Below are 72089 nucleotides of genomic sequence, written 5' to 3'. Positions count from 1 at the left end.
GCTGGAGAATAAGAGTACAGAAGGGATGGACTAATTGCAGTCACGGAGTGACCCAGACTCAGATTATGTTCATTCTGCCACAGCCCTTAATTGTTTAATTTAACTAATTATTCTGACAGTTAACTCTAATGGAAAGATAACTGTAGAACCAATAATGCTGTGAACTGCTTTTTCCTTCTCTGAAACTGACACAGAGTTGATCAGGGTAGCCATGGAGTAGATACTAATGAGTGAGTATGCACAAAATTCTCTCAAGCTGTAGAGGTTGGTGAGATGAAAATTGCCGAGGTGGAAAACTTTGATTATTGGTCTCCACCTGTATTCAGCCATTTTCCTTGATTTTCAATACAGCGATTCATTTTAAAAAAGTAATATCAGATATAGTTAGAAAATATAATTTTCTATCCAACCAATTTTCAGCTCTCCAACCACCACTGCTCTCAAGATAGATAAATACAAAAAAAATGTACAGAAATGTATGTGATATCTGTACTGGGTACAAATCAATGCAGGATAATGACATGAAACTGAATTCCAAATTTAAACAGATTTGTTCTGCATGCTTGCATACTTTCAGTTGATTAAAATGCAGTATCACTGTGATTGATGTCAGTTATATATTGTCTTCGGAATGTAAACTGGCACAAAATATTGTTACTAAATTATGATTATGATTCATTAAATTGTTTATTGATATGCTCCAATTTGTTAATTGAGGAGTTTTACATACATGTGTGGTAAATCTGTGAATTAAGAAGTTTGGATTGCATGCACTACAGTCTTAGCATGTGATCAGTTTTCCAGGTGAATGCATTTTTGGTTTTAAGGGCTGCAGTTCGCTTAAATCTATTTTTTGTGATGTTTGTTATTTTTGTGCAGCTGCTACTGCATGTTAAAACTGTAAAACCAGCATACTGTACAGCCTTGAACTGATGAAATAACGCATTTCCTGCAAGTTTGTCCTGATTTTCATGCATGCATTATTTATGGACACCCTTGAGGAACATTAGATTTTCCAACTTGCCTACAAATGCAAACATTCTAAGAGAACATGCCTGGAATCATTCAGTTTCCATTGTGCCTCTGCACACACCTAAGAGAAGGAGCTGAATAACTCCAGGTATTCATGAAAGAACATCTGTGAGGTGTATCATATGAGGTACAGACGTGGAAGAAAATATCTGTGCTTATATTCCCTCAGGCAAAGTTTTGTAAGTACAGAACACTGGTAGTGTGCATAGGATGATTCTTATGTGATTTCTTATTAATCATAGGGCATTGCACTGGTGATTGATTTGTTATGCTGCATCAGGGTGGGATGCCTGTACAGTACATTTATCTTCTCTAGAGTACAAACTGATGCAGACGGCCACTGTACTGTGCTATCTAGAGGGGTTACAGAAGGCCTTTCAAGGGAAGACTCTGTTGCACTCTACATAACTTAATTTAAATAACACATTTGTGTTCTTGTTCTTCAGAGCATTCATTTACTGTAATATTCATTATATCATTTGTGGAATGCACTTCACTTCTGAATTATAGCTGAATGTAGATACTAAAACAGGTAAACCCCACTTAGAAGTTGGTACAGATACAGCATTGTTGGTGTGTTTACTGACCAAACTAGTCCCGGTTCTTATGACTGAAAGATACTTGTCAAATTGTTGACACCCCCCTGTACATATCAGGGTGGACTTGCTTTTTCCTGTCCAACAGTGCTGGACAGGAAACCCTAACTGAAAAAAAAAGAAACCAGGGAAACTTATGAAAACAGTGATCTGGAAGAGAAATAGTGATGGATAAAATAAATTTAATATTTTTATAATTTGTATCATAACTTGTCTTCATCTGTCAGATAAATATGAAACTATATTATTAAATTAACTAATGTATGTTCTATCAAGTTGGCTTAAAATACTTTTTGATTTGTTTGTTTGTTTTAATGTTTAAAAATGTATTTTTATCTTTCCTCAATTTCCCTTTGAAATGCTTAACTACGTTTCCTATGTACCAATGAATTAATATCAAGACGATCTAATTCACAAGGTGTTTCCTTTTGGATATTGTATTTACTGTCAGTTAATTTATGGTATTTGTGCATATATATTGTTTTCAGTTGAGTTCATTTCCGATTCAGACTGCAGATTGTAAAAGGCTTGGTTTGCAATCTATAAAAATGCATTTCTCTCCTTAGCAGTTTTGGTGTTTATGTATTGCTCATGAATTTTTGTTTGTACACCCCACATGCAGTTGTGTCATTTGAGGGGTGAAAAAGCTTGATCAGTTTTATCTGGGCTCAGTTGATGCTATTAGAAACTGGCCAGTCTCTTTGTTTTTGCCCAGTTGTGTCCTCTAAGCTTCAGAGGACCCTCTTGATTAACTACTGCTTTAGATCTGTAGTACCAAGATATTGGATTACAGGACGTAAATCATTTATGCCGAGTCAGGTGATAGCCTGACATCCCTGTGGACATGTTTTTAGAAGATTGTGACATTAGATTTTTATGTTTTAGTTACAAACTGAATAAATGCAATTAATTCCATTCGGGAAATAATGAACTACACAAGATGGATAGACTGGGAAATCTGAGAATAGTTTACAAATCATCAAAGGCTGCAATTCACTGATGCTAAATGTGCAGTTTTGGTGCGTCGGAGAGGACTGAGGTGTAAATGAGACTGATATCAGTCAATCTCTAAGTAGACTTCTGACATGATCAGGCCATATCAGGCCACTGGCATTGACAGTTATCCAGCACTGTGCCCAACATACCTTTATCTTACCTAAGCTTGCTGTACTCTGCAGAACCACTCCCATTTCTGCTATCTCTATTTTGCAGTGTATTGTTGTTGGGCTATACAGTCAGCGTCCTTCCACAGATGTTTGATTATAGAGACGTGCAACTGACTAGCACACCAGGTAGTTTACCATAATACCTGAGTACTCTGATATTTAACAGGAAAAAGGTTTTTGGTGTACAACATGTACAGTATAGCCCTTTCTCTAAAAATAACTTTGAAACAAGCAGTGGATTTTATTACCACATTATAATTGCTAGTGTCATCAAACTGAATTATTGAACTGGCATAGCTATCACCATAGACTTAACCATTTCAGGGAATACTATGCTTATCTCAGAGCCCAAGATATTCTGTATGAGAAATAAACCATATAAAAAATACATGCATAGATACTTCTCTCCTTCTCTTCTTTATCCCATAGCCAGGCTCTGTAATAAGTGTCTGATGTGGATTTTAATGAGGTTCTGAGGTGAACCAGCAGCCTGTATCTTTGTGCTGGTCTGACATAGAACCAGCATCGTTGCTCCAGTGAGCATGAGTCTTTCATCTATAATTCAGGGATGACTAGGCCTCTGGGTCTGGTCTCCCTTAGGGTTCGACATAAAGGAGAGGAGGGCAGAGTAAAGTATATTCTCTCTCTTTCTCTGTCTCTTTCTCTCTCTCACACACACACACACACATACACAAATATAACATGCTGAAGTATCAAACAGCAGTGGTATAGCATAATGATTGATGATTATAAAATAAATGATGACTGATATAATAATTTAAATATTACATACTCCCACTGATGCCCTTGCCCTGAGAGGGTGAGCTTCAGTTTGCAGGTTAATCTCCTCCTCATCATACACTAATTCTTGTCATAACTGGTATCCATGCTTGTGGATTAGAGGGGTGTAAAGTGGCTGAAGCTGAGGCCTGTGACAAGTGTGCACCCCTTCTAAATTAAAGGACAATGTTGCAGTGATGGAATTGGCTTGACCCAAATTACTCAGGCAGTTGTAACAAAACATTCATTTGTAAGCAGATTTTCACAGTGAGACTAAATACAAAGCTAAGCAAAAAAAATAAAATAAAAAGACTTAATTCATGTTATTTTTAGTGTTCCTCCGGGACTGTGTAGTTTGTAATGAAGTCTATTTGTATGGAAATGAGTACCTGTAGACTATTAGTTATTGAGTAAATCATACCATATAGGAATTTAAAAATGTTTAACAATCACAGTTCATTTTTTATTAATAGTGCAGTCAACATGAGGAAATATGGTTACAAGATAAGTAGGCTGTTTATATACACATTCTCACTAATAATAAATAAACAACCAGGCTTAGTCATATTCAGTTTCATTTTCAAAATAGTACTTTGTGTTGTCTGGAAACAGAAGGCTTATAACCACCATTACAAAAACAATACACAAAATTAAAGACAGATCAGCTTGTTTGCATTCTTCCTCATATAGTCCAACTTGGTATTGAAACCGCCTTTGTGAAAACATGTTTTGTTACTTTCACTACAAATAATTATCAACAATAACAATATGCAGTTTAGTTCAGTATCAACACACAGTAGGCAATCACACAGAAAGTGTCTATAAGAAATGCACTGAACCAAACTGAAAGATAAAACAAGCACTTGAACAGAACAACTTTGAAGAAAAACATGCGGATTGGTAACATATCCTTCATGAAATATTACATGTCATGACCATGGCAGCGCAACACGTTAAATCTGCTCATAGTGAATAAGTGAAAATAGTGAACCAATAAAGCACCATCAGGCTGTACTGCTCGGTTTTTGCAAAGGAAAGGGGGGAAGGGTCATCCTCTTTAACTGAGGGCAGGGTTGGGGGATGGAGACCCTGACCGCTGTTGTAATGAGACCTCTGTGCTGTTATTACAATGCAGAAATGCTCTCTCTAATATGCACAGGACAGGTTCCCTGGCCAGACCTCTGTAATTCTAGAGGACATCTAAAGAAGTGAGGAGAGTAATATTACATGGAAGTATCCAGTGTTCAAATCAATTGAAATCAGCTGTGCAGTTTCTGAGTAATACCTATATGTTTACAATGACCTGCCTGAGCGATGAACTGCAGAAGTGAATCCCTATCCATTCACCATAATCAGGATGTTGTAAATTTCCACATAATATGTATGCAAAATATTCTTGTCATATTCTGATTTTAATATATTACACATAAAAAAATAATTAGTATATTTCACAAATTATAGCTACTTGTTTTATATAGAGCTCCTGTATTGTGCTTCTACTGTAAGAGATAATGTACAGAGATCTTGTCTGCCACTAAACCTTTTAGCGTTTGCTCACATGGCATCCTACAGAGCAGTCAATGTCCAGGTCCACTAACATTTATATGATGGATGCTTTTTTCTAATCTGCTGTGGACAATCAGCCAAAGCAGATTGCTTAAATATCAGTGGATCACAGCGGCATCTACTCTCAAATGATACTTCAGACGAGCAGAGAGAATATACTACCCTATGCTCCATCTGGACTCGCCAGTCTTGCTCCATGAAATGGGAATGTAGTCAGAATCAGTTATTTCATCAGAAAACAACCCAAGGGAGCGGAGCAGCACTGACAGTTGCCTCATCCACAGCTGCGTATGACCTCACTGCACTGAGCACACACCATTTGATCTCACACACTGCGAGTATCGAAACTGAGACTTTGTTCAGATCCCTCGACTCAAATCCCAGTCCAAGGACTTATAAATTCCCTCTGTGTTGGGTTCTTTCATTTCGTTCTCTGATGAAGGCTGTTAAACCCTATCTCTTTTTGCTGTCTTTCACATCCACTCTCTGGCCGGGTCCACTCACGAGGCTTTTGTTTGGACAACAAAGACCAAGGCATGTTTGATGATGTTCCAGTCAAGTGATCAAATAGATGTGGAACATAGGGACTAAGGATGCATTCCCTCTAAAGAATTTCTCTGATGGATTTTGTTTCACTGCTGATTTAAAAGGTATTGCTTCAAATAACCTTAATCATTAAATATACGTTTGCTGTTGTTGGCTTTTTTTTTTTTTCTTCATCTGACCTTTTTCCATATCTGCCCTGTAAAAATGTAAGGCGCCTTCAACAACAAACTAATTTGGCTCAGCTTAGGTTTATTGGATTACAAATTCTATACTGTGGTGACAAGCCTTTCATGTTGCCACAGCAACCATAAATAAGTTAATTACTGTTACTTAGTTAGTATAAATTAGTATAAATATTATGCTGTTCAGTCAACAAGACCAATAGGTTCAGTAAAATATTTGTAGTTTTGTGAACTACATTTTATTACTCCATTCAAATAGCACTGCAGTGAATAACACTGTCACCTCATGGCAATGGCCCCAATTAATGAACACTATGATAGGCTCCAGACCCCCCATTTTTGCTGGGCCATTTTTGTTGACAAAGAAGCTATTGCAGTTGCATGTAGACACCAATCTGTAGCTCTTCCCATTTTCAGATAACAGCCTGTTATTTCTCTCCAAGCCTTAATGATTGTGAACATTTAAAAGTACTTAAGAAAACAGGAATACCTTTCCTAAGGTATAACCTTTAGTGTTATATGAAAATGACAGCAGCCTTTATTGGCAAATCTTCATGTGTCAGCGACTACTGTACATCCATTCCATCATGACATAAAGGGAAATATTATGTTCCTGCCACATGTTGTAAAGAAAACAAGGAAAACATGTCAGAGTTGTAATAAATTAATTCGACCTTCCCCCCAAGGTCACTGGCAATATATCCATCAGCTGAGAAGTGTGATGCATGGTACACCATAGAGGTGTGCAGCATAACTGATAACACCAGGCTTAAACATGTGAATGACATCACCATTGCCCTATACATGTCCAGCCCCAGGGATTCAGCCATCGAAACTTCTCCTTTCCCAATATGTGACCTGTAATGTGATGTAAAGGATAGGGACCAAACCTTGCAATCCAGTATGTTGCTGGTCTCATTTCTACGTGGAGGGACAGTGCCATGAAAAGGTATTTCCCCCTTCCTGATTTCCCCTATTATTGCATATTTGTCACACAATGGTTTCAGATATTTAGACATAATATAATATTAGACAAAGGAAACCTAAGTAAACACAAGCACATTTTTTAAAATTATAATTTCATTTATTTCATGAAAAAGGTACCAAACACCCATATCACCCATGTGAAAAATTATTTCCCCTTTAAACTTAATAACTTGTTGTACCACCATGAGCTGCAATAACTATAACCAAGCACTTCCTATAATTTGATATTAGTCTTTCACGTCATTTTGGAGGGATTTTACACCATTCTTCTTTGCAGAACTGCTTTAATTCAGACAAATTGGTAGGTTTTTGAGCATGAACTACTCATTTCAGGTCCTGCCACAGCATCCCTATTGGAAGTCAAAGTAAAGATGTTATTTTTCAGGATGAATTATATTCACTTTTCATGTTTTGCTAAGCTCAAGGAAAATTGACATTACCTTTCTGATTTGAATGAAAGAGTTTTGACCTGTTTTGGAACAGGTTTTAACTTCAAATCCTTAGCGTTATCTCTCTGTTGTCATCCTTCTCTCATGAAGAACACAACTTCACAGTTAGATGCACTCAGAATATAAATGAACCAAGCAATGGCAACACAGATTATATCTCATTCATCAGGTGATCCAGTCGCTTCAGACATCTTTCTCTGAAGTAAAAAAATAACTTTGCATTCTGTCAACATTTCACATACTGTAGATATAAAAAATTAACACATCAGCACTGGATAAAAGCACTGGACGGTATGTACTGTTTGACAGAAAATCCAATTAGGAAACTCTGTTTCTCTTTAAATATTACTGCCCTTAAAAGGGGGGCGGGTCATGTCTGAAAAAATTAATCCACCTACCTCTTGCTTTAAAATGAAAGGTTTTTTTATTTTATTTTTTTAGACATCTTGAATATTATTCGCACAAGTCTGGGAATTGTTTTTCTTTCAGACTGCGAGGCTTACAGTGGGTCTAATTGTGTTTCAGGTTTGGATTCTGGCTCTCTCCATCTTGGAGCTCAGTGTTGTTTCTGGAAGCTCTGTGGAAACTGAAGCCCTGGCTCATGTATGCCTCCTGGACTAAGCCACCACAGTCAAATGCTGCTTTGATGCTACCTCTCCTTCTTTGCTTCTCCCTGTTTGAAAACATGATGAAGTTATGTTGTATAAAATAATGCAAATCCAACTTTTCTCCATGTGTCGTGCAGTAAATAAACCACATTTGGCAGCACAGAATTGTATGTAGGGTATGTTTCTCTTTCAATCAATTCAATTTAGCACATAATTTGGCGTATTTGATTTACCACAACATTCCTTTCCTGTGTCAAAGCATTACGTACCAATCCTAAGGCTGAACGTGGTATGACTCATAATTCCATCATAAGGAAATTGTGAAATGCATGCGAGTCTTAATGGATTAACACTCACATCCTATTCATCAACATGCTGAATTCCAAGAGAGGAGAGCACCTAAAGAGAACAAACAAAGAACAAAGAAATAATGCCAGTCCTAGCACTCCCTCCACAAATGGAATAATTGCACCACAGAAATAAGAAAGAGGCTATCCACCAACATATGTTTATGTGTGTTACAGGCAATATATGCCTGCATGTTACAAAGCATATTTACTGTGACACGATTATCAGGGTTTAACAAGAATGTGAGGTGACAAGAAGACAGCAGTGTTTTCCCTATCCGGTAAGGCCTCTCAGTGTTTTTTAGTGAAAAAAGGAAAATATTATTGTGCAGATAGATACTTCTGACATATGTGTCCCAGCTGTGTTTCATAAAGAGAATCTGAACAGACAGAAGGACGGCAGTAAAGACAGGTTTCTGGAATTTTTTTTTTTTTTCATGGAAAACATCCCTGAAATTCCTTAGAACTAGAGATCCTTTTGCTTTTTTCTTCCTATTCCTTTCCAACTTTCCACTTTCACTTCAGATTCAGTATCTAATTTTTTCTTCTTTTTTGTTACTGTGGGGAACAGTATGTTTTCAGGAAAATTCAAGTTTTGCCAACATCCTGACTGCTTTCATAAGATTAATTTTCAAGAAACTGACACCTCTAATACATTCATAAAACATCATTTATATTTATTCATATATCATATTGTCATCTCCAATCTAAATATTTATCTTAAAATAGCATCCAGTTCAAGCAATACGAGTGAATATTAGCTAACCTCAGCTTGAGGAGCTGTCCTGAAAGTGAAATGTCCTGGTAGCAGCCTGGCAAATTCCCATCTATAGCAGAATAAATATAGTAATTATAATATTATAAAAATAAAAACTCATCCAAATTCCATGACAAATGATGTGCATTGGGAAGTCATTAAAAACATAAATGGGGAGTAGATGTACGATCTGGACAAAAATATACTGTAGTTTCTCCTTTCTGAGCAGGAGATGGGAAATGAGTGCTCAAATCTATTATTCATATCACCTGGTCAATAAAAAATGTGCTAGAAGCCGTGAGCCGGGTGGCACAAGCAAAACTAATGGGAGAGCAGTATACTCTCCAGTACATCCGAGAAATACAAAACCAAACATTCAAGCTTTTTTTACAGGTATAAGACAGAGGTATTTAAAACAGCTGTGTACTCCATGTTCTAACTTATCAAATATTTGTGTGAGGTTTCCACTTTGCCATTGTTAATTGCACTGCCAAAAAGCCAATTTTTGCCTGTGTGAACACAGTCATTACATTACATTACATTACAGGCATTTGGCAGACGCTCTTATCCAGAGCGACGTACAACAAAGTGTATAACCATAACCAGGAACAAGTATGACGAAAACCCTAGAGAGAAGTACCGGTCCAAGTGCAGGGAACAACCGCATAGTTCAACTTGGACCCTGAGGGTTAAACTGATTAACACTAACACAACGAGAACGGCAACAACGCAGTCTATGGAAAAAATACAAGCAGTAGTTAAGACAGTTAATGCACCTAAGTAACCTACGAAACAGCTGCCTAGTTACACCCCTAAGCTTACAGTCATTTACAGGGGGGTAGGGAGGGATGGGGAGAGGTGCAGCCTGAAGAAGTGAGTCTTCAGTCGTCGTTTGAAATGGGTCAGTGTCTCAGCTGTTCTGACCTCCACGGGGAGGTCATTCCACCATCGTGGGGCCAGAACAGACAGGAGACGTGTTCTGGAAGTGCAGGTGCGAAGAGGGGGAGAAGGGGAGGAGTCAATGTCCATGACTTCACCAAAAGTGCAGTGTATGCCAATATGTTTTAAAGAAAGGGAGGGCTTCATTTCCTTTCAGTTACTGTAGCATTTGCAGGAGGATACTGTATTATAGCATAAAGCTCAAATGGCAAAACTGCCTAATGTAATGACAGGTAACAAATACTGCTGAAAACTCAACAGATAACGCTTGCTTTGCTTTTTGGAATGGTGGGGCATGGTTGTATTTCAAAAAGCCACTATTTAACTGTAGAAGTTTCACCTGGACTTGAAAGAAGACACAGGACATTCAAGTGAAGTGATGCATCTTCAGACCACAGCAGAGTTGATAAAGAAATTGCCAATAATTAAGCACAGAAGGATATTAGCCACTTCATGGTGCCACAGGAGTGCCAATAGGGACCCCTGGAGGATAACTATTGAAATACATGCTTAAATCACTGTAGGTCACATGGTGGAGACAAACTGGTGGTATTATATTATTCCATAACCCTAACCCTAACTACATACATGCAAGTATATGTCTCTGGTTCTCTGCTCTCAACGTGTAGATACTGGAATTACCCTTCTGTTTCACTAACAAAAATATTTTTTATTGATTTATTATTAGACATCTGCACACTGGGAAATCACCCTTGGTTAAGAAACCTCTTCAAGCCACACTTTGTGAGATGATTACTGTTAATAACATTACTCAATTCACACAATGTCTTCACTGAAAATTAAACATCTTCTGGTGTTGACAAGTTTCTGAAAGCTGTGAAATTGTGCAAACAAATTCCTTTTAGGCGTTTCCTGGCTTTTTCCAGCTTTTTGACTTGTGTTTGCATAAAACATGCAGATCTTCATCAGTAGGTGTTGAAATTGTAAGGTCAGCTGAAAAAAAAAGAGCAATGATTAAAGCGCTGTTGCTCCAGCAGAGGTGGGGCTATGTAAAGAACAAAGGCTAATCAGTGAGTACAGAGGAGATTCCAGCAGTGACAGACTTCTGACAGGAATAGCTTCCCAGTGATAAACACAAACAACAAAATCTTTTGTCAGGCTATCACCGTAAAGGTCCCTGCTTCAGCAGATCTCTCTGACTACACCTGACTACACATTGTTGGAATGGATTTAAAACCACGTTTACTTCTAAGATGTTATTTAAAACAAACAATGTGACGTCTAAAGTTGTATTTGTGGGGAAATGTCTCAAATGTTACCCTTTATTATGGTAATGTAAACAATACGTTGAAAAGACAGAGCTCCAAATTATGTACATCATTTTTCTAAAAAAAAAAATAAAAACCCATACACTTTTTATTTAATAGTTACACTTAATTAATTATTGCAAAGAAAACATATTAATTAAATCTATGTTCTTTGGCTGACCGTATTGCACTCCCTCACAGCACAAGTGTAGTCACTGTAGTGGTTCTGCTCAATGTATTTGTGTAGACAGCGCCCTCTGGTGTAGATTACAAGCCACAGTCTGAGCTAAAAAAGCCATAGATAGAACTTGCAGATATTACTATCACTATCTGTACAATCCTGCCTCTTGCCCAATGCAAATTGTGATAAGCTCCAGCACACCCCGCGACCCTGACCAGGAATAAACGGGTAGCATAGGTTAATGGATGGAAGGATGTTCAACCCATCTGTTCAAAATCTTGCTGAATACTAAAAAAAGTAAGATCCATTAATTTTAACTACGAATTGTAAACAGCGTTAGTTAGTGAATGCTATATAATTTTACTGGTTCGACTGAACTGTACAATCAAACCATTCATATCTTATTTAATCCCTGTATTATAACACTTTCAGTAGTATAGGTTACCCTTTAAACGAAGACATTACTGCTGCAAATTTTCTAAGAAAACGACGAATCTATGTACGTTCGATTGATGCAATCATGTGTTGTAATATTTATTTGATCTTTAAAAGATTAGGCTAGAACCGTTTCGGCTGTCCCCTGAAAAACAACATTTTTAAAGGCTTAGGCCTAAGTTAATTATAAGATTGAATCGTGTGCGACGCGTTTTATACCTTTATAAAACACACATTGAAACGGTCAGTCAGCATGTTTTGATAAGTGCGGTTTGCACAGTGTGAATGTTCTGCGAGTGGAAACTTGTTTCACTGTATGTAAGGATAAAAACTTGAGAGTTAAACGTGTGGGTGCCGTCGGAATAAAATCTTGGTATTCTCATTAAACCTGGGACGTGCAAGGGCACGAGCATCTCGCACAAACGAAAACAACGTTTCAGTCCCGATGAGAAACAGCGCCGCGGGGCGGAGAGGGTCGCCCTATGACTGACAGTCGGGAACGCCCCTGCGTGATGGCAGGCCGAACCTTGGATTCCTTCGGTGAAAAGCCTTTGATTGTTTGTCGGATTTCTTCTGGTTTTGAAGAATGGTTGTCAGGCTTGTCACTACGATGGACGGGGCGAGTATTTCACCCTTGATAATTACAAGCCCCCTCGAGCGAGGCACCGGTTCTGCGAGACCAAGACCCCTGCCATTCAAACTGTAACACAGTTCACTCAGCTTCACTGAAATAAGACAACAACATAGTTTTAATCGGATTCATTCATTGGTTGTTATTAATATTGCTTTAAACGCACCACACAAGTCTCTTTCTTTTTGGTGTTTCAGCCAGTCTGAATTGTGAATACAAACTAGCCTATATAAACTAATAACCTAAAGTCTATTCATTTTGGGAAGACGTATATTGTTTATATATGTTATTGTATATTGTGTAGAATTTCGTTAAATGTTTATGGCTCCTAATTTGCATCTTGCGGGAGATTTAATGCACATGTCACGGAATTTACAGCATGTCATGACGTACAGCAGGCGGTGGGCGAGTGGCTAAAGTGTTTGTTCGTGGTAACGACCGATTGTGTGAAAACGCGCTGAGGGCAGGTAGAGTTTCCTCAGTGGGGGAGAGTGTCACGGGGACATGTACTATTTGCTGCACCGTGACCCCGTCGAATGTTTTGCTTGACATTCAGCCAAAATCTACATCTTTATCGTAATGTATTAGGTTACATCTACGCTTTGTTCATTTTGGCTTTGGAGCAGAAGCACATATAATTTACTACATGCATGCTTTCAAACTTTTACTTAAAAAGATGAGTTAGAATGCAGCAACTTATTGGGGTAAGAAAATGGTTTTTTTTTTAAATTCTTTGATGATTAGTTGCATCTTGTCATCATTGCGAATGTGCCATGGTGCAGCTTGACAACTGCGTTTTTATTTCTAAGCATATTTTACAGAAATTATTAAGGAGAAAAAACTTTCGAAGGCAGACTATTATTTAGCAGATTATGATTGCATTTTAGTACACATCTCTATGAAGAACAACCATTTTGATTTTATTTGTTCAGATATATATATATATATATATACATATAAAAGAAATTCAGGTTATGTGCTTTGTTCAAGATTTCATCAGTGATAGCCCATTTGGGTCTGGGAACTGCACCACTTCCTTTAACATTCTACCACTCTGCACTGTCAACTCAGATGAGATAATCTGTATGAGAGATCTTGATGTGAACATGTATGCAGTTCCCACTACAATGGCATGCATTTTTGTAGTGGTATTGCCAGGTGAAGCTAATACGGCTCCAGTGTGGGAGATGAGCATGAAAGAACCCTCCCTTTCCTCCCACTGCAAATTTTGAACAGTTTCAACTGACCAAAGGCACTGATCTCTGGTTCAGAGCCGGGAATTTAAAGCTGATGTATGGCTCATCGCACCCCTCTCCCCCTCCCTGGCCGTGCAGCAGGCTATGCACAGTCGTTTTACACCATCTGCCATGAGAAGCACTCTTCCCAGAATGCACTGCGGTACGTTCAAAGAGGTGCAGAGCTGCCACTCACAGTGGCACATCCTCACTGGTTGGCTACCCTGATGCCCTCTCTCCTCTGCCTGTTTACCATCTTTGACTCCTGAAAATACTCTTGGGATAGCTGAGGAGGTTCTGGTTGAATGAGTGGGAGGTTGCATGGCACAGTGGTTAAGGAATTGGACTTTTAAGCAGAATATGACCGTTTTAAATGCTAAGCTGTATACCAGTGCAAAGAAATTCAGCTGAATTTGCTTTGTGTAATTCTGCGGTTAAAATGGATTTTTGCTTGTTCAAGATATGCAGAAAGACAGGTCCCCTTTAAGGTGAGGTTTATTGTAACTAGTCCAATGTCTCAGATGGGGATTCCTGTCTGTTTGTCATTGGGTTTGACATAGGGGCAGACATACAGTATGTAGGTTTGTCTGATTATTTTGTTCATATCACTCTGGGCTTATTCTCACTCTATAGGAATGACATCAGGACTTGGGATACTCATCAAACAAGAAGTAAATGGAGATACTATCATCTTCCCTGTCAGATCTCAGATCTCTGCTACTCACCGCTACCCAATGTCTGGGGTTAGATAGACTGTGTGTGCCAGACAGATGTTTCTTTGAGCTTCACTATACAACAAACACAGCCACCAATCACTGCCCAGTCCAGCCCTGCTAGTCCACATGTTCTACATCTGTGCAGACATCTAGCGCCAAGCTGAGGTGAGCCAAGCCATTTGAGCCAAGATAAGCTAAGCCAAGGAGAGGTGCTTACCCATTCCAAGCTGAACCGAACGTGAGCCCAGATATTTCAACTTATGCGGAACACCTCAATCTGCATTTAAGTTTAAAATAAACACAGAAAAAACACAATTTTAACAATGATACATTTGTGCTTAATAAAAATAGTTGGTGGAATTTATAGGGTAGTGAGGTGTACTTAAACACACAGAAGCTACAGCTAGGTAGTACATCATGATTTAATTTTGCATTTCTGTTTCTGATATCGTGCCAACTGCCTTGACAGGTCTTTGTTGACAGGTGAAAGTGTCAAAGCTGTTGAAAACCTCTTCACAATGTCACATCTTGACAGAAACTGCAGAAGTCAGATATACAAACCACAGCACAGTGAGAGAGGATTCCTCCTGTCTGAATTCACAGTCTGCCTGTTATGATTTCATAAAAGGTCTCTGACATAATACATCATTACCCAGTGCCTTAATGTTTTCATAACCCCTACCAACAACAGACTTTGTGATTAGAAGAAATACTGTTACTTTAACACATCAGACTGCAACTTTTCAGGTATTTGGGCTAGAGTGCAATATGTCGTGCTTGAAAAAGATGATCTGTTCTGCCTCAGTAAGATTATTTCTTGGGTCAGTGGCATATGTATTTAGAATTGGCCTAGTACCTTGGCCTCGTTCTCAATTTAAAATCAGCTTAATTATTATACTAAAAGAAGGAGAAAAACAGAGCGATGTAACATTGAGATTCAAAAAGGGTTCCAGTTGACATGGCATTTCTTTTAAGAGTATATTTACAGTGGGAGAGAGGTATCTTTTTACAGTGTTTAAATATTTTGTGGTTGGGTACAGTTTCTACAACAGTTAATAATCGTGCAAAAAGGCTTCTATTGACATTGTTACTTGTACTATTGTTGGTCCATGAAAATTTTAAATGAGTTCACAGAAATCTTCCATGAGAAATCAATATCTAGCTGGAAATATGAACACCCACATCATGATCTGACCACCTGGGGGGGTTGAGAAACTTAGATTAAAGAGTGCTAGGACCTTCTGGGCCCCGAAGCGTGCAGACAGCGCGACGGCAGGGCTGGACAGTAATGGACCGGGCTTCTGCAATGGGAGGAGTATCACTTACAAACCGTGTTAAATATTTAACAAGGTCAAAGAAAACTACCACACCTTGCAAAGACATCTCTGACAGTTCATTGTTACCTGGCTGTGAGGCCGGTTACAATGTCCTGCATATCTTAAACAACACCAGAACACAAGGTTAAAGTCCTTATTTTTAAAAAAGAGCAGGGTTGACAATGTACAAAAACAATATCGGTTGGAGAGACTCTCCCAAAGAAAGGCGTATTTCTGATTTTTCTTACATAACACGCATGGCAGTTACATGTGACTAACTTCTGAGGTTGTTGTATATGTGGAGTAAAAGTGCTTAATGCTTACACCTTTAACGTTTTTAATCTGTTGTAAATTTATTGATTTGTAGGATGCACGACCCAAATTCCTGATCCTTCGAAGTGCTAAGTTTCAACTTGTGATAATGACATATTTACTGAAAATCTGCCCATTATGACAAATTGGATTTGATCAGAATTTGCCAGCAGTATAACTGTAAAACCAAGCATACTGTAACTCTATGGAGCATTATAAAATTTATATAATGTAGTGCTATTGATCAATGCCAGGCACCATGTCTATGTGAGGTAAGTGCAATTCAGTGTTACAGTTTCTCTTCTGTTGTTTGTTTGGTTGTGACATGTGCTCTTGGTGTTCAACTTTCATATATATATATAAAGAGATGATAGTAATATTAATAGTTATATCCCCATAGAGGCCCCTAGGAGTCCACCAAAATCTGAAGTTTCCTGCAGACACAACGCTGCAGAAATCATTACCAGCCTCTTGTCACAGACATGTGCACTACCACTCATCCTCAAGCTGTAGTTAATAAAGACAGTGAAGTCATAAACATGGTCAATTTCAGACAGTTAAAGCAACAGCCAGTACATCGGTACAACATGGGTTCCTCACTAACTTCAGCACTGCCCTTATAATTTCTGCACTCTGAGAGTTTAGGCTTGGCTCATCCGATTTAGTGACAACTCCCTGTTGAAACCTCTCTCCCGTTTTTTTTCTTTTGGAGAGTAGATCATTTTAGCTGTGCATGCAGGACCCAGAGTCGTGTTAATGTCATTAAGAATGGGTGGGAGTCAGATCCTCTGGTTCTGCTGAATTGCAGGTCCATGTGGCTCCAGAGCTCTGGCCTTGGTGCCCAGCTCCATGTTTTTCTGGGAATGGAGTCAGTGCTGACCTCAGTGGGATTCCGGAACTCCTGCTGATCCTCCGTCCGGAGCCCGCTGCTCGGCCCATCTGGCCGTCTCTGGCACACTGGGCCAAGTCCAGGCTTACGCAGTAAAGCACAGTCCTGCTGGATAGATGTAGAGCACTCCTATGGTTCTCATAGGCCAGTGCATTCATTGGGACCCTTCATTTGGATTATATATTGGATTTTAATGATAGATCAGCTAAAACCATTAGCTTTTGTCCTAAGTTCTGGAATCGTATCAGTGTATGAACAGGCTTTTTCAGCTCATAACAGTGGAGCAAGAGTACAGCCAACACCTTGAACTTTTCAAAAACAGTTAAATACTGTAGCATAATGTAATATAGTGAGCTGTTTACTTTCATGAGCATCTGAGCCAGTACTGTTTCATGTAGTAGGAAATTTACTGTTTGAAGTCAGATTTACAGTTCAGTGGCATTGCTGCTAATTCCACATAATTTAATGTTTCAGACCCTGGGCCATATTTCCCCAAATAAATTCTCCTTTCTTTCAGATAGTTATACATCACCCAGCTACACTGCTACTGTTAAAACCTCATGTTTCCACAAGATTCATGCCTAAATGATGATATAAAAGCCTTACAAAAAGCTCATTGGTAAAAATGAGAGGTGAATATTGTGCTTTTAATGGCTTTAATTGTTTAATATATAATTATTTTATGATAGGTAAAAATATGTTCCATCCCTGATAATATGTGTCCTGGTTTCATGACAGTTTGCAGCATTTAAATGCTTTAAACAAACAATTTAAAAAATGAATTTTCTTTCCCACATATTCAGAGTATACAGTATTTGTGAACCTTTTGCACTGATACAATTGCTCTTGCTGCTCTATCAGTGTAGAAGCCCATTTACCAGTATAGAAACCTGGTCATTCCCTGAAAAATCTAATTCATTCGACAGTATAAATGGTGGAATTAAAAATGAATAACAGTGCACTGGCCTTAATATCCACGTAGTTTGGAATATTGAAATGTCTGATTTTGCACCATCAGATACTGGTCATGTAGGTTGCTGAAACATTCCTGCCTGAGTCCATATATAGGGAAACTGGGTTCAATGAATGCTATCAGAGTGGCTTACTTCATGAGTTGAATCACGGGGGCTGTTGCAGGGTAGCACTGCGGGGCACCCTAGCCTTATTCACACAGAAAGCCCTCTTTATGGCTGCCTCAAGACCAGTGTGAAACCAGCGCCTGCAATGTGGGAGCCGTCTGAAGGTGGTTTGACTTCCATAAAAAGAACCATACAGCAAGCTTTATTTCGGCTTTCCCTCCCCCACTGTGCCCCATGCAGGTGTGTGTAACTTTAACTGTTGTTATCGGAGAGCTGATCTCTGTCTCAAATCCACGGAATGTTCTGGAATGGGTCATGTTTGCTTCCTGCCCCAGGGACAGACAGCTAGCGTGAAAATGCTTGGCAGAGTCATGTCCAGGTCCAGTGTGCAAAGCAATAATACACATTGTATATTTCAGCTTTGTTTGCAAAGGCTGGTTTGAGTGACATATCCACTTACGTAGCCACATTCAAACAGAAGCCATTCATATGAACTGTCTTGTTTAAGCATTTCTTTCATAGGTATGGTGTATTGTTGTATTTTCTTTTATCACTGAGGGTAAACATGTTTTGTCATTTAATGTCCATGGGATGAGCTATGATTTATCACTTATTGTGCATGGCTGATTATGTGTGCTGTCTACAAGCTCCATCTTTAAAATCATGAGAAATGTAGCAGATTTATATTTTTCATTGGGCTACTTTCCGGGTAATTTTTTTTTTACGACCACTGAGACAAAGAAACACTGTCTGTGGTTTTGGCACGCATTTGCTGAACCAATCAGCATTGCTGAATGATTTAATCTTCCGGTTTGTTATTACATACATTACATGCGAGCCAAACCCTGCACAGTCGGTACACTGCAAATCAGGACCTCCCTGCAGATGGAGCTTTGATCAGATCCCTGGTCTGCCTGTGCGTGCGCTGTGTCTGGTTTTCTCCCTGCTCTCGCAGCTGGAGTGCCGTTGTCATCCAGTTGAATTTGGACCCCGTGGAGGGCCCCTCTCTGACGGTAATCAGAGTCAGCCTTTTAGGTCCCTGTGGCCTCGTTAGAACACTCACATGTGCTGCTAATTGGCTGTTTGTTTCATGGCCTTGACATTTCAGAGAGTGGAAGTCGCTTTGTTTCACACTGAGCAGTCAAAAACTTCATTTAAGCATTGGAAAAAAGCATTGATGTGAACATTGTGGCAACAGTTTTCAGCTGCAAAACATAATTTATAAATCCTGCATTCGAAAAGCTGTACCAGCGCAAGCTGTACTGCTTCTCCTACAGAATTAAAGCTGCTCCAAAAGCCATGTGCAGAATGTCAATAACAGGATGTAACCATGGGAATCCAAGGGTCACTGCTGACTCCTGTAGGTAGCACCCCTCATAAAGGCACTGACTTCGCTCCAGTTATTTTGCCACCATCTTTTTTCTGTAGGGATGGGACTATATTGGTAGACAGTCAGAGAGTTTGGATGTCATTCTTTTACATGCTGTGGAATAATCTTCAGCGGACTATATGAGTTGCCAGATGAGATTATTCCTCCTCCCCACCATTCTACCTAATGAGAAAAAATACTCCTCAAAACAGCAGACACTCTTTGTGGTTTGGACAACAGTTTATTTCCTGATGTCTGCAGCACAAACGATCAAAGCATATAGTCATGTTTAGTACAGTACTTTGTTGTATATCCTTTGCATACTATGACTAGTTGTGCAGTCTGTGACCCATAGACATCACCAGTTGCTGAGTGTCCTCTCTGGTAATGCTCTGCCAGGTCTGTACCTCAGCCATCTATAGTTCCTGCTTGTTTTGGAGGCTAGTTGCTTTAAGTTTTCTCTCCAGCAAATGAAAAACAATTCTCCAGTTCTTGGCTTTGAAAATTGTACTTCTTAGCAAACTACAATCTGGCTATCCTGTATTTGCAGCTAACTAGTGGTTTGCAGTGAGCTGTGTAGCCTCTGTAGTTCTGTTTGTGAAGTCTTTTGCAGGCTGACACATCCATGCCTGCCTCCTCAAGAGGTTTCTGATCTATTGGACAGGGTTTTTCTTCATTATTGTGAGATTCCTTTGGTCATCAACTGTAGAGGTCTTCTTTGGCCTACCAGACCCTTTGCGATTAATGAAATCACTTATGCTCTCTTTCTTCTTAATGATGTTCCAAACAGTTGATTTTGATACACCTAAATTTTGGCCTGTTTTATTTCTTAGTACTTATAATGGCTTCCTTGACTTTCATTGGCAGAATTCTGAACCTCATGTTGACAAATGCCAATAACAGACTCCAGAGGCATTCAAAAGCCTAGAATCAAGATTAGATACTAAAAGCTGTCTTATACATGCACAAAGGAAGCAATTGAACACACCTGACTAAACAGAAACACCATTTGTGAAGTATTTGTCCCAAACATTATGGTGCTCTGAAATGGGGAGCTATATATAAAAAGTGCTGCAATTTCTACATGGTGAAACCAAAATGTTTAAAAATACTCTTTAAAAAAGCTTTCTCACAACAGTCTACAGTCTCTGTCTGCCTGCGTTATGTCTTCTTGTTTTTGCCATTTCTTTCCTCTCCATCTGCCTCTGGTTAAAAGATTTTCCAAACAGCAGGGCAGAGGCGGAGGATGATTCAGGAGAGCTGGAGGAGATGCACGGAGGACAGCTCCAGAGATAAATCCCTGCATTCCTCACATAACAGAGCCATCATGTGCTTTTATCCAGGCAGCCTCAAACATAAATGCTCTGCCTCCCGAAGAGACCGCTTCCTGACGAAGGAGAATGATGACTTGCTTCTCCTGCCCGCGTTGGACACGATTCAGGTCTCCACAGGAGAAATATGGAAGATGGCTTAACCTCATCGGAACAAAATTGAAAACAACCATTACAAATGACATTCTTTCATCACCACTGATGGAAAGACTGAAATGCGATCAGTCACGGCAATTTGAGAATGGCTGTATATAAATTTTATCTCCTGAACGCTCTCCGAGTGATTGATGGTGCTCACTTTTTCATTGAAATGAGCCAACGTTGATGCTTATGTTTCCAACAGGCACATGGACTGCTCTGAAAAAAATGAAAAAGGAAAAAACTTGTCCAAAGGGCCCAGACCACCTTCGGCTCCTGCCCACCATGAGTGTAATCACAGCTAGCACAGCAGAGGAACAAACTCTGAGAAACACAGGACCCCTCTGCAGAGTGGCAATCAACCTTCACGGCCACTTAACCATATTTAGAAGTTTTGCAGCCTTGTTTAACACCAGGAAAATCTGGACAAAAGCAGGAGTCGTGAAGTCTCCACTTTAACAAGGACCAGCTGGAGGCTGAGAGGGAACACAAACCAGCCTGTGTCTGCCAGCTCATTTCCTGGCCTATGAGAGCCTGTTTCCTCTGCGTCAGCTCAAACATGGCAGAACACACCGGGGGAATTCTGAACAGAATCAATTGCACTTGTTACTTCTCGAGTTCCCCCTTCCATTTTTTGGGTTACCAAGGGCTGGAATCTCAGCTGCGAGTAATTACTGTGAGGACTTACTGAGTAATGGTTTCCAGATTGCTCCTTGATAGGCCCCAAATTGAAAGAGACAATTTTGAGTTTGGACAATGTAAATCCATTTCTGATTCTGTCAGGTCCAGGCAGGTTTTTCTGAAGGGGCACATAGCGGCAGCGGTTTTCTCCATTCATGGCCAATGAAAGCTTAATTTGTGAACAAATTCTCACGCCAAGCACCCATCATGAGATTGATACTGTTCTTAATAATAACAATCAAGTATTTAATGGAATAGACGTAGAAGTTTGGGACAAAATATGATTTTACAGAGGGAAGGCACTCTTTGATCATTCAACATGCTGACTCAGGTAGAAGATCAATTTTACTTACAATCACAGGTTGCAGGACTGCAGAATCTTGGTGTCGTTTACAAGAATGGTTTTGTCTTGTTTGAATTAAGGTCATAGAGGCTGAATAGTGGCTTTAAAACAACAATTCTGAACCTTTTCATTTTGAATTCCATAGTTTTTTTAAATAGAAAATACTAAAGAAAGTCTGCATGGTCAATCTAATTAGAACTTTTTTTTACCAGATGTACAAACTACATAGTTCCCATAAACTTAAGAGGGGAAACACTGCTCAAAACTATTTAGCCATTTTTTGGGGGGTAAAAGAGGGTCGTCTTGTTTTCTACAACAACCACAAACACATGGATTGACTGGAGAGTACATAATTTGTGGAAGAATCTCGTACCCCTCTCCCCATCACAGATAATTTGTGCCTCGGGCAATATGGAAGGTTTGAGTGTCTAGTGTCTCTTGGCAGTTCTGTTTCTCAGAGAGTTGAGAGGGCGTGGGGCCCACAGTTTTCCTGTCAGACCTCAAGCCCAGTGACAGGTCCCTGTTAGCCCTGAGCCCTCCCCTGCCCCTCCCCCACATATTCTTCCAATTACTTAAACCCCTGCCACACACACACACACACACACACACACAAAGCCACATCAAAAATGTCTCCCTTTGAAATTGTCGGTTCAATGGCACCTGAACATAAGAGAAAAAAAGGTGAAGATCTAGTGAAAGGCACTGGTAGAGATAGTTTTAACAAAAAATATCTAATAGATATGTGAATCTAAATTCACCATGTTAGAAGAAGCTTTATTTTTTGGTGTAATCTCATTAAAAACATATAAAACTTTTTAAGTTTGTTTAGTACAAATATTGTTTTGAAAATATTTTTAGGCACAAGGAAGTTTTGTTTCAAACTTAATTCAAAACAGTTTTAATATTGACCTACTTACAGTCAGACTCACCAGAAGTTAAAAATCAGTTTTATGAGTTTGTGAGTTGTGAAGTTCGTTTTGCCAAAAGTGAATTTTAAATGAGTGATACCCAGCATCAAAAATTGCATAATTAAGCAATCCATGAGGATTTTAGATGTTCTGGAAGCTTCAGCCCCTGAGGTTCCAGGAAAACTGAAATAAAAGAGAAAGATGTGGAATCGTGCTGTGGTAACATTGAATGGCAACCTTGAAACGATCATGGGAGCACAAACGTTCCGTGCTCAGAAAGGTCAGCAACTGAGGCCTGTCTCTGCAAATTAAACATTCATCACTTAGGGGGGCGTTGTCCTTTGTTTTAGACTCCAGCTGCAGGTTGTTACTGCAAATTCTACCCAGGGAGCCTAATACCAGATGCTTGACAGACATGGCAGCCTGAAACATGTGTGGGGAACCAACCGCTGTCAGCACTAAGTGGGACTGGGTCATAGGAACCTGGCACGTAAAGAGCTAATGTCCAGGTATTTCCACAGTTGGACTGGCACTGAGACTTGATACAGAAAAAGAATTAACCCACAAGCAGATCCCTGCTAATCATTCTGACTCCAGTCTTTCCAAGGCCTTGGGCACTCTGTCTAACCTAGAGAGATTAAAAAACAGCATGCAACACTGGAAACCAAATCAAGTTGAATAAAATGATGTTGGGGAATGGATTATCAAATCAATTCTTGAAATGCATACAATTGTGAATGTATTTTTGCGAAGTGAAAAGTGGAATACTCCCAAGCAATAATAGAGTTCTCATAACATTGTAGGGCGTTGGGGTGCATTCCAATTCCTATCCCAGTGCGGATGCATTTTAATCACTACAGACTGTAGACTGTAGTGTAAAAGCCCTGGAATACTGAGAACCTTAATATACTTTCCAGATGGGGAGGTGATCAATGCACCAAAATTTGCCTTTATCTGAGAGACTGGTGATTTTTGGATCAGGCTGGTTTGTTCTGACTTTCTTGTGAATGTCTGGCACTTCCATAGACCAGCCGGGCAATCCTACTGGTATAGAGCCCTGACCCACCCAGGAGCAGCTGCCAGTCTCCAAAGGAGAAGGGCTGGACTGGGGACTGAGATGGGTCCAGATTGGCTGTCATGGAGATTGACCTCCTCCTAAAAGTTCATAGTGGACAGCTGAGAGAGGGAGGCCGAGAAGTGTCCTGGTGAAGGGTGAACAGACAGCCTACGGGAGATTATGACAGCTCCTGGGAAGAGCGGAGACAGGCAACAGCTGCAGGATGATGAAAGGTCCCCCCTCCCACAGCACATAGACACACACACACACATGCACACACACACACACACACTACATATACACACACAGACACACACACATGCACACGCACACACACACACACACACACACATACAAACTGCGCAGAGCAGCTCATTCATAGAAGTTTGATTGTGATTAAAAGAGCAATGATTCCACCCATAATAATAACATCAGTACTTTCACAATAAGTGCCATGTGAACACGCAATAGTGAAATTAGCGTATGAGCCTCTCCATTGTCAGGTTATGGGCCAGAATTTCTAATCCCTGAAGGCGTTACCAGATCTGGTCTCTTACCAGCTTGAGACTGAATAAAAATGTCCACCACAAATACATACTGTTGGTTTTGGGACTTACAAAAAGCCAAGTCAACCTAATTTAAAATAATTTATTTTACTGGAACTCTTGGCAATATTCCCTTCCCAGGCTTTGATGGGAACCCAAAACAAAGAGTCATACAGAGTCTCACCCATCAGTTAAATTTCCCAACAGGCATTCTGGAGACAATCAAATCAAACTTCCTTTCAAAACCATTTAGTACAAAATGAAGACTGTATTATTGTTCTTTTTACTTAATGAGAGCATTGTTTGATCGTTTCAAGCCTTTGAAAGTGTCCAGGAATGTCATGATGAAGACATTTTGGAAAGTACTACTGTATACTGTGTGTTTCTTCTTAAGAGAAAGTGGCTGAAAACTTGTTGTGGAAACACCGCAGTCACAACAGCTACCCAGTTTCCCCTTCATGAATAACAGTTCATGACTAGTTTGATGCTAATTTGTTAAGACCCAACATATGGTATGAAATGGTTGGAAAGTTCATGAATCATAAAAAGAACAACAGCGCTTTGGATTTTCTGTTTTATGTAGCTCCTGTAAAAGCCACATCTCAGTTCAGGCTGACAATACTACGGTAAAGAAAACAGGCCCGGCTTGACTGACATTAAAAGTGACAGGGTCCACAAGCTGGGCTCATGTGATCTCGGGGACTTCCGCAGTGATGCGTGTAACTGTGGGAAACGTGTGTTCTCTCAGTGATGTCAGCTCTGGCGTCTCCCGCGGCTGCGCGCATCGCCAGTGGCCTCACGCAATCGGTCTGACCCCAGGCCTCCCGTACCGTCCTGCCTGGCCGTGATCAGGCCTCATTAGGGGAGGCGGGCATCAGCTCTCGGCTCTGCAACCAGATCTAAAGCTTGCCAAGCAGCTTGGGAAAGCCGATGCGGTGAAAACAAATTCTCTCTGAGTTCTGAGGCAGAGCAGGGTAATGCTCCTCAGGGTTGTTGACAGTGAACAGAGAGTCTGAGAAGCGGGGGGAAAAAGCGCTGCTTCAGGGAGCTCCGTCTCCCTGGGCGAGCGGAACTGGAGCCGGGACAGAAACTTGGCTGCGGTGCCCAGGGCTGAGTTCTGGACAGGGTCGCTGGAGGCCCACGGTCCTGCCAGTCAGGCCCAGATTGGGCCTGGTGACGCAACACCAATGGGGGGCTCGGGAGAGGCGTGGTTGACGCGTATGTCGCGTGTTGACAGGAGAAACAGCATTAGCACATCCAGGCCAAGAGACGTGTCACTAAAACTGTCACTGCACAGCCAGCTGATACATGTCTTTCAGGTGTCTGCTCTAAGAAAGGGGTTTGATGACCATATCTGATGGCTCATTATATTGTGTGTGCGTGTGTGTGTGTGCGTGTGCGTGTGTGTTAGTGTGTGTGCTGTGTGTGTGTGTGTGTCTGTGTGGTGTCCTATCCTTTTTTATATGCACTTCATATTTAGAATTACAGGCAAGTTTTTACAACAGAGCTGAATTGCGATGTCCATCCAGACATTGCCAGCAAAGGTGTTTCCCTTCAAAGTTGAAATTTATTACCTTGTAATTTTTTTTTCTGTGATTCAGATCCTAATCTATGTAATTAGTTGACTGTAACAAAATAAATCACCACTAATTATATTTATTTTTTATTCCTATGCCACATTTTTTGTTGCATCCCCTTGTTAAAAGTATTCAAATAAAGATACGCAGTATCGTTCATGGAGAATTATGCCTCTAACCTGCCCATGCTCCTGCTGGGGAGTCAGGCAAAACTGACAGAAGGATTTCCCAGGATGCTTCTGGCACTTTATCCACCTGCCAGCTGTCCCCTCCCACTGTCCTCTCGTGTAGCTCTGCCCTCTCCCAGACTAGCCCTGGCTCATCTGCTCCCATGTCTGAGTACTCCTACCAGGCTGATACGAATCTCCAAGAACTATCCCAAACAAGAGATTGCTTTTACAGCAATATTTTGCCATCTATAATTCATCAGATTAATTAATTCTATCCAGAATGACCTGTTAATTATTTCTATCCATGGGTCCTTCAATGAAAATGACAGTCACATACATATATATGCTTTTGGGGAAGTATGGAATGTATTTATCCAGATGTGATGCCAAGTGCTACATGAGTTTTTGACTACACTGTCTTGTTGGTTCCTTTACAACAACAAAAAAACTCTCCAATTGTGCTTTAAAACAATATTTAATATTGTTCCCAAAGACTGCTCCTTTCAGCATTCTGTTCACTTGCCAGCAACAAACTTGAAAATCAGGTTTGAAGAACAATAAATGAATGTAATGGCTCAACAAGAGAATGAAAGAAAGAAGAAGAAGAAGAAGAAGAATAAGAAGAAGCATTAACAAATAGATAGAAACTGATCTTGGAGCCAGTTCCTCAGTCTGACAGATGAAGGGAATAATCAAGGGAGCGGATCAGACCGCTAGTGTGACCCAGGCTCTGTAACACTCCCAGGGTTTGTTATTATGGGTAATCACTCCCATGTGTGCGCAGAGCTCTCCACTCTTCATCTCTTACACAAATACATTCCAGTCATCCATTCAAATTAAAACACCAGAAACGGTTTCCTTCTCTTCTACCATGATATAATATACATCATGACTTCTGGATAACTTCAAGCAATACGGCGACTATTGCATGATGTGAGCAAACCTTTCAAAGTATTGTATATATTGTTCATATAGTGTTCTCTTTTTAAGGCTGTGTAAAAAATTTTGAGCAGCGACTGTTCCATTCCTCTGGATCTGCGATGTATCAATGTGAAGTAGAAACAGGCTCTCTGACCTGATTTAGAGAGCTATAAAAACACATTATATAAAAGTAATAATAGCCATCCATCCATTACACTGATATTCTGCATGGATACAATGGCCAGAGGAAAGCTGGTGATATTCCGCGACAGCTGTACTCTCAAAAAAAATGTGTTCCTACTGGATCCACTCATACCTTTAAACCAACTTGACCTGGTGTTTAAGATTAGTTAAACCAGCTTACCTTGTTAAATTACCAGAAGAGAAAGGGAGAACGATGAAGAGGTTGGGAAACAAACAAACAGTGACTCTGAACTTTCCTCTCAAGTCTGCTCGGGCCTTTCAGCGCAGTGGAGGTCTGCTAAAGCAGGAGGAACTCTGGGATTGTACAGGGAGGGGTCGAAGGTCAGGCCCCCTGACCAGAGTGCACCGAGCCTTTCTAAGACCTGCGTGAGAGGGGTCAGCCCAAGCCCTCACTTTAGACTTCACTCAGAATACTTCCAAATACCAGCAGCAGAAACTGTTACACACAACACCAATGAATGCTGCACAAAAAAAAGAGATTACAACTGTTCAGCTATACAAGCTGAAAAGGGAAGCACAGGAAATAAAAACTGGCTTAAATTTTACATGACAGCACAGAATTGTTCCAAATATAGACCATCAAATATACTGATTACAGTTATGGGTGAAAACTGTTTCTTCTCTCGTTTTTGTTAAGCTTCATTTAAACATCGCATTTGTGTTTGTGTGGGACCATGTGTTGCCATTCAGTGAAATAACTGTAATTCATCACATTTCAAAAATCACTGACAAGACAGCAATGTGCTAATGGCACTGCACTGGTACAGCGGACCTGTCCGTCAAATGTTGCCGTGGTGTCCCTGTCAATCAGAACACAGCCTTTTCTGAACATACAGAGAGGACCTACAAGCCTCCAAAGCAATCAAGACTGATCATTTCTTATCTGAGTCTACTGTATGACAAAGCTATGAAACCATTCTACAGTTCCAGGCATGTAATCATTATTCAAAAATGTAGTTACCTATTTGTGGACTACTGCATATTAACATTCAGATGAATTCCCTGTGGCAAGTGTTTATGTTTTTATTTTTTACATGTCCCTCTTGGTCTAGTGAACTTTATAAAACACCACAGTGTAAAACTGTGTCCACAATGAAAAGACACATTTGGCAAAATGTAGGCTAATCTAGATTTAACCCTTCTGTGTGTAAACAATGCCTTTCCAAAACCTCTGAAACATTAAACATTAGCGTGAGGTCTTTCCTTTTTTAAATCAAGGTGCTAGTGAAATGTAAATAACCAAAAACCTATGAACTGCCCTTATTATATATATATACTTTACCACAATTCCTAATATAAGCCTGGATTTTTCCATCTATCTCTCCACAGCATAGCAGCAAACATAGCAGTAATATAAGAGTATTCATGCACTGTTCTCTTGACAGAATTTATAATTGAATCTCCTTTTTTGAAAAAAAGTGAGTGGTTGTCAGGATTTAAGTGAGTGGTTGTCAGGATTTAGGAAACATATTTTCCCTTCTCACTGCTCCATGATCTTACAGCATATACAGTGCACACAATTTTAAATGCAAGAGAGAGAGAATGCCAGCTTACAACTCTCAAACCTATGGCATGTGTCTATCTTAGTGTTTATATAAAGGGAATGTCTCAAAGGAAGCCCTGGCATAAACAAACTGATTAACAAAATCATAAAGTCCACAGTTCCTGATTGCTTCAGTTTTGATGGGCTTGGGTTGGGTTTATTTGTGTATGTCTTGGTGATAAACATCTACAGCCATTTGCAGAAGCCAGATTAATCCACCGGGGAGTTGCTGCTTCTACTCCAGGCTTCAGGGCCCCCAAGTACCTCCCCCCACATTTCTCTTTCTCTCTCCCCTTTTTCTCTCTTTTGCTTTCTTTATTTCTCCCCCTGTCCATCAAATAGGAGTGCCCAGGTCACAGGCACCCTTATTTTCATGGCAGCACACTGATTGGCAGCTGTGAAAGGGAGCACTTGATGCTGAGAGAGGCCAGGGTGGAGAGTGAGCTGGTACAAAAGCAAGCCCACCACAACATAAACAATAGCAGAGAAGAATGGAGTAGATCTGGAGTCTATGAAGGGCTCTGGGAAACAGCGTGGGGGTGGAGAGATGGAACTGAGAAAGGAGGGAGGGAGGGAGAGAGTGAGGGAAGGAGAGAGCGAGAGAGAGTGAGAGACCAAGTATGTACTGAGCCTTAGTTTTTGAGGTACAAAGCAAGAAACAACCTTACACTTCTTGACACCTACGTTCTTACACAGTGCATTTAAAAAGCAGGAGGGAAACCTAAACTGAGGGTGCCTGCCTCTTTCTCAGCAGAGGAATAGGGGTACAAAGTGAAATTCAGATCTTCCATTGCCCACCTGTGGTGCCACACCGGACTGCAAAGGACCTGAACCAAGTCATTGAGATGGACCTGCAACACAGTTATACTCCATATGATATTTTTAAAGAATATTCATTGCTACAATGCATTGAAAAGGGCCTGGAGTGTTGAACTTCAGAGAAATGGGTCCATACATCTATACCTCATTTTAAAGGGCCTATAGTACACAGTATTGCAGAGAAGAGCCTGTTGTGGCATATCTCAATGAGAAATACCTTCAGTGCTTCTTAAACCTTGAAGATGACCTGTAGTGCATTATAACTCAAAGAGGCCTTTACTGCTAGACCTCCTGTAGGCAGACCTGCAGTGCTACACCTCACATATAGGGGCCTGTAGTGTAAAGTTCATGGAGCTATGGCTCTCGCGGTGCAGTTATACTTCATACAGGAGGGCAGATCTGCATTTGATTTAAACCACTGTCAGTCGTACTGAGCTTCCAACATGGTCCACACAGTGACCCATGGTGTCCTGCTCATGACCCCATATCTCCAGAGTGATGGTTACGGGTTATGGACTCCCCCCCACCCCCCCCTACCCCCCAACTTGCCTTTCCCTGCCTCCCCCCAGTCAGCCCCCTCTGACAGCTCCAAACACAACAGGGCTTGTGAACTGACTGACACATTCCTCCCCCTGCCCCTGAAAGGACTCCATTTAGCACGCCTCCCGTTCCGCTCTGACTGACGCCACGGAGCAGGGGAAAAGTCAACCGGCTCCATCAGGTCCAATAACATCGGAGAACAAAACACCACGAGAGAAAGAGAAAGAAAGCGCGAGAAAAAGGCCTGGAAAGTGAGAGATATGGGCACAGTGAGGAGAGCTAGAGAGAGGGGGGAAAAGAAAGATTCCTTTCAGGTTCAAAGACACTTTTTCCTCGCTTTCTGTCCATCAATTAGGACTGCAGTGGCCAAGGGAGAGAGGGTCCGTTCTCATTGGTGTCATTCATCCGTCAATAAGCCTGACATCAGCACCAAAGGGCCTCATGTTGCGCTGCGGAAACTGTCTATCAGCCAGGCAGCAGCTGCCATCAAATCACCACCTGTTTGTGCTGGGAACACAGCCGCCAAGCCCTGAAGAACCAGCCCACAAAGCTCTCTCCTCAGCCACCATCAGTCCTCACACTCCTCACCTCTGCCTTCAATCCTGCCCCCTCTCCCATACTCACAAGCTTTTTGAGTTCTCCATATACACAAAATCACTGAAACATAATAAAAATATACAAAATCATTTTCACTCCATGCAGATCAGTGAGTAGTTTCTGTTAGTGAAAAACAATAATAATGTTTGCACCAAATATGCACACAAACATACCATCTTGGAAACAAAAGAAAAATCACGAGATTCTATCAATTAAAACAAACAGTGACAAATAACGAGTAACTTATAACGGCTCTCTATGTCTCTCACTCTTAGGTCTAAGCTGTTTGTGCAGGCACTCTGGGACTAGCCGGTTGGGCCTCTGCTGGCTGGGTCTGATCCAGTTTCACTGTGAGAAGCCTGAGCCTGACCCAGTCTTGGCTGAATTCTGTCGCTCTCACACGGCAGCACCTATCATCAGGTCTGCAGGTCCGAGGAGTATTCTGAGTACTGGCTGGTGAAAACAGCTGTCTCACTGTCCACTGATTTCACTGCCGTGCAAACCACGCACACGTGCACACACACAAACTGACACATTTGCATTAATGCATGCGCACAAACATCTGTGAGCCTGCGCACAAATACACATGCTCAAACACAGGCCCAAAACCGCACAGGCGCATGTGTTAGCGGGTACTCATGTACACAAGCACGCATGCACACACACTCAGGCAGTCATTAACCCATACTTACACATCCTGTCTCATCAATTTCCTCAATCAGCGTAACACACAGTTACACTTTTTCTGATCAAGGTCTCCTGCATAAGTTGTCTTACATGAATGGCTGCTTGTAGAAAAGCAGCGCACAGGCGAGTGTTGTGTCTTCATCGTTTAAAAACACATGAATGTCTGTATTAATACCAGAGACCACTTCCTTTCAGAATAATACAGCATTTCAGTAGAAGCTGGATGTTTTCTTTCTCTTGTGTACTCAGTGGGTAGTGGGTCAAGGGTACCCCTAAGTCGGTCTCAATTAGTGTTGGAGACACAGAGCGAAGGTTGTACGTGATCCAGAGCAGTGGCCCCTGGGCCGCCCGGTAATCTGATCCCCTCGGCCCTGTCAAAGAGCGGGCGGCTGGCTTGCCTCACAGCAACCCCTCCTCTCCCTTGTCTGCGCTTAATTCAAAGTGAATGGTTCATTTTGGCATGATTGTGAGTCCGTACTGATCAAATTTTCACCATCTCCTTCCTCTCACCCTCCGCACAGATACCTTTTCATATTCTTCCTACAGAACTCCCTTTCAGCCACCTCCTCTTAACTCTCCACTTCCTCTGCCTCTTCACATGCCACACCACCTCCAGCTCCTGACATACCTCCAATAACACCTGACCTCTGACCTTTTTCTCCATTGTTAAAATCTAGCAGTGCACCAAGCTGTCTCGTGGAAATGTAATGAATTTCCTTTCAATCAGGGAGACTTATCAAGTATTTTTTTGGAATTATAAATAATTACATGCTTCATGGATGTGGAATATATGCCAATACTGTATATTATGTTCATGTAAATATAATTCACAGCAAATCAATGACTGCCCAACTTGGAGTCACTGGATTGGGGTTCCACCCGTCTAATTATGCACCTGAGCTGATCTGCTGTGGGATTCTTCCATGCTGTGCTTTGTGTGTACTTCTTTCCTAGTACATGCCAAAGAACCATTAAGCCAGGGACCTTATTTGGCAGGTAAAAAAAGATTTATTTATTAAATTTTACACTTTTTGTAATTACTGAATTATTTTGACAAGAAGCAGCATATAGACATTGTCCTGATGCTCTTGGAAATAGCATATAGTGCAATATAAATAAATATATTTACATTACATTACATTACATTTATTTGGCAGACGCTTTTATCCAAAGCGACCTAAAAAAGTTATTTAATAAAAAATAGTGATAAATGTATTTCAAAGCAAAGTATTTTTAAATATATTGCAATATCTGAAAGTGAAAATTATTTGTCGAATATATATAATTATATACAAATTATTTCCACTTTCAGAGATTGCAATATATTTTAAAATACTTTGCTTTGAAATATAAACAATACTACTTCGTATCTTGAATATTTGTGTAATTTCAACATATTAGCAGTATAACCCATTTCTGTATGGTTGAAAAGAAAATAGTTTCTGTACAGTTTTTCATGCATTTTAACATTCCAGGCTTTGGTTGATAATAGTAGCTAGATTGATAGAAATACTGTAAATGATGTGTGAAACACAATGCATAGATAGATCATGAGAGCTGGTGCTGTTTAAATATATTAAAGCATTTATATTCTCGGCAGAAACCCATTTCTAGAGGGACACACATTCCTTAAATTTCACACATTATTCACAGTATGCAGTATAACAGCATAGAGGAGTAACTCAGGTTATGTACTTTGCTCAAAGATACGTCAGACAGCATCATAACTGGAGCTTGTACTTGCATTGTGGTCCAATGAAATCTAAGTCCACAAATGCTGTTCTACCCAACCACCCCAGCTTGTAGCTATTATTTCTTGCTGCGTGATTAGGCCTATATTAGGTTATGAAATAATCAAACTAGAAGTCTGTGTGATATGATATGCAACATTCTGAATCACTGGAAAATTGGCCAAGGTTAATTAGGTTGGTCCATGCATTCTGCTGTATTTGAATGTTTTTATACAGCGAGTCATAGTGTATTTCTGCTTTGATTTGAGAAGATAATTGTGCGAGCTCTATTGTTTGCTTGCTGCTGTTCCTGTTATGTATCAAAAAGACATATTTTATGACTCAAAACACAGCCATAACGTATCCGAAAGTGGATAAGTAAAAGCCCAGTTTTATTGTATTTGTGATTGTAGGAGAATGGAAGCTTTATGCTGGTCTGACGTAAACCATAGCTGCTGTTTCAGGGACGCTGGGACAGATGATAAAGAAAGAGACAGGGTTTGTCGTGGAAACAGTGAGGCAGCTGCTGCCCCTGGTCCCCTGTGCTCCATGGTGATCGGCACCCCTCGATTCATGCCCGCTGCAACGCCCACAAACGAAGAAAGTCACAATAAAAGGCTGAGCTGGCCTCAGATCCCAACCACAGGCTTTTCTTTGTTGATGTCTTTTCACATGCTGACCTGAACTCCCTGCAAGGCCCTCTCTCTATTTCTCTCTCTCTCTCTCTCTCTCTCTCTCTTTCTCTCTCTTTCTCTCTCTCGTTCTCTCTTGCTCGCTCTCTCTTTCTCACTCTCTCTCACTCAGAAGTTTAGGCTCAGTATTAATAATTGGCCGCTCTCTCTCTTTTTCACACACACACACACACACACACACACACACACACACACATGCCAAAACCAGAAATCTCAGAGCTCTGAGCCCAGTTCCTTGAAATAGCATATTTTTGTGCAATTATGCAAAAACAAACTAACTGGCTTACCACTCTATCAGTATGTGGGCTATATTTTTACTGTGTCCTAAAAAGGTAGAAAGTTTTAAGTCCATGTGAAGTGCATTTTAGCAGTTTGTGCATTTGAACAATGACAGCACACATAGATTTGCGCTTTTGGCACTGAAACCTAGCCAGCTGACATCTTCCCAGGCTACAGTATGGCATTGAATGCCCTTTAAACACTTCTCTTTCATGCCATCCCTTTCCCATCAGAAAGAACATTCTATACTTCCAGCTGAGAAATGACAGTCATTAGTCCATGCTTTCCAGTCACTGGAATCATTGAAAGCTGAATTAATAACCGACTTAAAACTTGCTTCATAATTGTCATTACGCCATCATTTCATATGATAATATCATATCACATTATGAGAGAGAGACATATAAAACACAACTATGTCACCGTCTGCTACAATCAGTCAGATGAATTATAAAAGCAGACAACACATATGAACAACACATTTGTCCAAGAATAAATAGCACTAATTATTAAATTGATTTACATTTCTTGTCCATGTGGAGATATTATCTTTATGTTACATTTGTTCTCATGGCAACAGAAGCAGCTGTCAAACTGTGTCCAGTTTTACATTACCGTCTCTCAGCATCATATGAGTAGGACTGTACACCAAAGGTCAGAGAGAAGACCAATCAACTGTTAGAACTGTTTTACTGGAGACATTACTGCTGGTGTTGAAGGGCAGAAAATTCTCTATATTTATTATCATTGTTACAACTTTATTTAAATAGCCAATTATATTTATTTAGCAGAAAACACATTCCAAATATCACTTATATATCCTCTGTAAATTCAGCAGCCAGCAGAGGGTGCATCCATAAACAAGCTCTCTTGAACAAGCTATAAAAAACTAATGTGTCAATGTCTCAGAGTTATGATCAAGGCAATGGCTTTCTAATGCACAGTTTAACAACCTGTAAATCAACAGTCGTAATAAGGACATTCATTTCGTAAATGCATTTGGTAGGAGCCTTTTTAACTGTTTGAAACAGAGCCAATTTCTGGACCGTTATCATCTGCGCAGGGGTCTAAACCAGAATTAGCCATGCCTTGGTGTGCGTGTGTGTGTGTGAGAGAGAGAGAGAGAGAGAGAGAGAGAGAAGAGAGAGGAGAGGGAGAGAGTGAGAGACAAGGGGGGTGGAGTGGCTATATTCTCTTATTTAAATCATTGTTTATTCCATACAGCAAAATTACAAGGTTTTATGTCAGATAGAATAATTTCAACTCATCAAGTTAATTAACAATGTGACTAAAGTTAAGTAATTTAAATTAAGTTAAGTAAGTTAAATAAGATAAATGTGCATAAAATGACATGAAGTGACACAACATCATAAAGCACAGATCAACGTGTGTTTATCCATAAGAACAAATCATATAATTAAACTCTAAATAGAGTGTTTAAATCAATCAGTCATGTTTCGCACATACGTGAAAGTAGAGGCTCTTCATGCTCAAAGTAGATAGGCAGGATATATGAAAATGTAACAGGCCAATAAAGACACACTATAACATTTGTGTCCTCTACTGTAATGCAGACTATGAAATGGTGACATGTACTCAATAAAAGTGCTTAAACAAATTGGCTTAAAAGTTTACACACTCTTTCTCTCTCTCTCAAAAAAAAAGAAGAAGATTGGTATGACTGGTGCATGCCTCCCCGTAACCTGAGAGCAGAGGGTCTGGCGCTCGTACTCCGGCAGTCAAAAGGGTCCAGTCAGACATGACCCGAGCCACACAGGCCTCCACTTGCAGGAGCTGGAGTGCGGGGGTCCGGCCATCTGGACACGCTTTGCCGCTGACAGGAGACCACTGTTGACCCTCTGTGGGAAGCGCATTCACCACTGGCCAGAGGAATGCGCTTTTCCAGGAGAAACATTACTGATTACACCCAATGGCTGTGGAAAAAAAGGCCTACCGTTTCACTCCAAACAAGTAACAGTTAGAATTTATACACATCTGTCAGCCATTAGGCATCCTGCCCAGGGAAAGAGGAATTCTTTTGACCCCTGACCCTGAATAATGGCGAGCTTTTAGAAAAAATCCACTATATTCCTGAATCCAAGACAGCCGACACAAATTCCTTCATGCTTAATGCCATAAGCGTTGAAGATAAAGGTAGTCACAAGGCAGTCTAGTGACTAGTGACCATTTTGAACCACAAATCTCTTAATTTTGCAGTGATTGGAAAACCACAGAGGATGCTGGACATACAGCTGGACTTGTGTGCTGATCAAGGTCAACAAACATTAAAATGAAGAAAAAGCTGAAGATAAGAACATAAGAAACAGAGCATATTAAATAGTTTTTCAAAGGTTAGAAATGAGGAAGACAAGACAAGTCATGCATTAGAGCTCTGTAAAGACAGTAGCGGACATGCAGCTGAAGGATGACCATTTATTGTAAAGGTGGAACATTTATATTTCACAAGATGCACCAGCACAGGTAAGGCTGAGGACATTCTCCAGATGATTTGATGGCACACAACTGGTAGCCTACTGAGGTTCAGGTCTGCATAAAGAAGGTAAGCCATTATTCAGGCCAGATGGGGAAAGAGACAAACAGCCCACCCCACACCACCCTACCCCCTCCCCTCCACTTCAGTGCCTGGAGCCCATTCTCCCCACATTAAGTGCTCTGTTGCCATGGAAGCTGTCACCACAGTTTCAATGACCCAGGATCACAAGGTCATAGTGTCAGGGGCCAGTCAACATAGCCATTACAGGCATCCCTCTGATGTTCCGGGCAGCGACATTGTATCACTTCACAAAGATCAGCGCTTTCTAGAACACCAGTGACGCAGAACTCCACCACAATAACATCCACACCAGAGCTTCTGCAGTTACTCCCACCCAGAATGTGTCACAGAATTAGAGCATTTAAAGAATTTGCAGGAAAAACAATTACAACATATATCTATTATAAACACCCTACAAAAATATATATCTGTACTGCCACAGTGAACTGTTTTCATTTTCATTTCTACTGAAACAATGAAAATATAGAGCTAGCATAAACCACTGCAAACAGGTTGGATGTGAAATAGAGAGGAAATGAGAGCAGTTTTTATTAGAAGTGACTTAGTTCGATGATATAATGTGGTTGTTACCATGTCTGCTGCTACCTGGTCAATAACAGCAGAAGCCATGAATGTAACAACGGCAAAAGACAATGTTTATGTTTTAACATGGGAGAAATACCTTTTGCTTTTGTTCTGGCACCAGTGTTTGAGCTCTGTCAGGTTAGATACTTTTGTCCCTGCACTATAGTATAAACAACTCTCTCACTTGTTAAAACAAAGGACTGTTCTCACACTGAACACAGTAAAATCCTGAAATGTGCTGTGGGCTACTGCTTCAGTTTAAATGAGAAGAGATCATGAAAAATTGCACAGGGGAGAAAGCCATTGTTCAGCGTGAAAATGTATAAAAACAAACATGAAACCACAAAAGAGATGAGTGGTTTCTCAACCATCCAGTGTATGGAGGCCACAGGAGCAATTACTGAGCATGTGGAAACCTGATAAGGTGGACGGACATAAGCTATGAAAAGCACACAAACAGAAACAGACCGGTCCTATGTACGTTACACACCACCTTCATCAAGATACCAAATCCTTTTCCTCAATGTTTGGTCAATATTGTTGCGTCTCTCAGTCAGTTAGTAGTCTTTCAGTGGCACACAGAGCACTCAGCAACTTGATCATGCTGGGATTGGTGGGAGGGGGAAGGGTGAGAGGATCCAGCATTGATTAGCAACCTGAGTGCCCGTCTCCTCAGGTCCCGTGCCACCAGCCACAATATGATCAATGGGGGCTCATACTGGAGACCATCAACACCACATTCATCTTGCGCAGCAATCCCTGCCAGCTCTCCGACAGGAAACATTTTAATCAGCTCTCCGGGGAGGTCCCTGGGTGTGAGAAAGCAAAAGGAAGGGAGCTGTGAGTGCCCTGCCCATGCAGGCCCTGGCCCCTGAGCAACGCGCATGTTCACTACCTGTTCAACTACCAGGTATGCACACCCTCAGTCTCAACAATGCACACGCAAAAATGGGAGCCACTTGGAGTCCATGAGAATCCTAGGGTTTTTAAAATGTACAATGTATTTTCACAATAGTGTGTTTATATTTCCATATTGCATATGTATTACATATTTTCAACCTTCAGATAAAATAACCTTCGTCTGGTTTACAAAAATCCTGTGTAATATTCAAATCAATATTTGTATTCATTATTTATATCGTAGGTAGCTGCATGTTTTATCCAGATCCGTGACTACTGACTACACTGCATGTAGGCAGGAGTGGGCATAAGATAAAAGTGTCGGAAGTGAACAGTTTTTGTGGGGGTCTTCAGCCAGAGGGTGGTCCCTTTAGAGGGCCCGGAAATTAAAATGTTGGGGTGCCCTAGTCTGAACTGCACCAGCACGTAAAGTCACATTCCACATCTCAGGCAAATGAATGAGTCAAGAGAAACGACGTGTCACGTAAACACATAATGTGCCAGTCACCAACTGCACAATTTCCTGTGACCCTGTGACCCATCAGACCCGACTTACATATTTATTTATTTCACAATTTTTTTCTCTCTTTTTTGCTTTGTTTACATATGCAAAGTATTAGCCATTGAGATAAGTCACAGTAGGTATAAGGTTTTCTTTTTTTTACTTTACAGCAAACCTCTCAGTTTCAACTCAGGCCCCTTGGCTTTTCTGAAGATATTTGTAAGGCACATTCCATAGTTATGTGTTCTTTTGATAATAAGGATATAGGGGATCCGATTAATTATCATGATAATCTTTATGCAATATATTCCAGAACTTTCCAAAAAATCTATGATCATTCATTAGAGCACCAATGCGAACCAGGGTGCGGGTAAATTATGCATATAAAGTCTTTAAGTAAAACTGTACTTCATTTCCTTAACTTATGATATAGCCTCATTTGGAAACGTCAAGAAAAAAATATTTTTTTATTAGTTATTTTTTTAGTTATTATGTAACGTCTATGAACATTTGTGTTTATAATGATCCCCATTAATTGTACCTTATGTGTTAGCAATATTATTATAATTAATTAGTCATGTAAAAACATGTTTACATTTTAGTCACTTTCATTAATGATTTTTCAATATAAAATTTGAGGATTGCCCCCAACTTTTTCCACATTTATTAACATACTTATTTTTTCAGTCCAGCCCTTCCCCATCTGTATGACAACTGTGGACTGATAAAAATTTAAGTGAAATATTTAGGCTAATATGAAGTGCTGTGACAATGTACTTGCCCCCTTCCTGATTTCCTATATTATTGCATATTTGTCACACTCAATGGTTTCAGATCTTTAGACAAAATGTAATATTAGACAAAAAGAAACTGCACATAACCACCAAACACATTTTAAAAATTATAATTTCATTTATTCAATTAAAAAGTTTTCAAACAGATCAATTGCCCATGAGAGTAAGTATCCCCCCCTTAGTTATTCAATCAACCAATTAACCAAATTTAATTGATAATTAGATTCAGATAATTGAACACAGCCATGCTTGATTGTAGTGAGCCCTGTTGAATCTAAACTTCACTCATATTGAACCATACAATCAGATTGAAGTGGTCACCACAAAGTTTCTACAAGCACACAATGCCTTGATCAAAGGAAATTCCAGAAGAGATAAGTTGTTAAAATTTATCAGTCTGAAAAGTGATAAAAATCTATTTCTAAGGCCCTGGGACTCCACCGAACCACAGTGAGGGCCATCATCTACAAAGGGAGAACACTTGGAACAGTAGTGAATCTTCCCGGGAGTGGCTGGCCTGCCAAAAATCCTCCAAGGGCTCAGCGACAACTCATCCAGGAAGTCACAAAATATCCCAGAAGAACTGCAGGCCTTCTGGCCTCAGCTAGGGTCATTGACTCCACAATAATGGGAGAGTAGCAAGGTGCTAACCAAATCAAACATTAATGCTCATCTCATATTTGCAAAAAAGCACCTGGATGACCTCCATGCTGTTTGGGATAATGTACTGTGGACAGATGAGTCAAAAGTGAAACTTTTAGGTCCCATTATGTTTGCCATAAGGCAAACACAGCATTTCACAGTAAGAACATCATACCAACACTGAAACATGGTGGTGGTAGTGTGATGGTGTGGCGATGCTTTGCTGCCTCGGGATGACTTCCCATTATTGAAGGAACTATGAATTCTGCTCTTTACCAGAAAATTCGGAAGGAGAATGTCTGGTCATCTGTCTATGAAGTGAAACTGAAGCATAATCTTGGTATGCAAAAATGATCCAAAACATAAAATCAAGTCCACACCTAATGGCTGAAAAGAAACAAAATGAATGTCTTGGAGTGGCCTAGTCAAAGTTGTGACGTGAACCCAATAAAGATGCTGTGGCAGGGCCTGAAACAAGCAGTTCATGCTTGAAAACCTACCAATTTGTCTGGATTAAAGCAGTTCTACAACAAGAGAGTGGGCTAAAATCCTTCCACAGCAATGTGAAAGACTCATAGGGCTATCAAATTATAGGAAACGTTTGGTCGCAGTTACTGCTGCCAAAGGTGGTGCAACCAGCTATTATGTTTAAAGGTGATATGGAAGTTTGATAACTTCATTGAATAAATGAAATAATAAATTTAAAATGTGTTTTTACTCAGGTTCCCTTTGTCTAATATTGCATTTTGTCTAAAGATATGAAACCATTCAGTGACAAATATGCAATAATAGAGGAAATCTGGAAGGAGGCAAATCATTTTTCCATATCACTGGATTTAGACCGTACCAAGCATTGCTTTGAAAAATACAACTTTCAAAATTCAGGAAAATAATTACAGTAAAAAAGCTAAACAATTGTCATTGCCTGCCTACAGTAAAACACTTACACAGTGATTGATGAAAACTAGTTCCATACATAATATATCAGAGTGTGATAGGCTTTTTTACTTTTCCAAAATAAGAGAAACAGCAAAATTACCAATCACATTGCAGAAATGTGATTAGTAAAATATAATGCAGTGATCAACCAGCTAGGCACCACAAAAAAAAGTTTAATTGAATTTTGCTTTTGATGGAATTTTTTTGTTGTAATGTGAAGCATTGCACAGAACTTGAATTACTTCAGTAAATATAAACATGAACTGTGCAATGGCTAGATCAGTATTTTGATAAATTTAAAAATATATGCTAAACGAATAAACAAAGATATTAGTCAACATTTTTAAATTGTCCAATATAATATTTTATTGCATGATTGTGAGTTTGCAATTAAATATTTTGTAAAGATGTAAGGATGTCTTACATACTTCAGGATATGCCCTCTTACTATGGAAGTCTATTAAAGTATCAACAAGAACTGAAACAGAAAGCTAAAAATATTTTCCTTAATGAAATAAATTTACAAAAAGGTGATTGTTGATATTTGTATAACATGGCCCTAGAGGTTTTGTGACTTCACCTTTTTTTCACCTAATTTTAGAATGTCTCTTAAGGTGTAAGAAAAACCTTATGGTGGAAAAAATACCCTTTTTTCAAAATTATTTTCTATTATCATTCAGGCCACCATCAAAGATTATTATTATTGGCCATTCACACCATTTTCTTTGAATATATAATCATTTCAAAAACATTTGAAATGATTACATTTTTTTTCTATTAAATGCACTCACGACCATGAAAAGCAGACGTGTATCAGGCTTGGCATCTAGAAGACTGACATAAAGTCTGTAGACTCTGGTGCTGCACAAAAAATATTCTGTCAACACCAAAGAGTTCCACCCGGCAGTGTTGGCTGAATTTGTGCCTCTCAGAGACTGATACTGCTGAGAACTGGAGAATGGGTCAAACCCAGCAGCACAGGGTAAAACAGCTTTTCCATTTTTAATGTGAGGACTGAATCTTCAGATCACAAATCAGATTCGGAGTCTGAAAGTACAGGATAGGTGCTTCTTAAAAACAGCAGGCAAGAGAGAAAGGGAGAGGCCAATTCTCATGCCCAGGCTTAGTTGGTAGCAGAAAGGATTCATGCAGGGTCCAAACTGGGTATCTGTGCTTCCCCAAACAAATGATTGAAAGCTTGACTCAGTTCCACATGTTGTCCTTTCTCACCGGTGCGTAAAATGGGGGATGTACAGACCAGACCTAAAACCTACCTGCGCCAACCCATTTTAGTTACTTCAGACACGCTCTTCCAAAACATTATTTTCAGTTTCACACTCTAACATAATGTGACCATTTGCGGACTTTCAACACAGTAATTCTGATTGCATTCCTTTCTAAATATAATGACTTCAATTGTTATGAAGGACAATCAGTGCATGATTCTTCTAAAAGTTTTATTCGGATTTTCAATATATAAAAAATTTGCACTAAAAGCCCAACTTACAAAGTTTAATTAGACTATTACACCGCAATAAATAGTGTCTCGGACAGTTAAAAATTTGCATGTGGAATATAAAATGTGGCAAAACTTAAAATCCCAGCACACTCACTGAGTTAATAACTTATTAAAGTCAATCGTTATCCTGGAAAGTTACCTCTAAAATGCGGGCTTAACAGACTCATTCTAGCAGAAATTAGTATACATACAATCCCTCCATGCATCACAAGTTATTGTTAGCCCTCAACACATATTTTTTGTGCCTGTTAACCTGCATTTTTATTATAATTGACATACAGATACAAGTCCTAGCAGGGCCAGCATTCTATATATTCTATATATACATAAAAACTGGCAAAATGCGTAACTTAGTTTCAAAATGATATGCCATGCAAACAGAAAAAAACTATTTAATAGTGGAAACAAACAAAACAGTTAAAAAGCAACCTGCATCGATGTGTAAAATCTGGAGGAAGGCCGCTAGTTCTTTTGTGGATGGAGGCTTTAATCTTATAGTAGATGTCCTTATTATTAACATCAGAATCCATCGAATAAATCAGCAAATGACAGTGTTAAGCTTTTTAATCAGGAAGCATAGGCAATTGATCTTAGCGAGTACAGAAACATCTAGAGTGCAGATAAAGTATTTTTCAGACTCGATTATAATGCTAACCAGCAGTCAACCTCTGCCTTCCACCGAGTGAACTAGTGGTGAGCACCCCCTAGAGGACAAATGCTCATTTACCCGTGTCCAAATATTTAACAGATAGGCCTTTTCATCTTTCTTACCTTCTATCGCGGTTCTTTTTGGTGCTAATTTCTGGATTATTCCTGTAAATAATAATGCAACCATTATTCTAAAAATATCGAATGACACTAGATGACGTTTTCAAATTATTTGTATAAATAGATACAAATTCCACCTCAGAATGCTTCCATCCGTCTCCTCTCCGTGGCGCCAAAGAGTAACCTTAAATGAACGAAATAGGTTTTTTGTCATTTGCATATTGAAATATAATTGGTTAAACTGGTTTCGTGACGCTAGTAAACATATGAGCCAATCAAACAACTGTGGTCAGTGGCGGCGATGTGATTGGGTAAAGCGGAACTGTCAATCAAAGTTTTTTTTTTCTTTTTTTTTTTTTTTTTAACTTTCGCCCGTGCGTGCACCATTTGTTTGCTGGGCATGGAGGGGAGAAGAACTCCACGCTGAAATGTTTGCTCTAAAATTTTACATTTTACATGTATAAAAGAGTCTCATTTACACCTTGTTAGTTTATTGTTCGGCTGCTAAATAGCCTACCACTAGTGCAAATTATTTTATTAATAATAATAATAATAATAATAATATGTATTGTTCTTATTATTGTTATTATTATTACAGGCTAACTTCATAGACCTACTTTTCATATTTAAAACAGATATGTAACGAATATCATTTTACATTTTTACATTAAATTTAGCCAGTCGATGCTCTTACCCAGAACACAACTTACTGTTTTATATACAATCAATGTGTACAGGTGGACATGTACTGAAATATATAAGTAATAATAATTGCCTTGCTTAATGGCACAAAAGTAAAAAGTGAGGACCATTTTACACATTCCTAGGAGGGTTTAGGATTGGGAACCTTATCTAGTTTCAGCTATCGGCAACTGAATTCGCAGTTTCAAATGAAAATTGCATTACCAGTGCCTCCAATCGTTCAATTTTGAATTGTCTATTTGGGGGTAAGAAGGCAAAGCCACGTACCTATCACTATAAAATGAAATCTAAGTTGCATATTAATCACAGAAACTCTTGAGGAATATACAACATGAATATAAGACTGGCAAAATTTTATAAGGCTGCCTACCACATAGAAAAAAAAATCGGTTGGGAAAAGGATGGGAACTAGGAACACTATAGTCAAGGCCGGGTAGTGTCTCGAGTGCCAACCCCAGAGGACCTACTTATTTCCCGCAGCTCGAGGCAACCTTCTATTGCGTTCCAGTTCACGCATGCCCAATGCAACACTGTTAGTCAGTAGGACGTCACAAGTTTGGACCAATAGGATGCATAAAGGTAGGAGACAGACCGCGGTAATGATTTAAGAGGCTGCCAGCAATAAATCTGTCCACAATGTCACGAACTTGATTTAGGTATTTTTACTTATGGTTCAATAAAATCTTACCCCACCTCTGGCTTTTCGGTGTACAGAATTTCAAAGACTGGAGTTTTCTTCAAGACTTTAAACTTGATCGTTCAGCTACCGCAGGGGACTAAAAGCTTTCCACGGAATTAAGGTTATTTCCCAACAAGGGGATAGCTGATCATTTGGGGAGTTCTGTCGTCTTATTTTCTCTGTAGGCTACACTTAATTTTGTATCATGTCTCTGTTTACAAAACGATTATTGTAGCCTAAACAACCTGATTGTGCGTAGGCTACTCGGGACACTTATTCTAGCTATGAAACGTCGTTTGTTATGTAGCCTATTATTAATGTCTTATGGCTGTATGACGTCGTGGCGAATTTTTTCATTTCCTTTGACATCAGGGTAACCATCTCGGCACACAGTTGGCTGTGTGCGTTTCTATTTATAAGTAATTATTCGTACCAATTGAAAGAGAGCACCCTAAAACATGTTTCCCCTCAAAAACGAGGTAAATATGATCTGATTGGATGGACCGGTTTGCAATCTATTATATTTGAAGGAAAGCTAGTTCTTTTGTGGCTGTAATCTTAGATGTATTGAACACCACAACTGAACGTATAAATCAGGAATTTCCTGTTTGGGCGTCATGAGAATAAATCTCCCGAACAGTGTGTGAGGAAACAAAAATGGTCAGTGTGGAAAATCGCTTCCTTTAAGTTAAGGATTGAGATCGGAAATTGATCCAGCATAGCATGATATAAATTATGACAGTTGTCGACTAATCTTTACTAAATAATGAACTAATCTGAAAGTAGGCTAAAGCTTGAAATATCGCTGTTTCCGGCTGCCACGTAAATCAGCTACATGGACCAAGAAGTTCACGTTCAACAGATTTGTCATGTGTGTTGATGTAAACATTTCTAAAGATGGAAGGTTTTAAAAAAGTTATCCCCCGTTGTTCTAAATTCGAATTCGTGGTACAAAATTTTGAAGAAACGACATGTAGGCTAGCTGCAACAAGAACATAAACAGCCTATGTCTAAAAAGTCATTATCTGATGTGTAAAGTAGCCTATTTGTGATTGTTTTTATGATGCATGACATAATAAAACCTCTATCATACAGCCCGTCACGCTTTCTGCAGATCTTATGTTGTTATTGTTACATTCTGAACTAATGATTATATTCTGGATGGAATGTTGAATTGTTTTTGATCACTGATCATATTTCACGTGTCCCAGACAATGACTTGATAGCCTCACCTTTCAAATGTATTCTTTTTCCTGTCCGTCACTTTCGAAAACTCTGAGAAGGGTTTCCTTTACTTTAAAATAATTCAAGAAGTCCGTTGGTCTTCTGGTCTTTTCTGTGAATGCTTTGATTGAATATGTCTACCTTTTTTTCAATAAGCAACCAATTAACCAATCATAAATTAATCTACCCTAAATGTGTTTCACTGCGTCGGCTTGTTTTCAATGTTTTAATAGTTGTTATGAAATAATAGTCGTATTTTAAATTAGCCTGCTTTAAAAGTGTTATAACGCGTCTACTAGTTCTCAATGTTCAAATATTTGTTATGAAATTATAGTCGTATTTTAAAATCGTTAGACACCAGGTTAAATGGTATTACATTGATAGGGGAAATGATCATTTTCAGTGTAATACATTTTAAGTGGGAAAAAGATGAAGAACATACATATGCAACACTTCGAGGCGTGGTGTATTTTCAACAAATTAGAGTAAAGCTTTGTTGCACCGCCTCTGACGCGTAAACTCCTCCCACTGGAAGTTGTTACGAACCAATAAGAAAGCTCAAAACTGAAAAGATCACGAAGGCCAATGTCTGTTGCCAAGACGATTCCCTTACAAGGTAAACTCAACCCACATTGTTGAGCACTACCCAATCAGAACCAACTTATGCAAAAGAGTCGAAAAAAGTATTAAATGCATGTATAATAGCCTAATTAAAGCCAGGTAGATTTATTTATTTATTTATTTATTTATTTATTTTAAAAACACCACATATTACACATTTCATTGGATTAGATTGCATTACATTTAAAGTACCTCTTATTTGAAAAAGAGCTGTGGCAACCTGTTATTCGTATTCATGATGCGTAATCTTGCTGTTTAATTTCAAGTTCTCGAACAACAATGCGGCATTACCTCCAGCTGAGCACATATATGTATATACTGTATTTAATTGTCAATTATATCGACATGACATACAATATATTTTGTAAACAGTAAACTGTCTTTTGATGATGAATACTGACAATGTTATTTTAGAATATTTGAAGTATTCCACTACTCCTGTGCTTTTAAAATAATAATAATAATAATAATAATAATAATAATAATGCTGTTCATATAGGAATGCAATTTTATGAACAATACATAAATAATGAAAAGTTTTTTTATTACATTCAACTCCAGATTAGGAGTATTTTTCTGAATGAATGTTTATTTATTTATTTATTTATTTATTTATTTTTTGATAGAAAAAAAGTCTGAGGGATGTTTTCCAGCTTACATTACAGAGTAATATAAACCTCATACATGACTGCATGGGAACTTTGTTGGTAAGGCGTTCTTTTAACAACTTTACTCCTTTAAATACTGTTTGGAATTTATATAATTAGTGTTACACTCAAATTAAATTTGCATTGGTCATATGTATCCTGTAACCAGATCAAAATTGCATACTTGGTGGCATTTAATTCTCGTAACAGATTAAATTTAATAAATATTGTAATTCTTTGTATTTATAAAGCTTGTTATGTGTCGGGACCTCAAGGTGCTGTGCATTGAAATGGAGAAATCACCCCAACCATCACCCATGTATTGCACCCACTTCAGTGGTATTTTTAAAGTGAGATATTATTAAAACAAAAACTCAGATAAACAGAGCCAGGCTGGTAATTTGGCCAGAACACCTTTCACGGCAAGTTCCACCTGTATACATTCTGGATGACCAATTACAGCGGAAGCAAGACTTTAAACAAGAGGCAGAAACAAGGCACAAATTGTCAATTATGTTCACGGAACATTTGACTTCTATTTGATTTACCTGGTGTAAGTACAATTTCTTTCATTCCGTTGGATTTATAGGAATTGAGCTGCTGTAATTTCCAATAATAATCACAAGGTGGCAATATTTCAATAGAATTCGGTTTACTGCTTATATTCGAGTAATCCTCGTCCATACATATTTCTCAAGTCGGCATTTTACGTGATTTTACAAAAATTACTGCTTCAACCACTTGTGCTTTTTACGCCTTCTGACGCATGAATGAAGCCACGCGAATGCATACGCAAATAGTTTCTGTGTCGTTTTTAGAAAATAACGCTACTGATTTTATCATATTACTTGTACTTCATCATTTTCTACAAGATTAATACCACAAATTATCTTAAACCTTTGCGCACTTTTGCTTGCGTAAAAATAAAACAAATGTTGTTCATCTGAAAATTTTAAAAGGGCATAAAAATATCGCTCCTGTTCACATTTTCCAGAAATAGTCTTATATAATGAAAGCCGAAACTATCCTCTTGAAAGGCAAGGTTAGATTTTTGATTAGAGGTGATGCTCTGTAGTGCAGTATTCTCGGACTAATACGAACTCCTGCTACACATCTAGACTAGTTAGGATGGGGATCGTGCTGGGCAGTGAAATAAATGCTTAGTTTGCATTTATGTAATTAGTCCCCTCTTTGGAAGTCAGGTCAGGTCACTTTACTAACAAATCTCAACTGGTGAGGTTTTCGCACACCCCATATTCATGAAGTGGGGAGGCCATAACAGTATTCGAAAGCAATTAAAGTTGTGAAACTATGTATCACATTTTGGAGATTATATTAGTATAAATTTAAAATAAAAACACATATGAGTATTTAAGTATTAAACAGATACAGATATTTGTCCCTAACTCTGAAAATAATGAATAAGGAATGTGTATTTTCAATACAGGTACCCGCTTAATAATAGTCTATATGTGCCAGAACATAGTAGCTTTGTTGTTAGGTTAAATTAATTGCTCATATATCATTTATACAGTAGTGAAGTGACAACATAGACCTAGATTACAAAAAAATAAATAAATAAATAAAATGATCTTATGATGCTTCTTCCTTTGAAAATGAAGGTACAGAAAAAAATTACATCACCTTGTACTCTGTAGACCTGGAATTTGGGCTGGGATTAATCAGTCCACTTTTGGATGGAATACTTCAAAAGAAACTTTTAGCAATTAATATGTGCTATGTGGAACATGGTGGTCTTCCTACCTTTGTTGAATGGGATGTAGGCCTACTTGGGAATTGAATCTATTTTCATATCATATTTGTATTTTACTTTATATTTAATTAGTAGGCTATTTAAATAAATGTCTTCTCCTACACAGCTACAGTATAGGCATACCCATGTTAACTTATTTTTAATAGCAAGCACTTTGCCTACTGAACATCCTTTTTCCAAAAATGACAGCACACAGCTGGTGCTTATGCCTCTCACCTGGCACCTGTCCTGAGCACAGGCAGGATAGCAGAGATACACATAAACCATCACATTAGATTTAGGCATTTAGTAGTGGCTCCTATCCAAAGTGACTTACACAGATTACATTTTTAGATGCAATCTATTTATAGTTGGATATTTTTATGGAAGTAATTCAGGTTAAAACCATGCTTATTGGCACAATGACAGCATCCCAGCTGGGAATTGAGAACATGGCCCAAATATCAGTGATACTCGTTATCAGCTATCAAGTTGCTCTAGATAAATTACCACAGTTGTCTGATGGATTGTCAGAAATTGTGTATTTCAGTCTCTGTTAGCATAAATCTTTTTTTTTTTTTGTACACCTGAATCCTGTTTGAACAGTCACTGAGCCTATTAAATTTTCATCTTTAAAATAGTTCAATTCTGCAAATAGGCTCATATCATTTATATACATTCTTAATGTACTATGTAAGATAACACTTCTTGACAATAGCTATTCCAAAGGGTAGGCTATGCTTTAGTTGCTGATCACAATTTAAGAGCCTGAAAATTTCATTTCAGGAGATGCATTTATGAAAACAATCAACAATGACAAGTGAACGAACAATCGTTATTTAATGATTAAATGTTTATTTTATTCCAATCTATAATGTAAGTGCAATGTAGCCTACTGATTTGATGCGCAGCATCGCCCTCTGTCTGTAGTCTACTCCATTCATACTCGTCCCTCCTTTTGATTTCGTATAAGAAAAACATTGTAGACTACATAAAAGCTGATGACCCATTCAGAGAAAATTACTGAGAGAAATCATATTGATCAGGATACTAATTGTCACCAATAATATATGCATGTTTTCTGTTCGGATAATATTTAGGCCTGTATCACTTCCCGACGCTTTTGATCTTCGGTGCTCCCTGTTTTCCTGCCCTGGCCTTTTCCCAGAGAAACCACTTCCTCCGAGCATTCCGTCCGGCCATTTTTAATTTAACTCATTCATGAAAAGTTTTCCGTAAACACAAAGATCTCGACATCTTCCACACTCTCGCAAAATCTTTCTTGTATAAATCCCAAGAGAATATAGAGGAAAATGTTTCTTAACATAATTTATGTTAAACCGAATTATTCCGTCTTGGCTGGCTCTGTATTCTATTGAAAGCTTACGTAGTTTTACTAGACCTCTGATGATAGCTCACACAAGAATACGCAAAACGGTATATTAGCGCAGTCAATAGTCTGTTGAATTGTTTTACAGAGTCATCCACCGCGGTGAAACGCTACGGTAATTATGCACCGTGCTGGCTATATCAAATTCTCCTATGTAGAAAGTGTCACATATTAGTAGAGCAAAGCCATTTACCCGGCTACTTTTGGCGACATTGTTTTTGTTAGCTTGTTACATCTAAAGCACAAAAGAACTAGCCAGCAAGCTAGGTGGTGAAATATTGCTGGGCGACTCGAAATATTGAAATTAACTTTCCCTATTTCAAATGAGATATAATTACTGCGCGAGAGGAACATTGCTTTAGTGTCTTCTGCGTTATTGCAACGATTGATGAGAGTACAAGACATTCGACAAAGACGCATCGGTTGTTTTGACGAGCGTCTGCTTCTTTCTGTGGGCTACATCTATGGATCTTGCTAGCTGTGTAGCTAATAGTAGCATATGATAGAAGCTTTCGAAGTGATCTGCAAAGTAAACGTTTTAGCAACAAGCGATATATAGACAAAGTTAGCCAACTTTCTCAAAGTTGAATTTAAGTCGTTTTACACATTGTGCCAGTGGATCTACATTATAATTATGACGGGTTGCATAGCTGAGGATTGTTAGCTAGGTATATTTTAATGAAAGTTGATGTTACGAAGTTCCAATGCTCCTGTAGCCTACATGCTGTTAACTGCATGTATGGATGTATTCATCTGAACGTATTTTCAAATGGGTATATTAATTACATTAATAATTCGTATCATTCTTTAGCATACAAGTGAGGCAGGATGGAAGTTGTCAGTATACTGAGATCAAATTCAGCTTCCGTCTCATAATGACCAGCTGGCCCCATGGGAAAGGGGGAGTTAGGGTTCAGCATATATTCGATGGGTGGTAGGCCAATATGATTATCACCAATTGCTCTTCCACATTTAAACTGATACAGTAGTTTGTCTAAATAGGGCTCGTTTATCTCTGTTTTTATTTATTTATTTAATATATTATTTTGATTGACTACGTACAATAATCAGAGAATCCCCTTCAGGAAATGAGGAAGAAACAGAATGTAAAACAGAGGAAGACAGAAGAGACTACAGTCGTACAAGAGTTTGTGGTGGAGAAAATCATCCACAGGAGAGTCACTGATGGAAAAGTGGAGTACTACTTGAAGTGGAAAGGCTTCACAGAGTATGGGAACATATGAACATTTCTCTCTCTCTCAAACTCACACACACAAACTCAGTTGAAAAGGTGGAAAAGCACGAGGCTGAGTAATTAGCAATTGTTAAAGTTATATATATGGATTCTCACTTAAAATTATTACAACTGTCATGGGCACATGGAGAATATACAGTGTGTGTCATATGTATGTTTATATGTTTATTTTGGTCTCAGCGTCAGGTTTAGTGCTATTTATAGTCGATATCTGCATAATGCAGTTCAAGGTCTGGTTATATTGCATGGTTATATTTATTTGCATTATAAAGCATCAGGAGAGTAATTTTTGTAGTGAACAAGGCTATTTATTTGAGTGTTTCAGAATGGTAAATAGCTAAATAAACTCCATCAGCAGAGCAGTTCCATTGGCTTACAATAGGTATGCACTGTATTTTACTTAGCCCCATCTCAACACCTATGATTCTATAGTCACATATCTAATTTATGTTTATTTGCATAAATGTCCTTTTGTACTAACAGTTAGATGGTAAATATTATGCATAAAATTGGTTTGTACAGCTTTTGTTTGATTTTTAATATGCATGAAATATGTACAGTGTGTTTGTCTGCCTGTCTGTGTGGATGTAAAATTTGGTTGGTTGATACTTGATGATCAAACCAAAAGTCTGCTTAATGAATAACTGTTGACATGTGGTGAAATGCTGAAGATATCAGAATTTCATAATGTCCTCATTGTGGTTTGTGGGCATGAATGTGTAATTGTGTGAGCAGTCGTGTATGCATATATTGTCCATCTGTGTCCTCAGTGCTGATAATACTTGGGAGCCTGAGGACAATTTGGACTGTCCTGAGCTGATTGAGGAGTTCCTGAAAAGCTTCACCTTTGAAGGGGATAATGAGGAGGACCTGTCACCCACAGATACACATGGGCACCCTGAAAATCCTACTGAGATCAGCACCGTACACATGAGCTACACTGACCACCCTGTTTCTGTTGTATGTACTTCCAGTTAAAGAAAACGCACAGAACTTAGGGGCCAGTCCGTACAAACATGATTCTTGCTGCGACACAGAATGAGGTGTTAGGAAATGTTTTTTTGTTTTTTTTGACATTTTCTTGAAACACCCTTGGGAATGTATCAGACTGTCACATTGAGGAAATGTGAAAAATCCGTTTTATATCATCCACTTCTGTAATTTTGAAACTTCCACTTGCCATATGAGAAGGCAAAGATTACAACACAGTAGCGGTAACGGGCACCATGGGTTTTCCAACTCACAAAAATGCATTTGAAGCATGTGTAAACCATTTTTATTTAGACTGCCTATCCATTGTAGTCTTGAGATAGCTTGCACATTGAATTTAATATTTACATTGTGTTTTCTTAAATATTATTAGTTAAACTTTAATAAAAATCCTTTTTAATTTACTAAATTGTCCATGTAAAGCTCCTTTAAATTTTTACTGTCAAATCCCATGTGAAAAATAGCATCCCTGCTGAAAATTTCTTCTAGGATTCAAAGATGGTTTAAGATTGTTTATGTGTTTATACTGGTAGAGTAAGCTGGTGGACTAGCTGACTATACTGGCTGGTCAAAAATGCAGCTTAGGCTGGTTTGAGCTGGAAATTTCACAATGGATACTAAGCATACTTGATATAAACTTTAATTATACTTCACGTATTCTTATAATAATAATATAGTATACTTCAAGTACACTTTAGCATATTGTCCTTTCACATGGGATCAAAAGTGCTATTTAAATTATTATTATTGTTATTATTATTAGTTGTAGTAGTAGTAGCAGCAGCAGCAGCAGCAGCAGCAGCAGCAATAGTAGTAAGAAGCCAAAGCTGATGTTACAATTATCCTTTCAACCTACCGAAATGTAAATACAAAAGAATGATAGTAGGTTGAATTTATATGGCTCTGGACGTTTCAGATGCGTTTTTAGGGGCACCATGCTCAACAAATAGGATGTTATACTTTAATCTTGTTGTGATTTATAGAATGAAATCTGGTTTCTTTGAAGCAAAGCATGGACCATGTTTTTGGAGATTATAGTGTAATAATTGCTTTGTGGGAGCCCAAATAGCTATTTGGCCTTGTTGTGTGGCAGTTAGTGTGACAGTGCTGCTTGTGTTCTGTCACCCACAGGAGCTGTCTGGAAGTGAGCAGCAGGAGAGCAAGGTGCCGGATCCAGGCGAGCGAGAGGCAGGGAGCCCCGCTGGCCTCCTCAGCCAGCTGGAGCCTGAACGCATCATTGGGTCCACAGACAGGCAGGGGGAGCTCATGTTCCTGGTCAAATGGTAAAGAAATCCATTCTTTCTCTCTTCAGATCCTTACTAGGCTCCAGGAAATAAGAGAAGATGTTATTGTGTGCTCTCAATAATGAAACTTAATGCAAATAAGTTGGAACATGTTAGTAAGGTGTGCAGTCAAAAAGACGGGTTTGTCCTGTTGGGGCATGTTGACTTGTTGTGCTTGTGTTGTGCATTCTGTCTTGTGCGCGTGTCGCAACAGGAAAGGCACCGAGGAGGTGGCCTTGTTGTCAGCCCGGGAAGCCAGTGCCAGGTGGCCTCAGGTGGTCATCACCTTCTATGAAGAGAAGCTGACCTGGCACTGTGGCGATGACGATCAGCAGTGAGGAGACGGCTCAGAGAAAGAGAGAGAGAAAGAGAGAGCACAGTTACAGTGCATGGAGGGAGACACTATACTCCCATTAAAGGCAGCTTTTAGGATGTCCCTCTCAGTATCCTCATTTTCAATATCCTTTCAGCTGTTTGTTGTTCTATAAATTATAGAACCCTCCATAACAGTGTGACTGAAAAGTAGTGTCACCCTTGTGTGTAGTAACATTGACACTGTTTTTTATGTACGATAGAGGGATGGATAAAAACAAAGAAATGAAAAGATACCAGTCATTCTCAGTGGTCACAGGCCTAAAGGGAAAGCATCCTAAACTTGTTTTTTTATGATAATGTTGTGTCTAGTGTTTCCTAACAGTTGAGACTTTAAGTTTCATGTTTTATCTCAGTTTTTTTTATTTTTTATAAAGGACTACTGATGGACTTGAACACTAGGTACAACATGGCCCTTACAACTTGTGTCTGTGTAAAGGTCAAGCTGTACAATAGTGTGGATTACAGGCCCTCATGTTTTATGTTGGGAATGTGGTCACTCAACAGGTCTACCATGTCTCATTGCTTTGTTTTAATATCTGAAACAGATGTAACATTTGCTTTGGTTGCCACAACCTGAGACAATGCGGACTGCTTCAAATATTTTTGAAACATGCTATGGTAAAACATGCTGGAGTGCTTCAATCACTCTAACACCATTGTTTGTTGTTCTCGGTGTAACTGCAGTACATGTTTATGTTCAAAAGACTTCCTTTCATAGGTAAAGGTAAAATACCAAATAGAATGTCAGTAATGTCTTGTATATCCAAAATGTGTTGTATTGCCCCTGTCAAGGATCTCGTAGAGTGCTTTATTTAACTAGAGGTTCTAATAATTGCATCAGGATATTCGGGTGTGGAATCATATCTGTAGCACTGCTCATAGAGCTATGAATAAAACATGGACTTTTCTGACTGATGGATAAACAGCCGCCTAAGACGTTGTTCCTTATCTGGGAATATGTCTGAAAATAAACACTTCCTTAAAATGTGTCTGTTGGTCTCTTCCTAAACTGTGTGGAAATTATGTAACATATCACCAAACCCTGTTGGAAAAAACAGTTTTTAGTCATTTTGGACTTGCCAATAATAGCTGCTTCTCCGGTGAAGTGTGAATAATGCTCTTTAATGGCAGGATAGTTCAGGAGTACATGTAAACATTAACCATCTAGGCAATGTATCGCAAACAACATTGCCTCAAATTAATTATTTGAAGTCGAAGACACAGTACATAGCAGTAAGATAGAAGCCTGGTCACAGCCTTGATTAAATGTAGACCCTAATTTGACTGGGTCTGGTTATGTACATTATAACTGTTTACCATGTTTTGTAAGAGCTGCTGTCGGGGCATGTAGAGGCTGGTCTCATGACCACAATCACAGTATGCTGGACTTTGTGCTGACAGCTGACGGGTGTTTTCGTTGTGACAAGCAATGGCCGGAGACGCCTTGTAGCTTTGTATATGTTTCATTGTTATTTCTTATCTAACATTTAGCATCTTTTTAGCTCATATGTGTACATAAGAGATCAGGTTTTTGCTGTTTTATGCTTTACAAATCTCTGTTGGGTTAATAGGATACCTTTATGGAAAACCACTTCCACAGAATAAAATACAGTAGTTTATTCAGAACAGCTGAAACAAGGTCACAATGTATGTTCCAGCACTGAGCGATACAGCTTTGCCATGCTCTTTTTTTGTTTGAGATGGTCAAGATGTGAAATTTGTGGAGAAATGTACCTCTGAATGATAGACCTTGGAAGTTTTAATGTTAGTTAATGTTGAATTGCTGTATTTTAGCATTACATGTATAATGAGTGATCTCATCTCCACTCAGAATGTAATACAGCGCAGTATTGGGTGTTGAGAAATCTTACCATATTCATCAGTGTCCTCTTGTTCTGCTGAAACATATGTCAGACCAACATTTTGTGCAGCCGGATTCAGTACACTCTGTTTCCTTTTTATCATTTCAAATCTTTTAAAGTCCAGCTTCAGTTAAATTCAGTTTTATTTGTATAACACTTTTTACAAAGGAGCAAAGTCTCAAAGCAATTTACAGACATTTCAGGCTTGAGCCCCATGCCCCCGGCCCACCCCCCTACTACTAGGACCCAGTCCTGCTTCAACCAGGAGACATTAATCACAGATATGGAAGAAGGTTACGAAGTTTTCCCAGAGGAGTTTTTGTTTTCTTTTTGCTGCTCTCGCCCCTGGGGATATGTTCACTGGGGAAATGTGATGATTTGTCATGAGGGAACCACCTGCACTGCAGTACAGTGCTTCAGTTTCAGCCAAACTTGGAAGTGTGTGTGTTACTTAAGGTGATAAATCCTACAGATTTTGATTATGCAAAAGAGAAAAGGATACCAAATGCATTCCTTTAACAATGTCAGTTAACTACATCACTGAATTAAATCTGGATTTGTTAGTTTCACTTTCCAAATGTATTGTTGGTGATACAACACTGCTGATATTTATCTAGACTTGCCCTGCCCTGAACCCTGCTCTGATATTGCATATTTTAGTGGAGCTCGTCTCTGGGAAAAAAAAAGTGTTAAGTAACTTTTGAGTTGACCCACCTCACAACATTAATTTTATGTCCTGTTGACCTGATTCACACAGACCTCATGACCTCAACAAAATTGTTTGCAACGCAGCAACGAATGTAACGTGCAGCATGTAGCCAAATGTGAATGGATATGCATTATGCAATACGTGGTGGATAAGGATGCAAGCAAATTTACATTTTAAAGTAGGTACAAAACTATTAACAGCTCTGCCTTTAAAAAAAACACTTAGGTTTGCTGTGTACCGCTTAAAAGGAACACCTGATGCTTATACAGTAAGGCAAAAGGTCTGCGTTTTTATTGCCCAAACATATACTGCCACAGTGAATAACTACATGCCGCTGTTCGAGAAGCTGTGAGACTACTATAATGTTGTAACAACCCGTGTTACATAAAACAATCACCGTGCACACAACTTGTAGAAAGTGGCGAACTCTGGAGCCCTTTTTGTATTGATTTCCTGCACGTGTACGTCATTTCTAGCAGTTCCAGGACGCGTTCGGCAAATTAGGATTACACCGATAATGTGGTAATCCATTCAACCAAACTCAAGATACAGTAGTTATCTAATTCTAACATTCTACAGACCAAACTGAACAGTCTCTATCGTTCCGGAGTTCACGCAGATGCGCACAAAAGGCAACTCGTACTTAGATACATTTCTGTGAACAACGCACAACATCCAACAGAGAAGTACCAACTGCGTCAGTGGGGTAGACAGAAGTGGAAGAAACGGAAGTAGCAAGTTGCTGTCACTGTTTCCATCAGATTGTACATTTCAAGGTATGTTTGTTAAATTTCTTGTTTTCCAAGCCAGGCAAGTCGTTTGTTGTTGTTACTATGTTAAGAAACGACTGAAATTGTTTTGTGAGGAAATCAAACGATTACTTGCTTCACATAAACACGCAGGCAAGAAGCAAAACATTTAAACGTGGCAATTAAAGTCCCACAGCGTCCATACGTATAAAACTAGATTCGCTAAAGCGTCAATGTATTGTGTATATATGCGTGAATCAAATTTTAAACATGCGTTTGACCAGTTTCCGGCTAATTGGCTAGGTGCCTTCCAGAAACCGACGACACAAATGGAATGGGTGAAGTAATAGGACGGATGACAATGATTAGCTTATGTTGTTCAATGTCAGAATAAACTAAGAAATATCTACCGCAACAAAACGCACAGTGAATACATAAGTTTTAGTACAGGCTATTAAAAACGCACTAAATGGTCCATAGTCTACCACAAAATTAGTGTACATTTGGAATTACGAAACAACACTAGGCCTATTAGATTTATGAAACATGAATGGTTTTATTTATTTATTTTATTTTATTTGCTGTGATAATTTCTGCAGAAATCCCATTCTTTCCGTTTATATAATTGTCCTATTTAGTTGAGTTATTCTGTGTTCAGTCCCTGTATTCTTTTTACACTATTTATGACATATGATGATGGAAAACAGTCAAGACAGAAATCCATCCATGACTAATATTTTCCAGAATGTATTGCTTTTGAATCCTTGTTTTCTAAACACTAGTAGAAAGATTTTTATTTTAAATGTAGTTGTCCCTTAAACATGGTACTGTATGAAGTTGACAACCATACGCCAGTTGCTTATTGCTTAAGTGCAGAAGAGAAAAAAATGATGTAGCATGTTATATTGGAATTAATTTTTTTTTTTTAATTCAATTTCCTGTGTGTTTTTGTGATCCTGACAAAGGCCATGTATTGTACACTATATGACTAAAGGTATCTGGACTGACCTTGGTTGGGCTGTTTTTCGTGTTTTGGGTTAGAACCCTTAGTCTCAAGTGAAGGCAAATATTAATGCTACAGCATACATTCACATTCTGGACGATTCTGTGCTTCCCCAAGAGTTTGGGGAAGGCCCTTTCCTTTTTCAGCATGAGAGTGCCCCCGGGCACACAGCAAGGTCCGTATAGAAATAGTTTTGTCAAGAACGGTGTGGAAGAAATTGACTGGCTTGAACAGACCCCCTCCAACACCTTTGGGGTCAATTGGAAAGCCAATTGCGAGCCAGGCTTAATCGCCCAATCAGTGCCCAACCTCACTGAATCTCTTCTAGCTGAATGGAAGCAAATCCCTGCAGTAGTGCACCAACATCTAATATAAAACATCCCCAGAAGCGTGGAGGTTGTTATAGCTGCAAAGGGGTGGACCAACTCCACATTAATGCTCATAATTTTGGATGAGATGTTGGACGTCAGGTGTCCACATACTTTTGGCCATGTAGTGTATGTGCGCTGCAGATACAGGCCAATCAAGGGGTTTGCTCCCCAACCACTTGCTACTTAAGTAAATAAGAAAATAACCTACTTATGTTCTCCAGTTCAAGATATACATATGTTTTAAAAAGCTTACATTTCCCACTTCTTTTTCTCAGCTTTGACTTTTGACAATGGAAGATATGATTGGCAGTCTAATGATGCAGGTAAGAGCTTCCTCCTCCTTATTTTTACTGTTCTTTTGTGTGTCTAAGGTGTCAAGCCTTGTGGGAAACGTTTGCTCTCAAGCAACCAAGTTGCAGTACTACATGTAGGCAAAAAGAAAGGTAGGACGCTCACTCATGAGACAATGCATAGTTACTTATGAAAACATGAAGTTTTGGCTGACCTGGCCTTCATCAGATGATACTCCCTAGTGATTTCTATGGGAGTGTAATGTCTACAGCCTCAAATTCATGAACTGCAAATGCACCCCTTGAGTATGCAGGAAGAGTAATGAGCCTTATGCTCAGAGTGCAAGAACGTTCCAAACTTGCTACCCAAGTGAGCATCACATGACTAATGGTTTAAGTTGAAATAACTTTGTCCTTTTCTTGTCTTTGAAGCATACAATTTTCACCCTTGCCAATATGAATTATATGTTTGTATAGCTATACATATCGCCTCAGTGATTCTGTATCTATAGCACGACTGATTAGAATGTAACTAGCAAAGCTAATCAAATTCTGCATGCGTTAAAGTTGATTTTAATTTTGTGAGCAGATGTGATCCTACCTCATCTGTTAAAATGTGGAAATTTCAGATTTGTTTACAGATTGAGGAACTTTGCTTTAGCACCACCTCATAATCTTAATACATAATTTATACTTTATAGATTGAGTGGTTCTTTAGCACAGGCACACTTATTTGGTCACTTGTGAGCCTCAGAGCTTTGGAGGACCTATTTCACGTGAGAATCCACTTCCTCATTTTTTCACTAAAAAGCTGAAGCTGTTGCCAGCTGCAGTTCACAATCTGGCTTAGTCGCACTCCTTCGTTAGGAAAGACACAGAATTGAGCTGATACTCTTCACACCATACCTTGGCTGATCTTGCTGTTCTGATACTGATGCGTCAACAGGAATTTGTCAGCGTTTGGGTTCGGGATCCAAAAATCCAGAAAGAGGATTTTTGGCATGCCCACATTGATTATGAAATCTGCATACACGTAAGTACTACGAAACACCAGCTTTGAAAAACTGAAGAAATGTAGTTATTTGGATGAATTATGCATAATTCCAGAATTCAAATGGACTTTTATGTGCTAAAGTGACAGAGGTCCTCATTGATAAATCTTAAAGCAATTTTGCTTTCATCTAAAGCACCAGACTGTAGCTTTGTTGTTTAGTTGAAGACATTTCTCCATCTAGACTAGCATGTTTTTCCTGCTCAGAAGAGCTTGAACAGGAACAGCCAAAGACAACAAATAGAATAGAACTCTTTTGGATCATATTTATTATCTATTTATTTATTAGTATCTCTTTTTGACTGGAATAACCTCTCGTACTTTTTTGTTGCATCACATAACATCACAGCCTAGTTTTTTTATTTTTTTATTTGCTTGTAATTTTTGTGTGTGGGTGGCTTCCTCATTCGGAAGGAAACTTCCCCTTGCTTGACATATAGGGAAATCCTTAGGGCTTTCCAGTCAGATGAGTACCAGAAACACAGAAGAACTTGTTGAAAGAATAATTTGATGCCAATCCAAAATTGTAACGTCTTGACTGTTGTTTGGAATGGGATTTGGTTTTTGCTCTTTGAAAAGTGTGCATACTTGCGTGTGTGTGTTTGTTGTCAATGCTAATGGGAACATGTTTCCTCTTGTCAGACAAACAGCATGTGCTTCACTAAGAAGATATCGTGTGTGAGGAGGAGATACAGCGAGTTTGTATGGCTCCGGCAAAGACTGCAGGAGAATGCTCTTTTAGTGTACGTATGCCAAAGTTACATCATCATTCTCCAGCAACTGCTTCATTTCAGCCACATTTTATTTTTTTAGAAAAAACTAAACCCGTATAAAGAATTGCTGTACTATTGGGAAATGGTTATTGCTCAAGGATTTGTGGCTATATTGAATTATTTTGTTACTGTACGGGAATAATGATAATCTGTATCAGACATAAAATATGTATCATTTATATAGTTTCAGTTAACCTGTTAAAAAACTGCAGTTTTTTAAAAGGAATTGGAAAAAACATAAAGTGAAAATGCAGAGATTGGTTGCCTTTTCAAAATTTCTTACTTTTGTATTTGGTTTTAAAAAGGTTGTGAAATTTCACAAATGAGCAATATATTATGGGATAGCTGTCTCTGGCTCCAGTCTCTCTTTTTGTAGAGGTAGTGATTTTCCCTTTTTCTAAGCATGTGGTTCCAGAGTTTTTGATGGGATTTGCATTCAGCCAAATCCATCGGTTTCCAGTATATTTGAATTCAACTTAAAACTAGTTAAAGCTAGAAATTCTAAAGTTAATTGCCCCATTGTGCTTCTAAACAAAGGCTGCAGCCATTGTTGCCATTACAGTTGCCTTTATTTCCAATTATCTTTGCTAGCTTGAAGGAATGTGTCCTGTTTGCCATTTCTCTGTTACCACCCCGTGTTCAATCACGTCTTAAAGCAACGAGTTGGAGTGATAAAACAGTCAAATGCTGCATCGTTTCTGTTATCGTTGACCTGGAAATGTGGTTACCTGGACAGATAAGTGAAACAGGCCTGGTTGAAGGATTGTTTGTTTTACAGGGAATGGAATTTGAAACCCCCAGTAGTCTCTGAGTACTTAGGCAGGGGAAAATTTTTTTGGGGGGGTCTTGCATTTAGCTTTCATGCATCTGTACCATATGTCTGTCTGATTTCATCAACTTTCTCATTATTGTCATAAATGAACTGTTCAATTATTGACCATTAATCATTTAAGACAGCAAATGGAATAGTACTTGTCAAATTTACATCCTTACAATATTGTAATCTGTAATGCTTGGAAAATTAAGACATGTTCAAGAATGGAATGTATGATGTCTTGATGTCACATGTCCTCTTGCAGGGAGCTCCCCAGACTTCCACCCAGGAACCCCTTCTTCAGTCTCAACAATGCACAGCAGATCACTGAGAGAATGAAAGGGCTTCAGCAGTTCCTGGATGTGTGAGTGCCCTTTTTTAAGAGCTAATCTCACCGAGAAGTCCGCTAATGTGAAACGGGGGGGGGGGGGTGTGAAACTCATGAAACTGGGTAGTGAAATAAAAATTTAAAAAAGGTGGGCTGTGGTCCCTTGAATTAAGTAGTTAATGAAGATTAAACTTAGCATTGCATTTACATGTGATTTAAAGTAATAATCTCGAAGATTTTCATTAAAATAAATGTCTGTTAAGTCACTATCTATCGCTGAATTAGGTAACACAATGGTGATTGTGCCTATTATTATATTAATTTATATTATTATTATTATTATTATTGTAATAATTTGTGATTAAAGAACTGGGTGTCTGTGGCGACATTCCCGGGAAAAAATCACAAGCGGTGCATAGATAGTGACGCGTTTTCCGTCACCCATCAGTGGTTGGTCCGCCAGAGAGGGTAGGCGGAGCTAACGCAACAGGCTTGCTCTTCAACTCATTTGTGTGTGAGCGGCGTACAGTTTTTTCTGGTGTCTGCTACCGTTAAAGGTGGGGGGGTTATGGAACTCTAATAAGTTTTTGTGTAACATGAGAGGTCATATTATTTGTTGATGTAGATTTTGTATTATACATTTGATGATAATGTAACGTTACTAAATTACATAGCTATTTGCACAGCTAACGCTAGCTACCGGACCATGTCAATAAAGGCAACATTAGCTTAAACAACGTTGCGCACAGTATCCATCTCTCATATCAGGTAACATTGCGTTAGCTAGCTAGCTAATGTAATTAACACAATCTAATGTCAGCTAACAATTCAGCTAAGAAAAAACGCTAGCTAATGCTACCGACCGGTACCGACCTCGCAAACCGTCTCTCGAATGCAATGCTACGTTGTTGCAGCGTTGCAATGTAGCTAACTAAAGGCCAGTTCAGATCAATGATTCGCAACGAGACATTTTTTATTCAGTAAATAAGTGTAATAGTTGGCGTGGCCCAGGTGCCAACTCACTGACGTCACACAGGCGACACTGGTTGGATCGGGTGGATCTATGGGAAGTGAGGTCCAAAAACACACCTGCAATTACCGCTTCTCGCCATTGGTACCGCCAAAGAGAACGAAACTAAAATCTTCGAGATTGTAACTTTAAGATTTTTTTTTTTTGCATTATTTCAGGTTTAGTTTATGCTTTTGATTTGCCCAGATAGTTTAGGTCTGATGAAGGATATTTAGAGAAGTTTCTGTTTCTTTACGGTGGCAGGAGTCGGGCATTCATAATTATGTGGTCTTAAGCAAGAAAAACCACTCGACTAACTCAAAAGTGGCTTGTATAATGACACTATATTTCCAGAGGCATTACATATAAACAGTTTATTATAGCATTTTTTCACAATGATAAATATGATTACCATAGTTCATATTGTGGTGATACTACTTTCCTTGAGCACAGCAGTCTCAGGTTGTTTGTGCCTTAGGAAAGGATTCCAACCAAAAATAATATTAAATGTAATTTTTCTAAATAATAATTCATTTTTACATTATTCACCTGATAATAAAAGGGGACAATAAAGAAAAGATACACTTTTATTCCCTGTGGAGGTGAATCATTTCAAAGCAAATGTCACGGTTTAAACCACTGCGCTAAATTAAGAACAACTTGCATGTTTCTATTTCTACTAATCCTATTAAATGGCTGATAATGAAGTTGTGTAGTTGGTGGTTAGCGATGTGATTGCACTGTAAGTACTGACTGAGTATATTCCCTTGAGATTTTTACATGCGGTAATTGACTATACAGTACAGTGGATTTTCTGGAATCTCCTTTCTGTGCTTATTCTGTGTGGTGGAAGGCTGGAGGTTTATTGCTGAAATACAGCTGATCAGTTGATCCATAAATCAGTGTGCACATTAATGTGTAAGTAGAGCTAAATTAATGTCTGTCATTGTTTGTATTAGAGGTCATTAAATGGGTGACTGCCTGAAACCATTCAAGTAAAATGCATTGGGGAAATAAATCTGACTTGAAGGGGAAATAAAACGTGAGGCAGGTGAGACTATTGCCACAGCTTCAGTTGGCTGGCTGACAGGCAGAAAAGCACTTTTGGAATTCCATCTCCTTGGATTCCTCTGAAACTGCTGTTGATGTCAAGTTCAATTGGAATGAAACTATTATGTGGCATTACTTCTGTGAAGTACTCCGTTTCAATGGGGGATTTGGTCAGAAGCTAAGGAAGTACATTCCTGGAGCTTCGATTGTGAGGGTAGCCTCATATATCATGACTGGAATGATGGCATGACTTGCAGAGGAGACACTGTGGGTAGGTTACTAAAACAAGTATTGACTGATACCCAACTGTTTTGGGGGAAGCACGCTGATATTGACTGTTCATGCCAGTTTTAGATTGCAACTTTAATGGCTATTTGAGTTATATTCCAGTGAACACGTGCGATTTGTAGCTAACATGCATTCCCATTCCTCTGTTCCTCTTCACAGGATCCTCCAGAACCCAGTGGTGTTGTCAGACAGTCGCCTCCACCTCTTTCTACAGTCACAGCTGAGCGTTACCAAGATGGAGGCCTGTGCCTCGGGCCAGACGCGCTTTTCAGTGGATCAGGCCATCCAGCGCTGTGGCTGCGAGCTCCGCCGTTTCCACTCTGAGGATGAGCTACGCGGAGTGGACAAGGCCTGCTGGGACTCAGACTGTGAGAGGTATTCCAACAATTACAACTGCAGCTGTCCTTTATTTTGTAATCTGTCAATTTTAAAGCAAGACCAGGTCAAAACCTGGTATATGGCTGGACCTAACACACTTCATCCGGCCGACCAGGGGTGTAACTTCATAACTCGGCCGACCAATGGTGTAACTTCATCACTCAGTCACTCAGTCACAGACATTCGTGTTTGTAGGGCTGGCCCCGCTGTTGTGGCCCAGCCAAAGATAATCTATATACACATTCAGTGTTCTGGAACAACACAAAATATTTAATTTGTTTATCTCAACAATACTGTGAAAACAGTCCTGATCTCATGAACAGTTTTTTATACTGTGTTTCATTGTGCTTTGTGGTAAAATGGCTTGAGAGGGAAATGATTAAAACCAGCATTGTTTTTGGTGTTTCTGCATTATGTAATATACTGTTTATTTTTGAAGGGTTTAAATGTAAGGCAAAATGCTTGGTGGGTTGATATTTGTGCCAAAAAAGGTTTCATTTTGAAGCTAGTACATGACCTCACATAAGTATTTGGCTAATATTCCTCATGTTTTCAGATATATGTAATGGATAAAAAGTATTGTCAAAGTCCCTGTGGTGTGGGAGGGTCTGCATTTTATGGCCACAGGATTTCAGCTGTTTCTTGGTTTTGCCACGAACTGTGGAAACTGAAAACCTCTCCTTCCATTCAGCACTTCCTCATCAGGACTGGGACAAAGCAGTGAGGCTGCGATGGCCTGTGAGGAAGACACACTCATACAGGATGCCACGCCCATCGAGGAAGCGCTCCTAACCTGTGCGTCAGTGTCGGTGTGTGGCGAGCAGGAAGTTGAGCCTTGATGCACCACATCCCTGCCAGGAAGTCCTTGGCAGATTCTCATGCTGCTGAACTTTCCATCCTAAAAGTTCCTGAAAGTGAGGATTGAGACCAGTGGTTCAGCTGGCTCAATTTTATTTTACATGTGTTGCCTTTTACTGTACATCATCCAGGTTTAGGGAAGCCAGATGTTTTCGGTTAATTTATTTGTATATAACAGCTGTGAGGAATAAATGAGCTTGTTGCCCGAGTGCCAGCTGAGGTTTTCTTATCCATAAGAGCCTTCTTAATTTTTATCTTTTTTTTTTTTGTTTTTTTTTATAACGTAGTCAAGGTCAGCTGTATGTATGTTCATGACTTAGTGGAATTTTGCTTTTAGAGAAAGTGCGTACATTTCTGCCTTACTGGGGAAGGTTCTTAAAATCATGTTGAAGTATTTTACTGAATTTTAACCTTTTGTATTTGCTTTGTACTGTAGTATACAAATCTAAGGTTAGTGAAGGCTACATGGAATTTACATTCTAGGTTTTAAATGATCTTTTATGTGAAAGAAACAACCATGACTTTGTAAAGGATGAGTGACTACATTTGACCCCCAATAGGATAGCTATTGTTTTCATAGCATGCAGCTGATTCTGATTGCATAGTTTCCTATGGCAAATCATTTGTTTATTATATCCATATTATGTACAAGCATAATTTGGAAAACATGAAGTTCTGGTCTTAACACTTCTTTTATTTTGTGCAACAAAATGGTGTATTGTTCTGCTGTTTCAATTGTTGGATGTGTATATATTTGTAATTGATGTTATAAGATGTATTTTCATACACTGAAAGTTTTTGTAATTCACGTCTGTATATATTATGTCACTGGAATAAACCAGAGCTGGGATAAAGTCTTGCACACTGGCAAATTCAGTCAGTTGAATTTTACAGTAGCAAGGAATTTGGTGTAAAATGTGTATATAATAGAAGTTTTGTATTTAATTACACTGAATTCTATTTCTCCTGTGATGGGTATAATGTTAAGTTTGTCATTCCGGGTGCAAGTCACATGGAACTGAGTAGGTTGGAAGGTTTTTAGAAGAAAAATGTACCTGTACAAATAAAGTAAATTAAATTAAATCATGTCATTTACTGATCTTACGCACATTTACCTGTGTACTGATGAGTTGGAATTGTGTAATCTACCACTTTCAGTTATGCTTCGAGAAAAGCAACACATCTCGACATTAATTTTAGGGTAAACCTCACAGGATAATAACATAGCATTTCTTGCATTTAAAAAAGCTGGAAACCACGTTTAAGGATGAAATCGACCTTGTTGTTTTATTTTGGCAATCTCTAAGCATGCAATTATTTTACAGCCTCTGCAGATTTTTAAAAATGTAACCTTCTTGTATCATTTCAATTATCAAAAGTTAGAATTCCAATTTTGGCTTTATGTGATGACACTACCGGTAACTAATTATTAATCTGCATACTTAATGCCGAACCGAGGAAAGCAAATCACGTTTCCAAAGAAACTGACGAGAAAATAAATGATACAAAGTCTCACTTTTCAGAATGAAAAGATTAATGTCATGGAATTTTATACGCCGTGTATTTGCTTCACAAGGCGTTAGAATTAGGTATTAGATAGCGGCACGTTCAATTTTCCCACACAATTTTAGCTAGAAAAAATACAAAGTATCTTCCTAGCAGCCGTTCTACATTCAGACATAGAAGTTCCAAGATATTCAACTCACGGATTTTTTTTCTGGTTTTAAATTATGTATCCATAAGATGTTATATAACGATCCAGTTTTATTATCAGGAGACAATATTATTTTCGTGGGTAATGTACACTGATGTTATTGCTTGAATATAGACGCCGTTACGTTGGCCTGGCTTGCCTATGGACGGAACATTTCGTGTGTATTTCTACGCTCCTGTTCCCTGAGATGAAGGCGGTCTCTCTACGGTATCCAATGGCAACCTCAGTTGGTAACCATTGGCAACTGGAAGCAGAGAGTCGAGACACGTTGCTTCTCCCAGACGGGTATTTCACGAGAAATAAGCAAATTCAAAGCAACATCGAAATTGTGCGAGTTTTTCCTACAGGGAAAGTGATATCTCAAGTGCAATACGTTAATGGCTTGTCATGAATAATCATTTCTCATACCTGCAAAAATTTTCTGAATTGTACGGTTAGTGATTTAAATTATTCAGGATTTATAATTAATATTATAAATAACATGTAGTGATAGAAATGCTGTTATCATGAGGATGTATTGTCTACATCCCCACCACCCGTGTTACTAAACCTGCTACGACTACTACTACTACAAGAAGAAGAAGAAGAAGAATTCATTTGAATATGCTGTGTCACGGATGGGAAGGCATTTGAACATAGTAAAATGTTATCGAACAAGCAAACACACAAACACTTACAAACTTTCTGCTGATTTTAGTATGAATTAAAAAACCTAAAAAGAACACAGAACTTCAATTGGCCAGTCCTGTGCTGGTACCTTGATTTAAAGAACTTGAAATTTGGCCTTGATACTTCCCATGTTGGAACTGATGGATATAAATTCACTTCCTTAATCTTTGCAGCTGTTACAATGACGGTGATCCTGAGATTTTAGGCGTACAATGTATGACAAATGGGTAGATTTCTAGCAAGGAATAAAGTAAAAGAGATGTGAGTAGAAGTATGAGATTATACATCTCTAGGTTCTCAGAATTGCTCTCATGTAAAAATCGTTTACAGAAAATGTTTGTTGAAATACAATATAGTCTGTCTCATGAATCATTTTATCATTTTATGAATCAGTTGTGATGGTTAATTGGTATTCAATAGCAAACAATGTAAACAGTACAAATGACCACCAAATGATGCCATCAGTTTCTGAAATTATGGTGATCTGGGTGTGGGTCAGCCTGCTAAGCTTTTGCATCACCTCTCAGTCTGGGTATTAGTCTTACATCACAGCAGTCCTGAAGAAGCTCAGTTTACATCCCCATGACATGATTATTATCACACAGTAAACAAAGCCTCTCTCTCTCCCTCCCTCTCAATCTTGCTCTAATTCACTCATTCTCACACTTTTAGCACCTGCTAACAAGGGAGTTATGTCTCATATTATGAGTACAATAGTCACATTTCATTCAACCTCTAATAGAGTATTAAGAGCATCAGCGGCACTGTACTGCTGCCATGTGTGCAGCCAATCAGGAAAGGCTCTGAGAGAGAGGCAGTCTGGGTGGCAACAGGGTAGGGATTGTAGGTTTTTTCAGCTTTTTGGGGCTGTCAGGTTGGGTGACAGTGTCTAGTGATTCCTGTGATACAGTGATTCATGTATCAAGCACAAAAGGTTGTGGCTATAATACCAGGCTTAAAGCTCACAGGAAATAAGAGTGATGGCCATACCTGTGGGAAGATGGGGGGAAACAGGTGATGAACCTACAGTCAAAATGCAGACTACTTATTTGATTGGCTAGTGCTCTGCTGATGCAAATTTAGTGGGTGAAACACAGAGCGAATTAAGAGATGAATAGCAAAATGTGACAAAATCGATAAAATGTACAACAAAAAAGAACTGATGCCATATTTTAACAATTACAAGGAAGAATGTATATTATAAAAGAGATTGTACAACAGCAGTTTAAGAAAACATTATGGAAGTGTTGTTTAATTTTATTATGCTTTAAAAATGCTAGGTAATATATAATGGATTGAACATGGAATTCCATTGGAACAAATTTGCCCAGTAGAGGGCAGCTATGCTGTGTATTTCAATATTAACTTCACATTGTTAGGATATGTGCAATGCATATTATCTGATTTCCACAGTAAAGTAAATATTTAAAAAAACATTAACCCTAAGCACAGGACATAATGTCTAATTGTAAAAATATAACAAGTTTTTTGCTATGATTTATTGTAATGAGGTAAAATGCTAAGGTCCAACCGTCATAAAATTGATTGCTTTTTCTTTTTAGGTCTATTTAAAACTGAGTTGAATTGAGTATTTTCAGCATGGCATGGTGTTGCATATATATATATATACATATATATGTGTGTGTGTGTGTGTGTGTGTGTGTGTGTGACTGTCTGTGTACATGTGTTCCAAAATAATAATGTCAAAAGATAAAATCTCTGGTGTTCTAGGTCACAAACACCAGTAGAGTATCATTCTATCATGAATTTTTCATTTTTCTTTTTTCTTCATCAACACCATTATATTATTATTATTATTATTATTATTATTATTATTATTATTATTATTATTATTATTATTATTATTAACTGTCATTGTTCCCCCCATCAGCATTATCTTCTTCTTCTGGGATGCATGAGCTTAAAATTAAAAGGCGAATCATTTCCAACTTTCAAGAATTTTGGACAATCTATGTTGTACAACACTCAGAGAAGCAAAAAACGAGAGAGAGAAAAAAGAAAAAAGTAGCTCTGAGCTGAGATATCTAGTGCTGCAGCAGTCCACCTTTTCTGAAAAGGAACAGCACTTAATTATCTTCCAGACAGGTTACTGAAGTCTAAAAACTTCTCCCCCCCTCTGTCATATCATTTCCCCTATCTTAATACAGTTGATGTGAATGGGTCTCTGTCCTCCCTTATATCACCTCCTCACCCCTTGTTAAAAGTGCCTACCATGCAGGTTTTTTTCCGACAGGTTGATTTTTCAAGTTGTACAATCTCATGGTGCTCTCTTTCCAAAAAGCGGGATCTGTTAGAGTCTTGTCATCCACCTGACACCACATGCTTTATGATGTCGGGAAGAATTTTTAATAAGATCTCAGAGGAGTCTGCTGGCACTTAACAGGAATTGGGGTGTTTTTTTATTTTTTCTTTCTTCCATCAGGAATGTACAGGGAGGTCCCATGGGGATCCCGCTGGATTCACTCCCGCTGAGAAGTGTCGGTGTCAGCCGGTTGATTGTGTTCCCGCTGCCGAAGCGACGCTGACGGTGACGGTGACAGGCTTCGTTTCACCGCCCTGCCTGCCGCGCTGGTTAATGTCACTCCTGCTGTCGCGTGTCCGCGTCTCTGACAGAGCCGCCACGCCTGGGTTCACAGCCGCAATATCCAGGAGTATCGTTCCACGCGCTTCTCACTGTAACCGAAACGACCCGTTTGATCGCTAATAACTAAAAATGAGCATAAGGATCACAGAAAGTTGTTTAACTCCTGTCTTCATATTAAACACACAGTCTATCAATGAAAATTGTTTATTTAAGGAAAATAAACTAAGATAAATATGTTAAATTATGATTTAAGACTTAATTAATATGATTTAAGTGTTTAAATTGCTATCAGCAGCCATATGACCATGCACACTGCTCCTGCTGAAGTTAGGCAAATGTGAGTTCAGTTAGTACTTGGATGGGAGACTTGGGAAAATTAAGTTTCTGCTTGAAGTGGTGTTAGTAGGCCAGTAGGGGGCAATCATCCCCCTGGTTGAAGAGAAACCCCAAATTCCCCACTGCAGCATGGGGACACAGTGCTATTGGAGATGCCTCTTTTGGATGAGATGCTAAACCAAGGTCCTGACTCACTGTGGTCATTAAAAATCCCATGACACTTATCACAAATATTAGGGGGGTCTCTGGTGTCTTGGCTAAATTCTCAACCTGCCACCTAATCATCATAATTGGCTAAAAAATTGTTCTCCACTTCAGCTGATGTGTGGAGAGCGTTCTAGCGACAAATGGCTGTCGTGCATCACCCAGGTGGGAGCTACACATTGGTGGTGGTTGAGGCGATTCTCCCCCTCAACACTTTGCAATTTGTAAGGCACTTTGGGTGTGAGAAAAGCGCTATATAAATGCAAGAAATTATTATTATTATTATTATTATTATTATTATTATTATTATTATTATTATCATTATTATTATCATTAATTGTGGGTGTTCTAACAGTTCTCTCTTGAAGATGCTGGGTGCATGCATTGTAAAGGACTAGAAATAAAGTTCCTACAGACTTGCAGTGGGACAACTTGAGTGAAGGGTCTTAAACATGAATATAGCACAAAATCTATGTCACTTGATGATTGCCTTACAAGTAATAATCTTGTCAAAAAAAATTCTGCATACCTAAAAGCCTATTTCATACCATTGTGGGTTGAATTTAAGGGAGATTTGTGGAGAAGTGAATATCCAGCACAATAATCTCCACTTAAAACATTATATACATAACATTTCAAAAATATTAATGTAACATAGAGTCCAGTTTCTATTTGTTAACAGTTCAAATAGTTTGCTTGAGAACAGAGTTTTAAAAATGACTAACTGGATTATAGAAGGCCAGCAGAGATGCAGCCTA

General features: G+C 39.0%; 3 protein-coding genes and 1 long non-coding RNA gene across 5 annotated transcripts in view; 3 read left to right on the top strand and 1 right to left on the bottom strand.

Moving 5' to 3' along the window:
• The window catches only part of pde11al (phosphodiesterase 11a, like), an 18185-nt gene extending 17481 nt beyond the window's left edge, over nt 1–704 (top strand). The window contains exon 20 of the mRNA XM_064348756.1: nt 1–704. This exon is cut by the window's left edge and continues 126 nt beyond it. Coding sequence (XP_064204826.1) covers nt 1–12 — 12 coding nt within the window. The 3' untranslated portion in view covers nt 13–704.
• Nucleotides 705–36767: 36063 nt separating this feature from the next.
• On the bottom strand, nt 36768–46060 carry LOC135262001 (uncharacterized). Its single transcript, XR_010332070.1, has 4 exons — nt 45965–46060; nt 43489–43535; nt 43355–43396; nt 36768–38096 (listed from the first exon to the last, which is right to left on the bottom strand). It is a non-coding gene; the product is annotated as an uncharacterized LOC135262001 (long non-coding RNA).
• A 4143-nt stretch (nt 46061–50203) lies between these two features.
• cbx3b (chromobox homolog 3b) lies at nt 50204–55259 on the top strand. The gene is made up of 5 exons (XM_064348730.1): nt 50204–50482; nt 51453–51595; nt 52393–52582; nt 53744–53895; nt 54110–55259. Exons 2-5 carry the CDS (start codon nt 51456–51458, stop codon nt 54231–54233), a joined length of 606 nt encoding a protein of 201 aa, XP_064204800.1. The 5' UTR covers nt 50204–50482; nt 51453–51455; the 3' UTR covers nt 54234–55259.
• Nucleotides 55260–57237: 1978 nt separating this feature from the next.
• On the top strand, nt 57238–66886 carry snx10b (sorting nexin 10b). Of its 2 annotated transcripts, none has more exons than XM_064348711.1 (7): nt 57238–57617; nt 59240–59287; nt 60201–60287; nt 60948–61048; nt 62158–62256; nt 64727–64942; nt 65637–66886. In XM_064348711.1, exons 2-7 carry the CDS (start codon nt 59255–59257, stop codon nt 65782–65784), a joined length of 684 nt encoding a protein of 227 aa, XP_064204781.1. In that variant the 5' UTR covers nt 57238–57617; nt 59240–59254; the 3' UTR covers nt 65785–66886. The 2 variants fall into 2 exon arrangements, with proteins under 2 accessions (XP_064204781.1, XP_064204789.1); XM_064348719.1 differs by lacking the exon at nt 59240–59287 and adding an exon at nt 59336–59407 and having other exon boundaries at nt 57248–57617.
• Nucleotides 66887–72089: the final 5203 nt, after the last annotated feature.

This window comes from Anguilla rostrata, chromosome 1, assembly GCF_018555375.3.
Source record: "Anguilla rostrata isolate EN2019 chromosome 1, ASM1855537v3, whole genome shotgun sequence".
Classification (NCBI taxonomy): Eukaryota; Metazoa; Chordata; class Actinopteri; order Anguilliformes; family Anguillidae; genus Anguilla; species Anguilla rostrata.
Note: the sequence above shows the minus strand (reverse complement) of the source record. Positions and strands in the feature narration are given on the sequence as shown.

Coding starts and splice junctions, on each gene's coding strand:
- snx10b (XM_064348711.1), top strand. CDS start 59,255: ATGGAAGATATGATTGGCAGTCTAATGATGCAG. Junction 61,049..62,157: donor CAGGAGAATGCTCTTTTAGT/GTACGTATGCCA, acceptor GTCCTCTTGCAG/GGAGCTCCCCAGACTTCCAC. Junction 62,257..64,726: donor CTTCAGCAGTTCCTGGATGT/GTGAGTGCCCTT, acceptor TCCTCTTCACAG/GATCCTCCAGAACCCAGTGG.
- cbx3b (XM_064348730.1), top strand. CDS start 51,456: ATGAGGAAGAAACAGAATGTAAAACAGAGGAAGACAGAAGAGACTACA. Junction 52,583..53,743: donor CTGACCACCCTGTTTCTGTT/GTATGTACTTCC, acceptor TGTCACCCACAG/GAGCTGTCTGGAAGTGAGCA. Junction 53,896..54,109: donor CTCATGTTCCTGGTCAAATG/GTAAAGAAATCC, acceptor GTGTCGCAACAG/GAAAGGCACCGAGGAGGTGG.